General features: G+C 37.4%; 3 protein-coding genes across 4 annotated transcripts; 2 read left to right on the top strand and 1 right to left on the bottom strand.

Moving 5' to 3' along the window:
• The first annotated feature begins 15022 nt into the window (after positions 1-15022).
• LOC136218118 (vacuolar protein sorting-associated protein 25) lies at positions 15023-23155 on the top strand. 2 transcript variants are annotated; one of them, XM_066004874.1, is made up of 8 exons: positions 15027-15181; positions 17170-17250; positions 17458-17549; positions 18843-18982; positions 19375-19428; positions 21605-21693; positions 21781-21856; positions 22899-23155. In XM_066004874.1, the coding sequence occupies exons 3-8, from the start codon at positions 17491-17493 to the stop codon at positions 23018-23020; spliced, it is 540 nt and encodes a 179-aa protein (XP_065860946.1). In that variant the 5' UTR covers positions 15027-15181; positions 17170-17250; positions 17458-17490; the 3' UTR covers positions 23021-23155. The 2 variants fall into 2 exon arrangements, with proteins under 2 accessions (XP_065860945.1, XP_065860946.1); XM_066004873.1 differs by lacking the exon at positions 17170-17250 and having other exon boundaries at positions 15023-15181.
• A 4907-nt stretch (positions 23156-28062) lies between these two features.
• LOC136218117 (pyruvate dehydrogenase E1 component subunit alpha-1, mitochondrial) lies at positions 28063-32870 on the bottom strand. Its single transcript, XM_066004872.1, has 8 exons — positions 31978-32870; positions 31798-31877; positions 30422-30499; positions 29500-29595; positions 29339-29410; positions 29102-29155; positions 28877-28942; positions 28063-28406 (listed from the first exon to the last, which is right to left on the bottom strand). The coding sequence occupies exons 1-8, from the start codon at positions 32666-32668 to the stop codon at positions 28362-28364; spliced, it is 1182 nt and encodes a 393-aa protein (XP_065860944.1). The 5' UTR covers positions 32669-32870; the 3' UTR covers positions 28063-28361.
• A 3992-nt stretch (positions 32871-36862) lies between these two features.
• Positions 36863-44654, top strand: LOC136218116 (DExH-box ATP-dependent RNA helicase DExH15 chloroplastic). The gene is made up of 8 exons (XM_066004871.1): positions 36863-37368; positions 37453-37628; positions 37719-37832; positions 38157-38265; positions 38347-38433; positions 40019-40137; positions 41956-42130; positions 42225-44654. Exons 1-8 carry the CDS (start codon positions 36895-36897, stop codon positions 44478-44480), a joined length of 3510 nt encoding a protein of 1169 aa, XP_065860943.1. The 5' UTR covers positions 36863-36894; the 3' UTR covers positions 44481-44654.
• Positions 44655-72089: the final 27435 nt, after the last annotated feature.

Below are 72089 nucleotides of genomic sequence, written 5' to 3'. Positions count from 1 at the left end.
CAACTCCTTCCAATCCTTCTTTGTCACCATTGGCAGCGCATGGAACCATGTGAGGGCAGCCCCCTCCAGGTAAGTGTTAAACAGCCCCAAGACTTGATCCTCGGTCAGGATCGTGTGCTTCATTACCGCAACGTACTGATTCATGTGAGCGGTGGGATCTCCAGTTCCATCGAACTTTTTCATGTCAGGGAGCCGGAATTTCAGAGACAGAGCTGTTGCTGTCAAGTAATTCTTCAAGTTATAGAAATCTTGACTCCCGGAGCTTCCTCCGCGCAAGTCCTGCACTTCCTGTGTGATGTGTTGCCTCCACTCCTCTTCCTTAGCTTTCTCCTTCTCTAACTGTTTTCGGACATAATCCTGATAATCCTCCTCATTCCCAAAGCGAGGGCCATCATTCACCTCATTCTCAGCATGCTTACTACCACTCTTGTTGTCCTTTAGTGCTAACTCAGCTAGCTGGGCCAAGATCGCGGCCAGCTGGTCGTTGATATTATTCACGGAATTCTCCAATTCAGCCACCTTCTCGTCGGTTGCAGACATACTGACGGAAGACTGAGTATACTCGGATGAAGACGATTCAGGAGCCACAACTACTGATTCGGAACTGTCTACTCGCAACTGATCAAACTTTCTGACAAGCCGATTACTCTCGCGAAACCACAATCGCTTAATGATGACGTCTGCGCGAATGGTATCCATTAGTATGTATGCATGATTTCATATGCATGATTCGTGGTGTGTGCGTTTATTTATTTACGATTATAAGATAAGAAGAACAAACGTTAGTTCTATCTACATGTATCACAACATCTCTCTTCCACCCTTATTCCTCCACACACTCGTTGGTCCAGGTCTCTTTCCTAGGATTTTGGTTTTTTGGCTCACATTGCGGTCCAAGGGACGCGTGATGCCGTCGATTATTGCGGAAAAATAAATCATTCATCAGACAATACAGTTCGTTTTGACGTATCAACGTTCAGTGACTAAGAAATCGACCAAGTTGGATTGTCCTTTCGGAATAACTCGTCTTTCGTCCTTTCGTGAGACGCATTAGTTTGGGTTTTGACTCCCTTTGAGCGCATCTCAGTTTTTAGACGTGGTTCGAGTTATTCTTCTAGTCCAATCGTTCGTTATTGTCAATGACTCGTTCCCTTTTATTCGCGTGGGTTCATGTCTCGATTTTTGGATTACAACGGGATCTTTTGGATCTATCGAGAGACGTAACCACGTGTTTATTTAGTGATGGAATCACTTTTGGATTTTATTTTAGGGAACGGACTCATCGCGTAACGTGTTTGTTCTTAGCATCGAGAATTCGTTTGCTCATTTTGCTACGTGGAAAGACGGCGAGTCTTATTTTGAGCGCACGATAATCTTTCGGCTAATTACAACTCTTTGTTCCTCCCAATCCACGGGATATATCATCTCAGTGTGGTTATAGAAAATCAACGTTTCGTTGAATCGCGTGTTTATTCGAAGCGAGGATATCACCGTTTTCCTTCCTTTAGGTACGATTTAAGCAAACACGTATATCGGGCCATATTTCTTGCAGTTTTGGTAACGGTCGAAATGATCGAGTCGTTAGTCAAAACCCGCAGTCTCGTCCATATGGCGCAATTATATGGTTTGGCTTAATTCGGCTTCGAGATTTAAAATGGGGTATACACTCGTCTGAGGCACGTATTCAACGATATTGGTTTATTTTCTTTAACTACTCGCGGGATTAACATATATCGTAGATTCAGAATGATTTTGGTCGATTAGTTCCTTTTTGTCTTTTTATTTTCTTAGTCACCTTTTGCGGACACGTCCATTTCTCTTAAGAATGACACAAGGCATAACGTAAAAGCTCGTCTTTTATTCGGAAGGGACGGGCTACTTGTGCGAAACTTTTCACGTTACAACAAGGTCGTTCGAAACAGAAATGTTCTTCGTTTTCGTTTCGTCGTGATCTCGTTTTATCCCAATTTATTTAAAGAATGTGAATAACGGCTACCGTTAATATAGTCTCTTGTATCGAAATGTAACTATCCTTAACACCGAACCGATTAATACTAATACGTGCTTACGTCATAACGTATTTCCTGAACACGTGCCTTCATCGGGACACCGAAAGGGACAAGGCGGGTCGCACATGTTCATTCATATGAGATGACTAAGTCGTCTTTAGTTCAAATCGTTTCGATGTTTTAGGGTAATTAGTATGTCGATTCATGGGTACATATTAACGCATCGTCTCATTTTCTTTACATAGTTTAGGATTAGACACGTATCATGGCGGTTTGAAAACACGAACTGATTCATTTATCACATCAAAAATAGCAACGGGTAATCCTATGGAAACTTCTAAGGCTACTATATGCTGACACGGCTGACCGCGGGACCTCACAGGACCGCACAGATTCGCCCCTAACGAATGGATGGGGATCCTCTGGCGCCTTACTGTAAGGGGGAACTTACGCTATCCTCTTTCGAGCGACGAATGGACTCTCGCTAGAGGTTTCGCGGAAATTACCCAAAGGGTTTGCAATAATGCTCGTGAATGCATACGAAAAGAAGTAAAACGATCCGTCCCCGTTAAGGGCTTAGTGCATGCCTTCCGGAATCAAATTTCTCGCTTCCCCAGCAGAGTCGCCACTTGTTAGATGAGGTACCGCGGCCTAATCTCCCGGGCGGACCGGGGGGTGGACAACCTCATGGCGACATAAGCGGTGATTGGCGCCGAAAGCAACCAATCGCGGAATCAAGCTGCTCGGCAGGACCGGAGCTCGGAGATATGGAAGAGTCGCCACCCACGAATGGGAAAATGAACACCGATCCCTTGCGGGAGACCGGTGTGGGTTCGGGAAACTTAGGTACGAGCCGAGAAGGCTAGCTCCTTTCCGGAGAAAGGCTACTAGGCACCCCGACATCGCCCGGTTATGAACCACCGGCCTCCTACTCAGCATGTTAGGTGATAACGGACTAATCGTATACTTCTTTAAGTTTAAAATTCATTTGAAACCCTTTTCTTTCTCTTTTCGGAAACCATTTTGAGCATATGATATTGAAAAGCCACATCAGTAAAGAATCACCCATTTACGTTTATACATACACAGAGAGGGGGAAGAAAGAAGTGATTTATTTACAACCGTATTTAAATGTTATGTTGTGTGTCTATTCTACATTAACTTATTTCCCCAAAACGATGTTTATTACATGGTTCGCACCTTAATCGCCGTTGGAACGATTTGGGTGCGTTTTAAAACCCCGTTCGATGAAGCTTACCCAAATCGCCGTTGGAACGACTCGAGTGATTTGAAAACGTTAAAGTAAAAGCCTTTTAATAAGGAAACGTGGTTAAACATACAAGTCAATTGTATTTTGTACAAAACGTTTAAGAAAACGATTCAAAACTCTATTATTTACAATGAAAGCGATTTTGATTACAATGTTCGCTTAATCCGTCGTTGGAACGGACTAAGGTTTTAAAACGTGGTGTTTTGAAGACGATTTGAAATATCAACCAAAATGGCTCTATTTATCTACATTAGAGATCTAAGAAAGCTCATTAGCTTAAATAATTTAATTGAAAACTCTCTTTTTGTGACTTATTTTCCCCACTTATTTAATGGACTCTCTAACTATTATAATTACATCAATAAACACATTTAGGCCCAAAAATTAATTTTTCCAAGTGAAGCCCATTTGAAACATGGACTTATAAATGACCAAAAGAAATAAAGAAAATAATATAGATATATATTTACACATTTTAGCCCAAAAGACATAAAGTAAGAGTAAAAGAAAATATACTATCTAATACATATATAAGAAAGAATAATGAAAATAATATATTTATACTTTAAACATAAGAAAATAGTGAATGAAATTCATAAATAAGAAAATAGCATTTATCACTCAAAATAATTTTATTTAACAATAATTAAGATAACCCAAATATACCCCAAAACTATATATATACATAACTAATATAATCCTAATGTCAAAAAGACTATATGTTCATCCCCCAATATCTACTAATTACCTCCCAAAATGCCCAAGTAAATAACATTTAAAATAGAATTTAATGTAATTTAAATGAATAATAATAAAAAAGAAAGTAATATGTACATATGCAAAAAATTAGAATAAAAATGGAATACCAATTTCCTAAAATAATTATATATGTTAAAGTTTTAAAACAATTTGAAAAGAATATATTACATAATTATATATATATATATATATACTAAGGATTAAAAGTCTAAAAGTTAAAAAAAGGGACTGAAATGGCATTTTTTACATTTTGGCAGATTTACCGACGGAAAATCCGTCGGTAAACAGCATTTAGTGACAGAATTGGCAAATTACAGCAGCACTCCAATATTTTTCAGATTTATTCAAAAGCTTTAAATTAAATCTAATTCAATCGTTTTGGACTTCCGAACTACCAAAGATGGATCATAGTCGAAAACGGAAGTTCCTAAAACGATGTTTTATTTTAAAACGTTATTTGGAAACCTATTTTAAATTAAAAAACTTATAACTACAACATTTTCGACACCCGAACTACCTTTTTATCGGATCACGGTTCGTATTGGGATATCCAAAACGAGGTTTTTATTTTAAAACAAAACCGAATTTTATTTAATACGAAACGAAAATTAAATAAATATGCTAACTAAATAAAACGTGACAAAATAAATAAATGACTAAAGGAATAAAAACTATAGCATAAAAATAAATAGAAGGAGAGAAATAAATTAAATAAAATAAAGAGTCTAGTCCTCGGATAATACCTTTGATTCGGTATCTGACAGTCGAAGCCGATTGATTCCACGAACCGCGAGCTCCCGATTTTAATAAAAATTGAACTTAGGAAATTTGGAATTTTTGAGAAAAAAAAATATTTTTCTCAAAAAAATCCACTCTCTCTCTCTAAAAATGTTTAGAGTGAGAAAGTTTTTCCCCCAAAAAGGCCTCTCTCCTTTCACCTTGGGATCCGTGCCCTTATATAGGGAAACGGATCCCGGAACAATGGGCGACGCCCAAAAAAAAAATGGGTGTCGCCCATTGTGGTTGGGCGGCCGCCCAACCTTGTTGGGCGGCCGCCCAACAATGTTGGGCGATCGCCCAACGGCGTTGGGCGAGCGCCCAACGTGAGGTTGGGCGCTCACGCCCAACCCTCGTCGGGCGTCCGCCCGACGCGTTGGGCGTTCGCCCGACGTAGTTGGGTGCCCGCCCGGCGACCCTCGGGGCGTGCCCCGCGCCGTCGGACGCATGCACTCCGTGGCCACCGAGCGTGCGTTCCGCGCAGCTAGACGCTCGCACGTCGCGGCCGCCGAACGCGCGTCCCGCGCTGCCAGGCACGTGTGCTCAACCGCCTACGAGGGTGCGCACCGCCAGCGATCCCAGGCATTGCTCGGGCGTCGAGAGCGTGCCACTCGCGGTGCGTCCGACGGACGCCGCTCGCACGTCTCGAGCCGTCAAGCGGGCGTTCGACCATCATCGTCCGCGTGCGGGATGCCGTTGTGTGCACGCGCCGTGCCGTTAATTTTCCTCAGCTTATTATTCTTTATATATTTTTCAAAACTTCCGGAATCAATCGCTTCGACGGTCTTGTTTCAGGTTTTCGTCACAGGTCCTCCGACTCGGTGTCTACAGCGGACCCTTAGCAAGAGCAACAACCCTATTGTTAATCTCATTAACAATGTCAGGTACCACGCCTAGTTCATTAATGAACTTGCATTCCAAACTTCCTTTTAGCTGCTTCTGAAGCTGCTACTTATATATATATATATATATATATATATATATATATATATATATATATATATATATATATATACTCTGATTTAATTTACTGGCTCGGTCATGATTTTTTGCTCGGAACTATTCCAGCTAATCGTACCTCTTTCAGAATAAACTTGTATTCCGTAAGATCATCTTTATCTGTTTGATGACTTATATCTGAAAGTCTCCAACTTTCAAATTTCATCTCCATATACCCGGAACATATCTTCAGTCATTTTAAGTACTTAAGAATGTTCTTGACAATAATCCAGTGACCATCACTCGGATTGACCTATAATCGACTTTGTCATGCTCAAAGCAAAAGTGATGTTAGGTCTAGTGCAAAACGCTTTGAGCACTTTGTCAATGTGTTTAGACTAGGAGGGGTCAAGTGGTCTTCTCAATCTATCTCCATAGATTTTAATCCTTAAGATGTAAGCTGCTTCTCCTAAGTCTATTATGGAGAATTTTATCTGATAACTAAAATTTTCACCGATTGCAGTATAGCTACGTCTTTCCCATTAGTAAAATATCATCGATATATAATACTAAGTAAACAACCAAGCTCCCACTAGTTTACATATAAAGGCTCATACGAGCTCCCACTAGTTTACATGTATAGGTTTACAAGAGCCTTCTCATAAGTCGTAGGTTCATCGTCTAACACGTGAGCCTCTTCGTCGTCTCCCACTAGAAATCCAAATCTCTTTGGGATTTCATCGGCTCCCACTAGAAATCCAAATCTCTTTGGGATTTGATGAACTCGACCAGACCTATGAGTTAGTAATATCACCAGTGTCTCATCTTGTGAGACAAACTCGGGTTCCACCACCGCTTCCGCTATGTCAGCTAATCCTTCTTCTTGAACTTCTTCAAGTTCAATCACGCTTTCTACTTGTGTTTCTAGAAGAAACTCTTTCTCTAGAAATACAGTGTTTGGATACTATTACTTTCGATCATTCGAATGATAGAAGTAATATCCTACTGTTTCTTTTCGGAATTCCAATGAAGAATTATTTATCAGATTTAGGATCTAACTTAATCTGATGCTATGTATTTAACATGTGCTGAACACCCCTAAATTCTCATAAAAGAGAAACTGGGTTTCCTTTCCAATGAACAATTCAAATGGAATAGAACTTGACGGTTTTGTGGATACTCGGTTCAAGGTAAATAAGGCAGTTTCTAGGGCGTAGCCTTAGAACATCTTTGGAAGGGAGGTTGTGCTCATCATGGATCGTACTATATCTAATAGAGTACAATTTCTCCTTTCAGATACATCGCGGGTGTGTACGGAGGAGTCCATTATAAGCGAATCCTATATTCAATTTAGATAATTCAGAAAAAAATCATTAGAAAGATATTCTCCACGACGATCTAATCGAAGAACTATAATATTCTTTCTTGTTTGTTTTTTCTTACTTCATTCTTGAAGCATTTGAAGTTTCTCAAAAGCTTCTAACTCATGCTTCATCAAGTAGATGAATCAATATCTGGTATGATCATCTTATGAAGCTAATGAAGTGATTGAACCTTTCTCTTGCTTGTGTTTGACGTATGACTACGTACATCTGAATGTACTAGTCTTAGAGTGTCTGATACACATTCTCCTTTATTGCTAAAGGGTCTTTGTCATCTTTCCTTTAAACAAGACTTACATGTGCCCATTGATTCAAAATCAACCGAGTCTATAAGCCCATCTTGATGAAGCTTAGACATGTGTTTCTTGCTTACATGGCCTAGGTGACTATCACAAGTAAGTTGAATTATCTATCCTTTAGTTCTAAAAGTAAAAGCACCATCATGACCCTTGTTCTAGAGAGAGTCTAAGTACTTCTTACAGTTCCTCTTCCAATTCCCTTCTTTACCATATTGGTGGCATTCCCTTTTTGCTTTTATTGACTTGGGTTTAATGCATTTATTTTTCTTGGAATCTTTAGAATTGGGAAACTTCCTTTTCTCTCGTGAGATCCCTCAATAACAAGTGCTGACATCACTTTCTTAAGATTTGGGCTCAACTACCTTGAGCATATTCGAGAGCTCTTCTAGAGAGGTCTCTGAGTTTATTCATCTGACAGTTCGAGATGAACTTATGAATAAATCTCTGGGAGGGATTGTAGAACTAAGTCGACACTTAATTCATTATCCATCACAAATCCAATACTAGAAAGCTTTGGTGATGTAGTCAATCATCTTGACACAAAGTGCCACAACAGAAGAACCTTCTTGCATCTTGTAGCGAAACAATCATCGCTATCTTATAGCTTTCGCATTTGAGTCTGTTTCTCAAAACACCTCCTCTAAGTGCATAACTATGGAATACGTATCCATGTTCTTATGTTGCTTTTGTAGCTCTAGTGCCATAGCTGCAAGTATGATACATCCTGTACGTTCGTCATCTGATTGGTGCTTCCGGTAAACATCAATCTTCTTGACAGGAGCATCATCAACAAGGACATTGGGTATCAACGTATCATAATACATACCCAATCTTTACGAACTTCAAAACAATTTTGATGATGGGTATCAGTGTATCTTAATACATACCCAATCATTTCGAATCCTCAAAACAATTTTGAGTTTGCCAAAATAGCTGGTGAATTTTGAACTATTCAATTTGTTATCGGTTAAAATATTACGTAGATCCATTTTAGATATGATGATTCAGAGTATTTACTTGAGAGTGAGATAGAGTGACGGGATGTTATTCATTTGTTTAATTCATTTACAATTTAAATACGTTGGTCTTTTATGTTTTTAAATTGCTCCCACTATTTTACCAAATTAATAACCCTCTATATTAATTCGAAGAATTTTACAAACTCTTTAGTGAGCTAGGATCCTATCTCGTGAAGCTTACCTTGAATGACTCAAACAAGTTCACTCCCTTTAATAGGTAGATTCATGCAATCAATCACATCAACCATGTGATTCCTAGGTTGTTGGGTTACTAACCACATTAGTAACTAATATGTTTTAATATTAATCCCAACCATATTGCCCAATAGCTTTAAATAATCGAGACGACTCGTCCAATTACTCTCAGCCACTTTAAGTCATTAACCTTATATATTTGTGAAAACATTTTTCGACAATTCATGTGTTATCCATAAGACCCCAAGCCCTGAGACTCTCAGTCGCCCAAAGGCCCCCAGATACTGCCGGCTGAATTATAATATTAGGGGGACAACCGATTTTATAACTTGCTTATTGACTTAACTTTTGTTTAGTGAGGGATTTTTATTTTAAAGTCTCATAATCTAACATAGTCTTGATTTGCTTTAGCATACATCAGACACATACAATTTACATTGGTGGTTATGGACATATCATCTAAATTATTCCGTCGAGCCAGAAACGGAATAAAAGGTCACCCTAGGGTAAATACTAACTATTACATATTTATCCTTCAGGTCCTCCGTCTTTTCTTGGTGCCTTGATTTACAATAATATTTAATTTCTATACTACTTTAGAATACTTCAACTAATTTGAAGGGATTTAGGTGAGAAGAGAAATACAATTGAGAGTAGATAAGGCAGGACTCGTATGTCCTATTTTCAAAATACCAAAAGACTAAATAACAATTATAGAGGGTCCAAATATGTCCATAACTCCAAACATGCAAAGACTCAATTAAATAAACTTAATTGGTTGATTACATAAACTGTTTATGTAATATTTTAGTTAATCAAATTAACCCTTAAATTAATTTTATTATCAATTTAGTCATTTACTTAACTTTTCTATCAAATTAACTTTTAATTAAATTTTGTATCATTTATATTTTATTCTAATTGAAATATATCAAACATAGACTTAATTAGACTATTCAAAATATAACTATACAAAATATCAATTATTTGTGTTCAATTATTTTACCAAAATTATTTACCGTGTTTAATTCAACCGTATCCCATACAAATAATTAAACATCAAATAACTTTGCAAAATCATTTCCAAAACACAAAACTTTTAAGACGAGAGATTATTAAATTATTGTGTTTAACTATTTTACCGAAACTGTTTAATGTGTTTAACTAGTATATCAAGTATAATTATTAAGCACAAAACAGTTTGCAAAATCAAATTAAAACACATATAATTACCATATACTTTTATTAATTATAACAATTATATATCAATAAACTTATATGGGCTGATTCGTTGTTTCTAAATTTTAATTTTGTATCATTGAAATAGTTCGTCTAATTAATCGTATCATAATATCTTTAATTAGACAACTCAATTTAATCTATACAATTTAAAATAACAGTAATTTTCACCTGGTCACTGACTGACCAAGTGAATTTGGTCAGTCACCATTAGATTTAAGCTTATTAAAATTATGTGGTGAAGATTACAAGTATCGTAAGACTTAGATTTACACCTTGTAGATCTCATGGTGACTGACCAAATTCACTTGGCCAGTCACTGACCAGGTGAAAACCACCGTTAAAATAAACAACGATTAAATTAAGTGGATTAATTAATTATATAAAATATATTTTCTGAAAAATCAGAATATCCAAATTAAATGTGATGGGGACTGATAGAGAACAAATTCATAATGGGGCTATTTTGGACAATAGTCAGGGGCCTAAACCTTTACAGGTGTATGTTAGGAGGAAGAAAGGACAAGAAAAGGGCACATGAGAGTTAGTTACTATAGGGGTATTTGGGGAATGAGTTAGTTAGGCCAAATGTTGTGCTCGCAGATTAGTACACTCTTCTATTATATACTGTAAGGGAAAAAGGTATGAGTCATGCATTTTTGAGATTGTTCCTTCTGCTTTAGCAGGGCTCTCCCATTTGTGGGAAGAGAGGATCAACATTACTTGTATTCCTTTTTCTCTCGGATTAATAATATTCATTCCCTCTTTCAGCTTCATACTCTTAGTTCTCTGTTTTATTTACTGTTGATACTGATAGGAAATATATTTACCTGAATATTCCTATCAGGGACGAAATCTGGGTTCGTCCCCATCGCGGATCACATCCGCAGTATTGCGCAGAATTGCTGCCAAAAGGCAGCAATCCCGCCAACATTAATAGGAATCAGTGTGTCCAACTCTTCCAATTGGAAGAGTTGGAACACAACTCTTTTATAAGAAATTGGACACAGCAAAGTTGTGTCCGATTTCTTTATATAATAAAATTTTTTAAATTAAATTAAAACTTTTGAACTAAAACACTTTTAATCAGAAACAAACTTTTTGATTTATATATATATATATATTAGAAAACTATTTTATATTTATATATATAACCTATTCAAAATATAATTAATCGATTTTAACCGTTTTGTTAAATCGTTTATCGAAATCAAATTTTCAAAGATGAATCTAATTAGCTCTTTCAACGATTCAAACGGTTAAACCCTTAATCCACAAAACACATATATCTCATATACAATCATCGTTTTAATCAACCGTTTAATTCTACAAACCCTTTGTTAATTAACCGAATCATAAAACATATTAATCTCGTCTTAACCGTTTAAATATTTTCAATCAAATTAAAACTCTATTTATCTTTAGATTAATTAAGTAAATCAAATTTATTAATTAACCTAACAATAAATCTATTCAATCTGATTGAAAAACCCTTTTATTTACATATATGAAATAACAGATTAACATAGGCTCTGATACCAATGAAGGAAAATAGACAAGCCTAGACGCAGCGGAATAATAAAATTTTATCTATTTTATCTATTTCCCTTTTTCCAAGATCTGTTAATTGTTATTTCATATAAAGAGGGATAGAGAGTAATACCTTTGGTGAAGAACTATCTACAGTTGCAAACGAAGTGCCCACAACTCTTAATCTGTGTATCACGAACAACAAAAGAAACAACACAGAAAAGAATAACTAATCAGTAATCAACCTTTAAAGTATAGCAATCGCAATGATTGCCTCTAACAGAAATCGATACGAGATCAAAGAGGGAGTAAGAAATAAAGTAAATTAGCCGAGACGAAAGACGGAACGATTCCTCTCCTCCTTCTTGTGTTGGGCGAAATATGTAGGCTAGGGAGTCTATTTATAGACTTCTCAAAACCCTAATCCTAGTTGTGTTAGGTAATTAATTAATTAGAATCTTATTCGGAATAGGATTACTAATTAGATAATTAAATAAACACTTTATTATTATCTAAATAATAACTAATTATTAATCAAATTAATAATTTAATTATTGTTAGGGATAATTAATTAGAGTTTCAATCACATAAAAACTTCTAATTAATATTATCAGATAATACTTTAATTTAATTCATAATCATAATCTAATTATAATTATTAAATCAAATTAATATCCCTATTTAATTAATGAATTTCGGCCCATATATTGTGTCTCACTAATTTACACTTTCGTCCTCCGATTCTAAGTCCCATATGAGACCCATTAGGTTCTTTATTGCCACTAGCCGTATATATCCTTTGAGATTATTCATCACGATTAATTCCAACATATATATAACGGAATACCGTCGCGAGTTGTTACTAGCAGAACCTATGATATTCCCCCAGAGCAATTAAGAAGTCAGGTTGATAACTGACGTTAACCTTTCTGCATTAGGTACAGTATAATACGATCCTTCATCAACTATATCCTGTCGGTCAATTCCTTATAACCATGGAACGTGTCAAGGTTACATATAACGAAGAGTCCGGTTTTACTTGTATAGGTTGAATTCACTCTGAAAGATAAGTTAAGTGAAATGTTCATTTCTACTCTTAACTCTATCACCTTGCAAGGATTTCAGTCAATTCACCACAATCGGCCATTTGGATATATCTCCCACTTATCGGGAGTGATGAATGCTCAATCTGACATTAACTATTCTGCAATTACTTTGTGTGATACCCAACCCTGTTGTCACACACCCCAGACTCTCACCTGTTGGATCGTGCTCGCACAGAATCAAAGTATCAGACTCCATAATCCAGAATCACTAATTAACGAATGTTTGAGTCTGATGATTAGTTATACCTACTAATACCAATGAGATGAACAATTGACACTTTTAGATAAATTAATACATGTTGTTATCTCAAGTCGGGTCCCAATCCTAATGAACTCCATCACCGGATCCATGTAACTGTCTAGATATCTGAATATCTAAAGCTTGTGAGATCAGCTTTCTGTCTCGACAGAAAACACTGTTACATGCAAGTCTCAACAGTAATATGCCAACCCCTATAACATATTACTTGACTTGGGTTGATTTTAAGTCTATTGGTCTATTATAAAGTATAGTCTCACTTCATGCTTGTATGAACACTTTATAACTACTTAAATAAACTTAGGATTACTTTCTTTATGAAAGATTTGTGCCTTTATATATAGTTACATTTTAATGCTATATATCTGATTAAACAAATGACTAAATAAACAATTTATTCATTAATATTTATATCCTAAAACAATTGTCTTTAGGACACTAAACTCCAACATGTTTGTCCTAAACAACAATTGTTAAGACACTTTAGATGAATACGATCACTTTAGACTTTTACACAAGATTGGAATTGGTGTAAGATTTGGTTTGCTTTTCTCATAAAACTTCGAATATCAATTTGGTCAGCGTTTCGACTTGATTGAAGATCTATATCGAATGAAGCGTTTGAATGGCCTTTTTATAGTGACTTTTGATGCACCGTTTATTTCGAATTTCGAAATAACCGTTGGAGGGAAACGGCTTCTTATCGCTTTCACTCAATACGTGCGCAGCGTCGTTGGCCAATGATATTCTTGCATCTTCTGTCTTCGACAGTACTCAGCAGATTTTCTTCAGGCGGTCAGAATGTTTCCACATTTTTGGCAAAGTCTTCCAGACAGCTTTCTGCGTCTTCTGAACTTTACCCAAAGTAGAAATACTTTGTCTTCAAATTTGTTCAGGTCAGCCGCTGACCTGACTTCCTTGTCGCACAACTCAGCAGCTTCGTTTTGAAGCTCTTGATTGAAGGCTTCTCGATCCTTCTTGTTGTTGGGCTTGCGTTTTATTCAGCCTGGGCTGCGTTTTGATCTGCTTGGGCCGTGTGGCTTTCATCCGTAGACTTGGGCTTGACTTTCTTTGTGGGCCTTTGGGCCTTACAACTTAATGTCTTATAAATTACTCAACATTGAACAAACACATTAGTACAAATAAATCAAAGCATTTTAAACTTAATGTGTTATAATATTTTTATCATGGAGATTTAATTTTTGTTAAATAATTTTGTCAAATCAAAATCATGTAGAAAGGTGTTTTAACAATGATAACATTAATGGAATAATTTATAGAGCAGTTAATTATGAAGGAAGTATAATTTATGGGTTAATTACTAGGGAAAGGACCAAAACGGTTGAACAAACTCTCATATTTAGTGGCATTAATCGTGGAACTAATGACGATAGTAATAGAATAATTAATATGACAGTTGCTGATGAAAGAGACATAAATCATGGGTTAGAACATGAGTCTGGAGAAGATAGTGTGGTTATGAAGTACAACATACAAGGGAAGAAGATGTGTTAAATGAGGGGGAAGAGACAATTTTAAATAATAGTCTAATTGTGGATCCAAAAAACAGGTTTCAGGTGGACTCTACTGGACATGTCCACCTATCAGCATGAGTCTATTAGTCTGGAACTGTCGTGGACTCGACAACCTACGGGCAGTTGACATTTTAATGGATCTTGTCCAAAATTACAAACCATTTATTATTTTTCATTCTCGTATTGCTGGAAACTTTTCGGTTAGGGAAGATGAAGCTATTGGTATTGGAGAGACTCTTAGGTGGATCAAACTCAAGAGTTTGGGTGGTGTGGATGTGGGTCAGATGCGCTGTCAGTGGTGGGGCATATTCATCAAACATACTTCCGTTCTTCTTATGATTCAATTATAGACGATTATAAAAATCTTATTTCTAATATCAATGATATTTCTGTTAGATTTATAGGTCGTCATGCGAATGAGTTGGCTCATGTTTTAGCTGTGTCTTCTCATTCCTGGACAGATATTGTGGAATTAGGTACCGTACTTTCAGATTTTATTTTACATTCTTTTTATGTTTGATTCCGTTTAATGAAACTTATTTTCCTTCCAAAAAAAAATATATACTTGAAACTTTTCATCCACTTAAATTATATAAGTATTTGTATAAAAAAAATACATGTAGATGATTTTTTTTTTTTGAAAACTTAGAGAACTAATGTTCAGAAAAATAACTTAGAGAATTAAATAGCATTTTTTCTATAAGCAGTCCCATCAACACACCTCCACGCCACTTCCATGTATATTATTTCTTCTCTCTTATTTCTGCATCTCCTCCTTTTCTATTTCCGTTTTTAATTTCAACTTTCAAATGCTCAAATTCAAGCTCCCATCTTTCAATTTCAAGATACAAAGGATCATCCAAGTAAGCTCATGTTCTTCTTATCCTTACTCAAATTTTATGTTTTTGAATTTCCCCCTCCACGCATGCCATAGTCGACGGGTTGGGGGTGAGTTAGTGCATGAAAATTTTGACTTTTTGATGAAATGGACTTGTGAATTTGCTTAAATTGATAATTTGGACGTGTTTTGGGTGTAAATCTCATGCCAATGTTTCAATCTTAGGGCAGAAACATTGATTAAAATGTGAAATTGAGCTTCAAAATACATGCATACAATGTGTTTGATTAAATATTCAAAAGAACATAACTTTTTGTGAACACATCCAAATGCCACCAAATTTGAAAGCTAGCCCTATTTTGATGTTTAGGACATGATGGAATGCTCAGAGTAATAAGAATTTTTTTTGGAGTTAAAACCCTTATAGAAGCCAAGACACACAGAGCAAAACGGACCAATTTAGGTAATTTTTTGGCTATGAATTTTCGACTCTAAAACTATGCACCAACTCTTATTTTAACATCAAAATGACACTTAGAAATAGAATTTCAGAATAAGAGATTAAAACTCTAATGAAAATGAAGGATTCTTGACAATTTGTAAAAGAAAGAAAACACTTACCGTTGAAATTGAACAACTTGATATTATTCAACTCACATTATACATGCTTCTAGCTAATGAAGAGCGGAATAAAGTAGAATTTAGTCTCCAATTTAGTTGAACAAATAGTAACAAAGGATAGAGAATTGGCAACTTGACCATTTTGGGTGAAAATGTTTAGCTTTGATTTTTGGTAAATGACCGAACTTGATAGCTAATTCGAGTTTAAAAAGAATATGAGAAAATGGAACGAGGGATAATTTGTCACCAATTGGAGTTTTTGAATGGTTAGTTCATTAGGAGAATGGAAAAAAAATGAGGAAAAGAAACATGAACTGACCAATTTTGGTGACCAATCCATTACCCAAGCTTTTAGGAACAAGACTTTGCCCTCTTTTGACCAATAATTTTTTTGTTTTAATCCCCTTACCATAAACAATCCCAAACTCTGAAGATGATAATTGAAGGATCAGTAAAACCAAAGTTAAAAGGGTTCCTGGATACCCAATTTGAAATTTCTGAGTTAGTTTTGGCTATTTCGTAGATTTTACAAGCCTAAAACCAAAAACGGAACCAAAATCGTTTCAATCTCTAACAAAACTCAAGTGATGCATTATTATCAAACTAATAGCCCGAAAAACATAAACTTTTTTAGCAAAAAATGCAAAGTCATCAATCATGTAACTATAGTATTTACACTTCCATTATAAGAACAAGGATGTGAAAAGAGTTAACTTCAACAAGCAAAATCACCGGAAAGATTGACGTTAAAACCTTAGTAATTTGGATGAAAAAAAGGCTTTTTATAGTGAAAACCAAGGTTTTACACTTCCATTACATAATATTACTTTATTTTTTCTTATCGTCAAACCAAAAACATAATACTATTGTTATAGACAAACGAACATAGTACTACCATTGAACCACCATTTTACCTTTCTTTGATGATATTTACAGTGAAGTACTAATATATCACCAGGCTTCACATAATTTATTCACTTTTTGAAGGATTAACATGGGCAAAAATAAATAGGTAATAATAGTTCATAATTTGACATTCTTTTTCTTAAATTAGTAAAAAAAAATAGGCTTTAATTTTGATAAATGGGAAATTATGGATCCAAATTCCTACCGAAATGTGAATTTCTATCTGCATCTATCAACAGTCGGAAATTTATAGTTCGCACTGTTGTAGCAGCACCCACCTTGTGCTGTGCCCACTGCCCGCTGTTCCCAATCTCCCTCCTTCAGGCCACATCGCTCTCAATTTCCCACTGACAAAGATCGATTTTACTCGTTCTACACCCTTCAAAGTTTCCCACTATTTATTTGACCAGACTATTCTATGATCTGGATTCTTACCTGATTAGGCTAGTTTGGTTTCTGTAACGAAGTTACTTCCATTATTTTCAGATTGGTGGTAAATTAAGGATTAGCGATACAGAAACCATTGAAAAGCGGGGAAAGAAATTGAGAACTTGATTTCTGATTGCTGTAAGCAATTCTGTATATGATTTTTTTTAACAAGAACTGTGGTACTCAATAGATTAGGTGTTACTTTGATGTTTGTGTTATATATGCCAGAAAGGTAAACCAAGAGCTACTTGATTTTTTTTGTTACAACTGTGATTTTCATTTCGTTATGATCTTTTAGTTGACAATGCTGCTGCTTAAGGCAATTACTGATTTATGGTCATACAGTTGTAGGTTTCTGTTTTAGAAGGTGCTCACGAGATGCAGAAAATGGGTGATTTCAAGCTGCCCCAGTTCTTCAACTACCCACCATATTTTACGTATTCACTTGTCATTTTTGCTTCTGTATATATTCCGCCAATTGTCAATCTCTGTTGACTGTTCATTTCATTTTTAATTTTTTCATCTGTTTTGACATCATGAGGGGGAGGGGAGAATGAAACACCTGTGAAATGGTTACTATAGGTAAACATGAAAAGTCGCTTCAGACTAAGATAATATGGGGCAACCAAACCTTCAAGAAAGGGAAAACAGAGAAGAAGAGGTTAAATACTCTGGGTATTAGGATTTGTAGCAAGCTGTATGATTAACTTTAGATCTGCTAGCCTCTTCGATATTACAAGTATTTAGCACAAGTTCTATTTTTCTTGTTATAATATAAATTTTCGATAGAGCATATTAGACTTGCCTAAACCACCCTTAGGAATGGACATTCTCTAATCATGTCTTTGGAAGAAGCCATTAATTAAAATGTTGAGACAATTAAGTGTAATGGAAAATTTGTTACCAAAGCATTTCTCAAGCCCTCTGGAAGTTTAAGACTAGGTGAGAATTTTCCAATTGATAACTTTTATATGATGTATTACGCAATTAAAATTAAAGGCTTCTCCCCTTATGCATGACATGGGCAATAAATTTTTGTGTAATGGTAGAAGCCCAAAAGTAGGGGTTACATCTATTGAGAATAAAATGAGAGAAAACCGACTAAGGTGGTTTGGCCATGTAAGACGAAGAGCGCTTGATGCGCCGGTTAGAAGGATTGAAGAGTGGCAAAGTGATGCAATGGTGAGGGGTAGAGGAAGGCCTAAGCAAACTTGGAAGAGGGTGATTGAGAGAGTGATATGGGTTTATTGGGGATTGAGGAAAATATGGTAGTGGATAGGACAGAGTGGAGGGAGAGCATTCATGTCACTGACATGACTTGATTTCACGGTTTCGTATGACGGTTCATGTTCGCCGATCCCGAATCATTTCGGGGCTAAGGCTTTGTTGTTGTTATTGTTTGGTAGAAGCCCAAGCCTATCTTGGTTAGTATAATACTTAATGTAGTTTTATATTGTGTACCATCTGTTTTCGTTCTGTTAAGACAACATATGAGGGAGGCTGCTGAGTAATTTCATATTGGTCGAGTGCAAGGTTGTGTATTGTGCATGCTATACAAATCTTAACTCTTAGGAAGGATAGGTATTGTTATAGTAGAGTAGATGTTTTCTCTCTTTCCTTATATATGGAATGAACATGTATTCTTTTCTTTTGCAGTTTTACTATGACCCTCAGTTGCGTTCCCCTTTGTTAATTATTATTTTAAACTGCAATTCTATTGTCATTCTTAGTTTGCAGCCAGTTAGGGACACTCGAGAAAAGCAAGTAAAGCTCTGGAAGGAACTTATTGTTGATTATTGTAGAAATCAGAACATATTTGTGATTGATACGGAAGAAAATTTTCCCTTGTTCTCTAATCCTGTGATTGAAAGTAAGTCCTATAGTTTCATTTGGCTCTCTGGCTTGAGTTTCTGATATGCTTCTCCTTTAGGCATATTGAGAGGAACTAAGAGTTTTCTGGATATAAGACTTCTAATTTCTTGTTCCTTGTGATATGTTGATTGCAATTGCTTGAACATTTGCCTTGGCAGCATGAAAAGGTTTATATATCATTGTGAATTGCAACATTTGTTGTGTATAATGAATGGATTATTTTTTGGGTGGTGAATAAAGGCAATTATGTTTGGTTACTGTTCATAGAAGTTTCTCTTTGTTATCTCACATCCAGCTTTACTTAAATAACCATCTTTAAGCTAAATGGTGTTAATTTTTATTTACATCAACATCATGTTTTACCTGCCTTTTCCTCTGTGTACAATGCAGGATCTCTCAATCATGAAGCTAGAGAAGCTTTTCTCTCAGTGTTAGTTTCAGAAGGTTGGTATTAATCTTCCCTTTGAGCTCTTCTTCTTTTTTTTTTAAAAAATGAACATCTTAAAATTTTGTTTGGTTATTAAGTGTTGCTAATAGTTCATATTATGTAGTATAATAAGAATGTACTTAAAAATTTATCCATGCGATGCAGCACTATTATTTTATTTTTCTGTTATTATTATCATCATTATTACTACTACTGCTACTACTATCTCTTTTATTGTCTTATCGTAAATTGTTTCTTCTCTTGGATGCTTTTTGGTTACAAATGGTGAAAATGACTGGAATAGAAATGGGAACTTGTTCCTGTATGAACTCTCATATCTAAGTGAAAATCAAGAAATGAAAAAGTAGTAATTAGTAACTTTATTGTTCCCTTTTATCCTGAATAACCAAACATGCAACAAATGGCGATAGAAAGTTACAGTTGATTCAAGTTGCAATTTTTTATTCTTAGGATCTAAACTGTCTTAAACTAGTACTCGGAGATTCCATTCTCATGGAATATTGATCTTTTTCCAGTAACAATGCCACTTGTTCTTTCTAACACAATGAGCCTACCTTTCCTTTCTGCTTTTTACGTACCTAGGTCTGAGACAATCTCGAAGTAGTTGGTGAAAACTAACCTTAAGGATAATAAGGACAGGCATCAATGAAGAAAGATTCTAGTGAATACTGTTAACTTAGGAATCCATTAATGTGCTGAACCTTTTGATATGCTTGATACGGTTATAATAGTGGCTGACAATTGTGATTATCCCTCCTGTGACTTAAAATTATGATTTGCCAATTTCTTGTGGTGATTAGTATGCCTCATTGTAATTTTGATGCAGTTAATGTGTTGGAAAGAGATCCCGCGAAACAATTTTCTGGCAGCCATCATTGAACTTGAATTTTGGATTTTAAATATAATAGTACGAAATAACAAAGTAAAAGTTCAATAAATCAATAGTGTGGAACCTTATGAACGCCATATGTGTTGCTTGCATTTTATTTACTGCCAGCTATTTATTTTCCGCTAGCTTTTCATCTGAGTCACTGAGGAATCAACCCTTGGCAATGTTAGCTGAATTCGCAGATAAGTGCTAACTTAGAGATTTATAGGATACTCAGGATGATAAGAGAAAATTATTGAATCAGTAGTATGCATAATAATCAGATCTGTTTTTGAATTTTTCCCTCTGTTCTGTATGGTAATCTTCTTCGAAGCAAATGGTCTTTTAATACTATGATTTTTATTAGTTCTTCAATGGTGATCAATTTGTTTCCTTTCCTGTACTTTATAACAAGTTGTTCATTACTCTTAGTTAAAGGATGTAGGAAATTCCTCGTTCTTTGGCATCACATTTAAGAATGGACCAATGTCGCTTTGCATTTATTTCGTTGGTAACTAATGTTTAATGGATGTGTGTTTTCAGTATTTCTTCGTAATACCTATAATTTCATTAGGCAAAAGACAAGAACTATAATGCTAGTTAAATTTGCAGTTAAACCATACGGAGCCTCCTAAAGTTGTCCATTTTGGTCACTTTGCGTCCCTAACTTAAGGACAACCCATTAGCTACTCAAAATCCCTGAAAGTGACATAACGCACCCCTTATTTTTCCTCAATCAGAAAAGATGTTGACCACTCGCCTTTCGGTTGACTTTCCATATATAGTGTTGCTTTTCCCTTCAAAAAAATTTACACCTTCTTTAGAGCATATTTTGCAATAGCCTCTCTAAACTCATACACACTTTAAAATACCATCATGAAAGGCCATGTTGCAAATTTTTATAAAAGAAATGGCCACACTGCATATGAAAAGTCAACCGAAAGGCGAGTGGTCCTCACGGGTCAACATTTTCTCCGATTGAGGAAAAGTAAGGGGTGTGTTATGTCACTTTCAGGGAGTTGGAGTGGCTAATGGGTTGTCCCTTAGTTCGGGGAGCAAAGTGACCAAAATGAACAACTTTAGGGGGTTACGTATGGTTTAGGCCTAATTAAAGCTATTGGAGAGGTTTATAGGATAGCCAAAACAATGAGGGACAACTGGTCCTTCCTATGGTAATATGTAGCGCATAGAATGTAGTTGAATTGTTTCATCTATTTTATTTGCTAGACTTTTTGAAGGAAATGAGCCTGTATGTACCATTATGATGTTTTTTTCATCTGTTGTTTTCAATGCTGTTCTAACAGGACGTGCAGAATGGTTAGATAAAGGGCACAGGAAATGCCTTATTTTATGGCATCGTATTCAAGAATGGGCCGACATTATTTTGCAATTTGTGAGTGACTTTCTGTTTTGCTAATGAATGTTTTTATAAGGATGTTTGCTTTAGAATTTCCATTTGATATCCTTGCAAATCTTATAGGCAAAAGACAACGGCTTAGAGGATGGTGTGATGACGATTGATGAGATACGCACAGGAACTGAATCTCAGGGAACAGGTAATATTTGTGGATCCCTTACTGAAAGGAGTTCTGATAGTGAGACTTTTGATAATCCTACTGCGTAATGGTGTCAAATTCTCACTTCCCCTCCCCTGCAAGGCCCAGAAAATAGATAAAGAAATTGAAACAAAAATAGTTCATACATGGTAAAACCCATGATTAGCCCCCAAATGATTTTTGTTAGAAAACTCAAGAACAGATGAAATAATAACCAGAGAACAAAAATTATCAATAAGTCAGCCAAAGGAGAGTGCTAATATTATTGATAGTAACATCCACAAAGTAACATTAGAGGAATAGTAATGATAGAAACTGCTCCAAGGAGAAAACTCCTTATCCCTTGGCTACAGCCAAGAGCCAAGAGCCAAGAGCCAAAGAAATAAAAGAATATCCAAATTACTCTGTCAAGGACATTCTGCCCACTATAACTAACATTCTGTACTACAATCATAAGTTCACTGTTGTCCAGCTTACCAAACACTCCTGTCCTCCACGTTTAAACTTCTTTTTCCTATTAAACTCAAACAAATCAAGGCCATAATAATGGTTTTTGGCTTCAAATACTTTTGAGGGATATACTTGTCGTAAATTAGATGAACGACCTATGCCTTGGGAGGTCATGGGTTCGAATCACATCCGGGTCTGGTGGGGATTTTTCTTTCTTCTTTAATGTAAGCGCATTGCGCAAATTTTAAAAAAAAAAAAAAAAAAATTAGATGAACGACCTTGCAGGTCGCATTTCCTTTTACAAGGGAGTTTGATTTCTTTGATATCTGATCTAAAGGGATCACTTTGAATTCGAATCAGAAAATGTAGAAAACATTAGGTGATAGAGGGAGAATGAGTGTACATTTAGTTTTGAATCTGTCAAGTGAAAAAGAGTTCATGGTATAACCATTTTCATTTTAAAACGGACGAAAAAATAGATAAACAGTAGAAAGCTTTTTTAATAACATAATCTAGGATGTCAGATTGGATAAAAAAAGACTTGGTTTTGAAATCTCACATGACATTGGTATTTATGATTGCTAACCCGCAGAGCTTCAAGGGATAGATCGAACAATTTTGATGCGGGCCTTGAAAGTGCTTGAACAAAAAGGGAAGGTTGCAGTCTTTAAGGGAACTGCAACTGATGATGAAGGTGTTAAATTTTCTGTGTAATATTACAATTGAGGAGGATATTTATGTTTTTGAATAGTAGTATATACTTGGTCAGTTGTATGGTGGTAAGTTTTTCATTTTGATCAGTTTTAAACACCAATTATTATATGCAGTTTGCTGATTTTGAATTCATAATCGTATTGTGTTGTATGATAAATCATGGTGTATTTATGTCTGCCAAAATAAACTCTAGTTTTCTATTTCTAGAATTGTGTCTTCTTGCACAACTTTGTTACAAGAATCAAAAGGGCAATTGCTCCTCTGCTCCTATTATTCTATTGCTGAATTAAATACAGAAATATCCTAACATATCGCCAGTCAATAACTTAACATATAATATCATAATTAAGAATTTCTATAAAAAAAAAATCATAATTAAGAATTAAAAGAGATCTAATATCATAAATGGTAGGGACAATTATAAAACTAGCACCTTTTAAGGGGCTAGTTTTCTTTTCTAACTCCTTTTGAGAAACTCACCAAAACTAACACATTTCATTAACTAAATTCCAACTTTGCCCTCCTTTCTAACATTCCGCTCCCGCTCTTCAACATTCGAACTTCCATCTCTCTAACCTAACACCCCTCTATTCATCTCTCTAACTTTTCGGCGATTCATTGCCCGATTCTGTACATTTCATCCGGCGAATCTCTGTTACTTCGAGTGGACATGGAGAGAACACGAAGCTCAGACAACGAATCGAATTCAGAAGGAAGGACGAAAAAGAGGGTAAATAACTTGACTTTACATTTGCATTTCTATCTTGTATTGTATGTACATTTGTTGTGTTTGACAAGGAATATTTCGTTTCGTTTCGTTTCGTTTCGTTTACTTCTTCTGGTGTTAGGGTTTATCTGGGTTCGTCTGGTGTTAGGAAGTCATTCGGTTTGGTTGAAATTCGTCGATATGTATGTTCATCGGCAACCTAATTGTAGATAATACATAGTCATAAACGGTCTAATGGCCGATAGAACATTCAGATCGACGATCTATTGCCGATATAGCATTCAGATCGACGATCTATTGCCAATAGAACATTCATATCGACGATCTATTGCCGATAGAACATTCATAACGACGATCTATTGCCGATAACTCTCTTATTTTAGCATACGCTAGCTCACTCTAGCTCAACGTTATAATTAGCTTAATTGTATGTTCCCTGATGATATGTCTACAACATTTTTCAGCATGATCGTGTAGACAAAAGAAAGAGAGATGAGCATGGCTCTCCTTCGAAGAAGAAAGCCAAGAAGAAATCTGGATATAAATACAAAAAAACATTTGGAACGGAAAACGTCATCACAGTTAGGTGTAACCTAGAAGCAGCAAAAGTTATAAAGGATTGTTTAACAGTAGACCAAGTAAATCTATTTAGGAAGAGTTGCTTCGGCCGGTATTTGGATATGATCAATACAGTATTTGCAGGAGTCCTCTGTCATACCCTTTTAACAAGGGAGATCATACGTGAAGACCTCAAACCCAGGGAGCTTTGCTTCAAAGTTAGAGGTGTTGAGTTAAGATTTGGGGATTGGGAGTTTGGACTCCTAAGTGGGTTACAGTTTGGAGACATGGAAGCATTTCTCGAAAGGTTCAGTGCGATAAATAAGCCATATAGATTTAGGAATAAGTTTTTTCCAGGCATCCCTACACCAACCTTTAAAAGCATGGACACAATTATGCTGCAAACTGTTTGGAAGAATGAATCTGATCAGGATGCAGTTTCATTTGCCATGTTGTATTTTGCCATTGGCTGTGTGTTGGATAACACTGCTGCAAAAAAAGTTCTTCCTTGGGTGTTGGAACTTGCTGAATTTCCAAGTTTGTTTAACGAGTTCCCATGGGGTGTTTGTGGCTGGGATGTGACCTACAGGTCTCTTGTTAATGGGATAGATGGTGGAAAAGACCGAATTGATCAATTGGTCGCTTATAGGGAGAATTTTAGGACTAACCGTGTCTCATACAACCTATATGGTTTTGCACACGTATTTCAGGTATGATGTGTGTATATTCTGTATACTAGAAATGTTGGTAATAGGCATAAACAATGAATTGGAACTTTGTTGCAGGCTTGGTTGTTGGAAGTATGGGATGTCACCCACACATGGTATGAGAAGAAAGGCACTCGCATCCCACGATGGCTACGATGGAAAAAGACCGGTATCGCTAAATTGCCCAAAGTTCTAGCCAATTTTCAAGTAAGTTGACCAAGCATTGTGCCTATATGTGTCACTATTGTGCTATACATCTGACTGACTTGTTTATTCGTACATTTGTATTTTTAGTCGGGTATAAAACCAAATGCCACGCAACTTACAGCTGAAGACATGGAGAAAGAAAGCTCATGGTATGAACATCTAGTAAACCATTATCACATCCATTACCATATCCTTGATCATCCCCGTGCACTACATTATCATACCCACAATTGTGATCCAATGTAATATCGTCTAGCCCAAGAGGAGATTGGGTATATGGATTCATGACATGTTTTGCCGGACCACGAGTCTCAATTGCTATGTTAGGTACACAAGAACTTATTCTGGTTGCCTCTACTTCAGCAACATTTTGTGGCCATAATTCAGCAACAATTGGTCGTCTTACTTCAGCAACAATTGGTCGTCTTACTTCGGCAACAATTGGTCGTTTTACTTCAGCAACACTTGGTCGCCGTACTTCAGCAACCATTGGTCGCCTTACTTCCGCAACACTTGTTCGAGAAGTCATAGTCACATATAATGGCATCACATCAGGTTTATTCCATCTACAAAACTCAACGAAACCAGCAATATCACTGTCATCCACTATGTGTGCTAATCTTCCAAAAAGTTTATTTGGACCGTATGTTGTGTGCATTGCCATTTGTATGTCAAAACAGGTTGCATCAACATTCAAGGAAGCGTGAATTCTATCTCTCAAAGTTTGATAATCAGTTGGCGTTGAAAAATGGAGCACCTTCGATTGACCACCAACGTATATCATAGTGTCCATGGGCCCCTCTTTTTTCCATTCTCCATCCCACGAAAGCATACACAAACAAATATTCGGGGTGGACATATTTCTGCATTATCATAAACACAGAAGTAAATTATATATTATTTGTAACTAAACGAAGAAAGCTACTCTCAAATTATATATTATTTGTAACTAAACGAAGAAAGCTAACGAAAATTATATATTATTGATATGTCGATATATGTCGATCTATGTCGATACAACTAAAATATAGACACCTATCGGCACATATCTACACATAAGACTGGTTACTCCGCCGATATTTGACATATATCTACGATGCATTCTCATGGTAGCTGTCGATACGGATCATATATCGACTGCTTTCGACGGAAGATCAAACGACGTTTTTCTAGAATGATCTGTTAATGAGCGTTAAATGCATGTAATGATCACTTTGACTTTCACTCTTCTTCGAATATCACTCTAAGCATTAAATACAAGGCTTGTCTGTTGAGGTTCCCCATGAACAATACGGTTCTTTCTCCTATAAATAGACGCTTTGTCTGTTCATAGTATACTCATTCTAGTAAACTCTCAAAAAACTATCAAACACTCTAGTTTATCCAGAAATGGAAGCGCCACCACCACCACCTCCTCTTCCTGAGTTCGAAGCTTTAATAGCTACGTTCGGCGAATCCTTCCGTGATGGTGACACGGATGAGATAGTCTGATTCATGAGGGGCATGGCGCGCACCATGTCTTTCGCTGCTGAGGCCATGGCTGACCATCTGGAGTCAGTTAGGGAAACAAACAGGCGGCTCAGGAGGACAATTAGGCGCCTCAAAAGGCAGTTGGAAAAGTCCAAGATGGACTACGCTGACGCCCTTTTGGATCCTGAGTACCTGAATGTTTAGTTTATGTATTTTTTGTCTTTAATGTTTATGAACTTTTGTGTTTTCTTGTGTTTTTTTTTCCGTTTTTTCCCGTTTTGTGTATTTTTTCTTTGTTTTAATATAAAAATATTGTTATTGTCTATGTTTTATGTGTTTTGTGTTTGAATATTATGATTTAGAATGGAAAAAATACGTCGATATACGTCGATATTCATCATCTAACGACGCCGATATGTCTGTCGTTATGAATGACTATCGACGGCTATCGACCTTTTCGGTAAAAAATCGCTGATGAGTGAAGTTCAAAACGCATATGCATCTTCCTACAACAATATCTCTGTTTTTAGGGATTCGCACAAACAGGAATAACATGAAAATGCAACAGCAACAATATACATTGGGTTTTAGAGAAACAAAATACTACATCTTAACCATGAATATGACGAAGCTTTAAATATTGTAAATAAATGAAAGACTTACATGATTGTGTATAAAATCTTGAAGCAAAAACTGTGGGTTGGATTGATTGTTGTTCGTTGTCTGTAAATCGATTTGTTCTTTAGAGAGAGAGAGAGCGAGGGCGCGAGAGAAAAGAGGAAAATGGGGGGATAGACACGTTATAAAAAGGATAGAAATGAGGGCAAGGTTGGAATTTAGATAATGAAATGTGTTAGTTTTGGTGAGTTTTTCAAAAGGAGTTAGAAAAAAAAACTAACACCTTAAAAGGTGCTAGTTTTGTAATTGTCCTTAAATGGTACAATTAAAAATTAAGAGTTTGACGCTGACAAACTGAGACATCAGTTATTTTTTTAAAAAAAAGTAATTTCATTTTTTTACGGTTTTAAATAAATTTAAATAAAATATTTTTAACTTTAATTTGTTTTAAAGAAGTGTCTAATATACACAAAACACAAGATAATTATATATATATATATATATATATATTATACACATTTTATGTACATTTGAAATAATAGGATTCATTACTAAAAAGAATTTCACTAACGATGTCAAAAAAATTCAAACTTTTAAGGTTAGATCTTTTACAACGTAGAGATAAAGTTATATACTTAGAATTGAAGAAATTAATGGCAACATATCAAAATAAATGAAGAAACAGGAACTGATCATTACAAGTTTCCTCTGGTTAATAAATGAAGAAACTGGGACTGATCATCACAATTTTCCTCTGGTTAAAAAAATTGAAATCCATTTATTATCATCATAAACTTATAAAAATGATTTGAAAATTATAGGTCTTGGCATACCGAAAAACAAAACTTGTGTCCCCAAGCACATAGGAATTGCCCTGCACATGCAAATGCAACAATTTTGCCCCCAAAATATGAGAAGAATCGGTGTTCTATACAAAAATTATGCTCAAAACAAAATCATTGATAGGCTCGAATGGGACGCCCGTCTTCGCTACCATTTTATTTTTGACTGTATTTTTTGAAACCCTCTGTTAGGTAGACATGTTTGAGTCCCTTCATGGAAGAGCAACTTTTACTTCTTTCCTGTCTGCTCCAAATGACTGCAGAAACCAACAAAATTATGAAAAAGAATAATAAGTACTCCACACCACATTCCTAACCCATCAAACTCTAAAAAATAACATCTCTAATTATCAAAAAAAAAAAAAAAAATCTCTTAACTCCTGCCAACTAAATGTTGCAAAAGCCGTTGATAATTAAGGTAATATAATCATTTCACATATTTGTCTAATTCTGTACCCATGATTCAAAAATACAATAATCACACAACATTTTGACCTAATAATCCATGAACAAACAAGGATGGGAGCTTTGGAAGATTGAGTGATACTCCCGACCAATGAATTCACGACACATATCATGTCCATGTACTGGTATTCAAAACGATTTTCATTGGTTAGGAGTATTACTCCGGGAGTGCTGTAAAATTTCTAGCTTTGTTGACATTCAGCGTCCTAAATGGAAAAACCAATGCAAGTAAAAGAAGTATAGAATACAAGTGAATATATACCTCAGTCCCAAGACCTTTCACATATATATTTGTAAAAAGTTCTGATGGTTCTGGCATTGGACTTTCCTGCAAGCACAATTAAGGAAAAAAAATGGAAAGACGCATCAGAAAAGCAATGATTACAGGATGAAATAAAGCACACTTCAAGAGAGAGATTGAGAGAGAGAGAGAATAAGAAATATCATTCAACAGACGTGCATACGAAAATCTGAGAACTATGCTTACTTTTGCTTGTGCAATTGCATCATCAACTGACTTTCTTATTTCTTTCTCCATGTCCTGGAAAAAAAGGAGAAATATACACTTAGTTTTCTCAATAATCCTCCATGACAACCGCATTTTGAAAATCTTCATATTTAGAACCTTCTACAAGCACCAAAAAGATAAAGGGACATACAGCAGGGAAAAAGAAAAATCATGATGGTGCAGAATTTATATACATAACCAACTTGATCAAATTACCTTTAGCTCTTTCTCAGTAGCTAGGTCATGAGCTAGTACTAATTTTCTGATTCGTTCAACTGGATCACGTTCCTGAAGATCATAGGATAAAGTAATGTATTTGTAGAATATACATATTGAATAATTATTTGCTTTGGAGAACAGAAATAACATGCAATAACCTGTCTCACGCCACTAATCTCATCCCGAGTACGGTAGGTGCTTCCAGGATCAGACATGGAGTGACCATGATACCTGTAGGTATCCATTTCAAGAATCTAACACAAGCATGAAAAGAAAATTACTCAACATATATCAACCTTTGCAACTCATTGAAGATAAGAAGTTTCCAAGCACAGAGTAGTTTGATTCATATTTCAGTACAAGACATCCACATAAAAGATGAAAATTTGATGAAATCAAATAAATTTTAGACAACCAATTCAATGAAATTCTGCAAATTATTTTCTTTCAATATTTAAAATTTTTTAAGTCGTATTTGAATCAAACGAGGGGATATGGATGTGATGTTATTTTAAGTTCTTTCAGTTTTTAGTTTACCAAGTAAAAATTGTGAACGATAAATTATCTGGCCCAGATTAATACATCCAAATTTATATATGTAAGCATTTCCAACCCCCTTATAAGTTACTTTTATTGCCCACATTCATCAATCTAATAAATGAACTTCTAAAATTAATTACATAGTATCTTATACAAATAATTTGCAACATGATATTCATTTTGTCATTTAGCTCCAGTCATTACCTAATTCTAGTTGAAAAATCAACAGGCTAACAAAATCATATATATTGCCTCCAAAAGTTAAGATCAAATAGACATACTATGTTTGCTACTATCACATATTTAACTTTCTTTGTAATCAGATATTTTTCCACATCCATCAAATTTGTCCACTAGTATTTTGAATCTTTCCTCCATAGGTTGTGAAACAAAAGCTATAAAGCCTAAATTTTCAGCAGTGACTCCAATATTTGACGGACAATTGACACGTGCTATATATTAAAATATATGCCAACTACAAATTACACGATGTCCTATAAACAGGCATAAAATGCAGTTGCTTGATGAAATAAAACTCACAATTGGACCGTTCTTCAAGGCGTACTCCTTTGCAAATTTGCATGCTTGTTTCACGGCAAAAGCATCCATGCCATCTACCTGTTTCAAAAGTAAACAAACAGATTAAAAAGTTAGAAAATTTGACAAAATCACAAGCCAACCATATTAGGCTGATATCTGTACCAAATTTATACAGCAGAAAGGAGTGAAACCAAACAAGAACATATATAAAAATATAAACTATCTCCAGGCAATTAAGCCCAACTGCTTCTTACTGGTCAACTATTTGTTTCTAGTTTCCATCCTCAAAATTGAATGGGACAAGCATGTCATAAATGAGGTGCAAGAAGCACCAATAAATCTCACTAGATAATAATCCTTGAAATGCAATTTAATTTATTAAGAATGTACAATGTAATTCTCTGATCAAGGTTACTAAATTTGGACAAATACACAGAGCCCATGAACATAGACTGCCAAATGTCAACTATGGAAACAATAATGTAATCATGTAAGTAACCTATGTAATTCATCACCACAAGCTGCCTGTTTATGCAAACGAAGTCATCAAGCAAAGGCCATAACATTTCAACAGTTAACCACAATATTACTTTAAAAGTTTTATCATTTCATAATTCATTCATTATAGAGGACTCCTAGAATGCAAATGAATTTGTCATTTTTGGCTCATATCAAGCCTCATTATTGATTTATCTGCGAGTGTTGCATGGGAGTAACCAGTAGTAAGGGCAACCTTCCTACAATTCCAACAACGGGGAACTTCAAGAAAGATGGCTGGTCCTTTACTAAGGACGGCAATAACCTTGAGAATAACTTCAAGAAAGATGGTTGGTGCTTTACTAAGGAGAACAATAACCTTTACAATTAGTTCTACTCCAACATAACTAAATGCAGAATTTCATTTCTTTTAAGCCTCTGGCTAAAACCTTTTCTTCATTAACATGCAAGATTCACATGAAATGTATTGAAACAATCCACAAATATTACCTTGTTCAATCCCTAAACATTCATATCCAGAATCTAACCAAGAGAAAAAATAAGTTAAAGGCAAGATATCAACAAAACAAGAGCAACTTGAAGGTAAGGGAAGACAGTAAGAATTTGAATTCAATCATAAAATGCAAGAGGTATTATTTTTATAATCGCCATTGCTTTCAGATACACAAATTCCAGTTTTCCACAATGCTTTCCATGCGCAGAGGACAATTTAATATTTAAACCACAAGGAGCATATATTTTCCGCTGAAGAACAAGACAATCACAGCCACCAACTTGATTAATTTATACAGAAACAACACAATCATAATATCTCGTTTCCATACAAATGACTACAAACAGATATTGTAAAAAGCAGCAATAAGAAGATTAATTCAAACCTTCAACCCAGGAACATAATCCCCACGCTTGTAGTAAGACGGACTCTTAGCTGCCCTCCATTCTGCTGTCCCCATACCATCTATACACAGAGCATTGAAATTGAAAAGGATTAAGAAAAAGAAACCAAATTAAACGATAGGGAGAAAAAAATCAAAGGAAAAAGATATTCCAATCCTTACAGTGATTATTCTCACAGACCAGAATTACGGGTAGATCCCAAAGAGCAGAAATATTAAGAGCCTCAAATAATTGCCCCTGATTGGCGGCACCATCTCCATAGAGCGCAAATGTCACTGTATCCTCCTTTTTGTACTTCTGGGCAAAAGCCAATCCACATCCTAGCGGCACCTGAGCCCCCACGATTCCATGTCCTCCGTAAAACCCTGAATCCTTCTTGTAGAAATGCATAGACCCACCCTTTCCTCTCGAACAACCCTTCTGGCGTCCCATAAGCTCCGAAAAGACCTCCAGAAGCGTCCCACCGCGCCCTAAAAACGTACAGTGATCTCGGTATGCCGTTATGATGCAGTCTTTCTTTGTAATAGCAGCTTCCATTCCGACAGCCACCGCTTCCTGACCATCATAGAGATGGCAGAAACCGCGAATGAGCTTGGCCTTGTAGAGAGAGTCGGCAGCGATTTCCATTCTCCGCATGGTAGCCATGTCGCGGAAGAAGGAAAGAAGCTCTTGGGAATTGGTGTCGACCTTGCGAGACGGAGCCTCGCAATTGTGAGAAGTGAAGGGAACGGAGGTCTCAATAGTGAGGGGGTCGGTGGAGGTGGAGATCGGACGGCGGAGGGTTGCGGTGAGGGTGGAAAGAGGTTTAAGAAGGTGAGATCTAGAAGAGGAAGTAAGATGAGAGAGAGCCATAGCTAGTACGGACGGCGGAGGAATTCCGATCAGAGGATCTGGATTACAGAGAGGATACCAGAGGGTTTAGTCAGAGACGGTGGGTATGGCCTGAGAAAAGTATAAAATGGCTGAATTGAGCTATGAATCGTCGCTTGGAAATTATTATTTTTATTATTAACTTTCCAGATATGATATTCCCGTACAGTTAAAAGCCTTCCTTCTGGCTGCTCGACCAATTTTACTCCTAATTACTTGGATTGCATTTTGCAGTGATGTAGGGTCTGCTTGAGGTTAGTGAAGATTAATTAAAGGAAGATTATTTTTATAACTTTATTTGGAAAAGAAATTTAAATGGAGGTTATTTTCCTAATCTTGCTTAATCTTGCTTGAGAAGAGGTTTAAGTTTAAATGAAGATTGACAAGGGTTAAATGAAGGTTCAAAAACCTTCAATTTTAGTCCCATCAAATTGGTGGGATCTGGAGGTTCTCTAACCTCCCTTCCCTTCCCCCCCTTTAATTAACATCCCCTCCCTTCCCTTCCCATCTCTTCCCATCCCTTTAATGAACCTTACGAAACTTTCATCCAAGCAGATCCATAGGGGCGAGGGAATATTTATTTATTTATTTTTAAGCAGTGGTAATGTATAAATCTTCCAATTTCCCAATTTTAGGTATGATAAATTTATATTCGGGACGCGTCTCTTTACCTACTATTTGTTGTTGTTGTTGTTTGCTGTTACGACTTGTTGTTTCTTGTATGCTGTTGAAAAAAAAACTGTTTTTCCAAAAAAACATAGATTATTTGAGACTGTTTTTTATATATAAAAGGCAAACAGAAGATCACTAACCTCATACCTAAAACTCCAATTTTTGAAGTGAAAAAATAATCAAGAGCATGAAAATGATCAACCAAATACTCCCTTAGAGAAAAAAAAAGGCATAGTTGCTTTCGTGACTTCCTCCTCCTCCAAATTTACTGTTGCATCCACCGGATCCTTATGACCATACTAGCTTTGGCTCCCCCAACACACCTTCTTCTCCGCGATCCTATAGAGATACAGTGAGTGACAATGGACGTATTGTGACTGATCATGTCCACAAGATCTTGTGGCACTAAGGATAATGGAAGTACAATTCATTGATAACAATCACCTTAAATCGAGAATTTATTTTACCCTTAAGTTTGGTGAGAAATTATCTCAACCATGGAAGGAGTCATTGATTGTCAAATTATTTGAACGTAATATGGACTTCATCACTTTGAATAAACGAGCTTTGGAACTTTAGAAACCATTAACATGAGATAGATGAGATGGACTTTGGCCACAGATTCCACTTTGTTCAACTTAACAACATGGATGATCGAGAAAGAGTGATGAGTGATGGTCATTGGATTGTCCAGGGTCACTATTTAACGGTTAGTATGTGGTTATCAAATTTTGTTGCCCATATACCCCCGTGGACTCTACTATGGGTTGAGTATGTTTTCCATCTTTGCTAATGCAATGTTATGATGAGGATGCTCTCTTAGTTATTGTCAATACCATCAGGAAAGTTGTTTGTGTATATAAAAATATTGCATCAACTTCTATAGGTTCTTTTTCTCAAGTTTGTGTTGAAGTTGACTTAGTGGTTCCTTTGGTTGCTCAATTTTAGATTGGGGATGAGATGTTCTGTGTTGAATATGAGAGACTTCATATTTCATGTACTAGGTGTGGTTGTTACGATCATACCAAAGGTTATTGTATTATCATATTTGTTGCTTTTACTCTAGAACGAAATACGACTAATAAAGTTACTATGGTGGATCAATTTGCGAAGGTTCTCTTTTTGTTAACCACATTGAGAAGACTGTGGACAATATTACGGTGGATCATGTGGACTATGACCCTTGGATGATGGTGCCACGATGTAAGTACATGCCAATGAATAAATAGGTGAGAAATTTTGGCCCTGATCCAAGTAAAGAGGGTGAACTTCCTCGGGTAGTCACTAATTCGGAGATACATTAAGCAAATGTTGTTGTTGAAATGACTATTTGGGAAAGCAACCACAATAAGAAGAATCTACGATGTTATTTTGAATTTGTGTCAACGAGAGGACATTGGGGTATGGCAGGTCAAGGTTGTGTTCCCATTCAAGGTTGATATTACTAATCATAATATTTTTATTTCGGATCTTCAAGCAAGCTGATGTCCCTAGCAGATTATAGAGAAAGATGGTATGATCCCATCGAAGTCTAACTCTTTAGATACTAGGGAAGGTGGGGCTAGGAGTAAATATATTCACGTTGATTTTGAAATCGCTTGGATATAAATATGGTGTCCATCCAATGTGTGGATTCGGTGGCTCTATAGATTGTCTTCCACTATTGATATGAATATGGATATGGATGATAATTTGAAGGAGTAAGAAGTTGCTCCTATTAATTAGCTCCATCGGCTTAGTGTGTTTATGGTTAACTTTTTATTTTTCTCTTATGACGAATTTTATCATGTGGAATGTTTTTGGTGCAGGGGATTGTTCCTTTTCCGGACAATGAATCATCTTATTTGTAGTTTTGATCTGTCTTTGACTGCTTTCCTTAAGCTCCGACTTCCTCCTTATTAGTCCCCCCAACTCTCGCAAATTAATCGACATGAGTCTTGCATAACATCCTTATTAGTCCCCCTAACTATTGCAAGTTCTCAAAATGTCAAGTCCCCTCATACCGAATCCCGAGTACTCCAATCTAACTGGAATTGATAAGCACAACATACTATCTTTCTCATCCTATTGAATGATAAACATGACCCCTGGGGACATGTAATATCAAACAAATACAAACATGCCCACGTGACACTTATGAAGCCCGAGTCTCTACCCGGAAAAAAGGAACATGTGCAACCATCATAGAGAATCCACTCTTAATTCGATCTAGTCCTAGGGTCTAGACCCGGGAGGTCTCCAAATAACCAGTCAAGGATCGGTTCGTTATAGCAATCGTGTCCGATCTTGTGAATCATGGGCCAAGTAGGTTTGAGAGATATCACACTCTGTTACACGTTCACTTATAAATAGAGGACACATAACACGACCTTCTCCATAGCCTATAACCACCTCTCACAACTAGGTCACAATATAAAAAGAGTAAAACACTATCTAAGGTACACTACTTTATTTATTCATTGAGCTTACATTACAATTTTAATTTAGTGTTACGACCATCATCAAGTTTTCCACAAAACTGACTTAGTTATCAGAACGGATTAATTGGACTTTGGCTCCCTCTTTAACATTGTTTTTTCTTATTAGAAGTTTACGAGAAGATTGTTATAAAAAAAAAAGGAAGTTTACGGAAAGATTTACTAGATTCAACCACATCACCGAAATTTATTAGGTTTATTTACTAAAGGTAGTAAATTTGATAAATTTTTTTAGGGTAATTAATTTATTAGTCCCTATATTTTGACAAAACACACTGTTTAGTCCCTGTATTTTCAAAAACACACACTAAAGTCCCTAACGTTTTTCTCGGTGAACTGTTTAGTCCCTAATGTTTTTCTTGGTGAACTGTTTAGTCCCTGCCGTTAGACTCTCATGAAGATTCTGTTAGTCAATTTGGATTTGTGTTCTTCTTTTCCTTTATTTTGCTTTCCTTTAAACTCTAATGCATCTGAAATCAACTTTGAGTGTTCTTGTTCTTCTTAATCGTTCAAATTCGTAAGCGTTGAGTCTGTTCTTTTTATTGTTCTCCATGCAAATAACTTCTTCTTCTAAATTGGATTACTCTTCTGAAGTTTGAAGGTAAATAGTAAAGGGTAATTTAGTCATTTCCGAAGTCATAAACGGTAAAAAATGTAACAAACAGACGGAAGGACTAAACAGTTCACTGAGAAAAAGGTTAGGGACCTTACCATGTGTTTTTGAAAATACAGGGACTAAACAGTGTGTTTTGTCAAAATATAGGGACTAATAAATTAATACCCATTTTTTTAATATAAATGTTACAATCTGCTTTTAGAATTAAAACATTTTACTAGTCAAATCTATAAAAGTAATCAAACTTCAAATTTAGAATTTTACACCAAAATCTCTTCAGCAATATGTATTTGAATTAAAGAAGATGTAAATAACAAAATAAAACTAAAAATAAAGAAGACGCTGCAAAACGATGTCGAATAAATGGATCTTTATGTTATCACCCAAATTATAGAAACCCAATAAATACACAAAAAGCAAAACAATATATTATCTCTCCCGCCATGAACACTCTCCCCATCCTCTCCCCTTCCATCTCCTCCTTCAGGCGCTCTTTGTTTCCCCTCTTCAGCATACCATCTTCAAACCTAGGCTTTTTCTGCCTCAAGCCCCTACTTCTCCCTCCTTTCTCTTCCCCTCGATTTCCAATCTCCTTCAACTCTCCAAGATCTCCCATCCCTTTCGAGTCCCAGCTCTCTGATGTCGAAGATGAAGTAGAAGAAGAAGAAGAAGACGACGACGACGAAGAAGAAGCTGCTGAAGAATATGATTACTTCCCCGAAGTCATTTCGGACGGAACCGACGAGGAATCTGAAATATTGGCGGACGGTAGACTAGATGAAGTACTAACATTTAGCAAGGAATCCAAGTGGCAGAGAGTTGATAAAATACGCAAAGAAGTTAAATTGTTCGGAAGTGATATAATAGATGTTGACGAACTCGCTTCCGTCTACGATTTTCGAATCGATAAGTTTCAGGTTTGGCTTATCCTAATGGCTTAAAAGATGATTTGCTTTTCTTTATAGATTTGTTATTTGCATTCTTTTGGGGTCTTTCGACAGCGATTGGCCATAGAAGCCTTTTTGAATGGCTCTTCGGTTGTGGTTTCGGCGCCTACAAGTAGTGGAAAAACGTTGATAGCTGAAGCTGCAGCAGTTGCCACGGTAGCCAGAGGAAAGAGGATATTTTATACCACTCCGCTTAAGGCTTTATCGAATCAAAAGTTTCGTGATTTTCGGTTAGTAATTATCATTTCGCTAAGAGCTGTGGATATATGAAGGGGATTTCACAAGATAATATATTGTTCTTTTTTTAACCCACCTTATAGAGAGACATTCGGGGATGAAAATGTCGGCCTTCTCACAGGAGATTCTGCTGTCAATAAAGATGCGCAAGTTTTGATAATGACAACGGAAATTTTGCGAAATATGTTATATCAGAGGTATTTAGAATGTAGTTAACTAAACAACCATTTGGTAGTATAAATGTACACAGTTAAAACAAGGAGCATTTCCTTGCCATGTATAAATGAAAGTTGATTTTTTGGTTGCAATAATTCATCTAGGTGCTGTAAAGTTTGCTGTCTCTATTAGGTTTTTGATAGTCTTACTTGAAATATAAATAAAAGTTGCTTTTTTGTGCATCAGAAAACATGTTATCCTTCTTTGATGAAGTGAAAATGTCCTTACTTCTATTATGATTCTTGTACTTTTATGTTTAATGCGTTGATGTAAGTTTGGACATGGTGATTAATCTTCTCATCCAGCATTGGAATGGTTTCTTCCGGGAGTGGGCTTTTCCACGTTGATGTGATTGTTCTGGATGAAGTTCATTTTCTTAGTGACATTTCTCGGGGTACCGTGTGGGAGGAGATAGTAAGTAGTATAATTTATTACATAGGATCTGTTTGAAGCCCAAATTTTCACCAAAATGACTATGTTATTGAACATTTTTAGGTCATTTATTGCCCTAAAGAGGTTCAGTTAATATGTTTATCTGCTACTGTGAAGAATCCAGACGAGCTTGCTGGATGGATTAGTGAGGTGTGTTATTCTCTATTCTCGTTTTACTTTTCATTTTTTCTCTGAATGATCGATCATTCTACTTTGCTTGAAATTGTGCCAAATGTGGCTGATGCACATTTAGCCTATCAGATTTTTGACCTTTATCTATATTCTCCATTTTGTCAATTTCCTGTTTACAAATATGGGGGAATAAGTGTAAGCCTTTACATTTGATTAAATTATAACATTGTCAGATTCTTCTTTTGTATTTTACCTCCTGTAGAGTTTTTCAAGATCAGTCTTTCAATGGACTGTCCTTCCACTTATTTAGTAAGCATGAAATGCTAAGGTTCTTCACCACAATAGGTTTAACTACTTCTCTGGATTGATTAGACTAGACCCTGGATATTTGAATTTAATTTTTCTTATGACATTAATGACCATGTAATCATGATTTTTGTGCATAATCATTGAAGAACTGGAGTTACTGGACTATCACAATACTAGCTGGAGTTCCTAACACCTGACTTTACTTTTGTTCTGTCCAACTAATATTTAGATAGTTGTTGAATATGTTAGATTATATTACTTCTTCCGTTTTATTTTATTTTTTCTCTATATGGTGCTTTATAAGGAGAGGGCGAGCCTTGGCGCAACGGTAAACGTTGTTGTCGTGTGACCTGGGTTCGAGTCTTAGGAGCAGCCTCTTGCCAAATAAATTGGCAGGGGAAGGCTTGCTCCAGTACACCCTTGTGGTGGGACCCTCCCCGGATCCTCGCTCAGCGGGGACGCGTAATGCACCGGGCCGCCCTTTATGGTGCTTTATAAGGATTATCCCCGGAGGAGTGTGAGCACTGCTGCCTTTTGTCCCAGGATAGATCCTGTTAATTTTATTTTTTTTTCCCGAATAAATGGGGATATGAAGTGGAGTTTTTTTTTTTTTATACTTGTAAGTTATAAAAGAAGATCCCTGATGTTATGAGTTTACAAAGGGAGTTATCAGTAATTTCTATTGCCTTAACATGTTATTGCTAACCTGCAAAGGGGGTTATCTGTTCTTTTAAAGCCATTTGGACAAGTTATAAAACAGAGATACTAAGTTTAAACAAATTCTTGTGTTTGTTTGGAAGCTTGTAGGCTATAGTTGTTAATTCATAGGAGAGAAAGGAAAGTGTATTTGTTTATTGTATCCATTCAAAGTGGACATACACGCTCAAATTGCCCTCCCTTTTTCTCATACGGTGAACTACTCAAAATCAGTCAATAAGTATTTCGTTCTTTTTAGATAAAAAAGATGTGATTCATCCACCCAGCAACTAATGTTAAAAAAATATAAAAAAAGAAGTCCAACAATTGGCATGGCAATTGGATATCTTTTTGAGTGTGTTGCTTCTAAAGAGTGGTATTACTTACCTTCTTTAATTATGAAAATAATCGACAGAACTTGCTTTATTCTGCTATTATTAAAATTGAGGTTTTACCATTCTTATGATATCTGTTAAATCCAGCTCGTCAGTATTGTCAGCCTTGGGTTCTGAAATTATTAGTATTGGTCATCCTTAATCGATGTTGATTCACTTTTCATGGGTGGAAAGATTGATTTTTAGTTTGAGTTTCCTTTTAGGTTCACGGTAAAACACAATTGGTGACATCATCAAAGCGTCCAGTTCCATTGACTTGGCACTTCTCCACGAAGAGATCTTTGTCCTCACTTCTTGATGAGAAAGGAAAGCAAATGAACAGGTTTTTCCATCACCCTTGTTATTTTCCACGAGAACATTTTATATCATCCATAAAACATTTTATTAAGTTACCACATGATTTTAGTACTGAGGGAGTAAGTACTTTATGTACTCTGGGCGATTACAGCTTATACTAGTGGAGGTCTCATATTTCTACAATAAATAAATAGGGTAATTACACCCATAGCCCCTCAACTTTGGCATTACTTCCTTTATGGCCCCTGAACTTCAAACCAGACATAAGCTTTGCCTTTTACTAACATAGTTAGTAAATGCGCTTGGCGCACTATGGCGCAAGGGGGTTCTGGAGCCTTGAGGCATGGCACACGACGATGCTGCTTTCCTGAGCGACACAAGGCGCATTAGCAAAATAACATTTATAGAACTATAAATGACAATATTTAAATTATGAGAAATGATAAATCCTAAAATCAAAATTCAATATATACTAAACCATGACAATATGCTTGATCATAAATAAATTCTAAATGCAATAAACCTCATATTCTAAATCTAAAATTCAATTGCTCAACCAAGTAGTAAATTCCAAATCGACTAATAGTTAATTCTCATCAAAACCTGTTCAAGCTGGCTGTTCTTGAAAGTTGAAATCTTTTGTAGTTTGTTCTTCAAATTTAAACGTATGCTTTGTTTCTCTGATTCTGAATTCTCCCCTTGACTGCTTTATGTTTCACGTTTTCTTTCTCTTAGATACTTCTCTGCTACTTTTTCTCTTTACATAGTTGTTTTGTCTTGTGTGAATGTCTCTTGCTCTTCCAATTCTAACTTGTATTTTCTGTTCTTTTTTTTTGGACCCTTATAAGTGTCTAATCCAAGGGTGGATATTGGACCTACATTAAAAATTTAAAACCCCTCCTAGAAATATACTTGTCACAGAGGCGCACCATGGCACGCCTCTGATCTCTGTTCCTTGGCGCAGAATGGCACGGATTGCGCGTGTCAGGGTAACAGCGCCCACCATTTTGATGGTATAGTGCTAGGCCTGTTGCCATGTGGCCATGCGCCTTTGCCGCACCTCAGGCGCACCATAAACAACTATGTTTACTAACATAAAAGTCCCTTATGAAAGGAAACAACCTCAAAATGACCGTCGTCAACCACAAAATGAAAAAAATTCAAGAATTAAAGTTGTTTAGAACCACATTACCCATGGAACCACATTTTAAATTTTCCAAATCACTATTTTCGGAGCTTTCTCTCTCTCAACAACCACTTTCTTTCTCCTAACCAAACATCTAAATCACCTCATAACCAAAAAGTTCAAGAATTAAGTTGCTTAGAGTATCATTTCCATCAGCTCAACGATAGAGGCTATCTGCTATTGGAGTGGTCAAAGGTTAAGAGACTTTTATGTTAAGGGCTATCTGTGATTAAGGACCTTTTTCCTCCTATGTGTGATCACTTATGTTGTAATTGATTAGAAACTTATTGAATTATTACAGGGGTCTTGATTATCTGATTCATATTGCGGGTATGCTGTAATGGGAGGAACAGTTGGTTAGAGATTTTAGCAGACATATAAACTAAGCTCAGGTTTTAGCACTGTGATGGATCACACTTTAAACTAGTCCGAGGCTCATTCTCTTGTGTTGCATCCTTTAACTTAGCTAATTATACGATCGGTGGACATATCAATCAATTCGAGAGAATCTGCTGCATGAAGTATCTGTGCCTGGATTGGAATTTACATTTCTTCTAATTCTCTCCTGCCTTCTATGTAGATAGGGGTTTATATTGTTTTCCCCCCTATCTCTAACTAACATCAATTCTCATTTCGTTATTTTTCAAATTTGAACAGGAAGCTCTCCCTCAATTATTTACAACTTTCTTCTGGAGTTAAACCTTATAAAGATAATGGTCCTAGAAGAAGAAGTTCGCAACAACGTTGGACTGACATGAGAAGTAATAATATTGCTCGCATGTCTGGAGAACCTCTCTCAAAGAATGACATAGGCAGAATCCGCCGTTCACTGGTAAGGACCTCTGCCATTGGTTCTTTTGTTATGCTTGACATGCCAGTTCCACTAGTTTGTAATGTGCTTATCCACAATAAACTCCACTTTTCAGATACCACAAGTGATTGATACATTAACGCAGCTTAAGCTAAGGGATATGTTGCCAGCAATTTGGTTTATTTTTAATAGGAGAGGATGTGATGCAGCCGTGAAGTACCTTGAAGGTTACAAGCTATTAGATGAGTGTGAGATGAGTGAGGTTGAACTGGCTTTGAAGAGGTTCAGTATTCAGAATCCTGATGCTGTCAGGGAGATTGCTGTTAAAGGACTCTTGAATGGGGTAGCTGCACATCATGCTGGCTGCCTCCCCCTATGGAAATCATTTACTGAGGAACTGTTTCAAAGAGGACTGATTAAGGTTGTGTTTGCTACAGAAACACTTGCTGCTGGAATGAACATGCCTGCTAGAACAGCGGTCATATCATCTCTTAGTAAGAGGACTAGTAGTGGACGTATCCAATTAACCCCAAATGAACTGCTTCAAATGGCTGGACGAGCTGGACGTAGAGGCATTGATGAAAGGGGCCACGTGGTACTGATTCAGAGTCCAAATGAAGGTGCTGAAGCGTGCTGCAAGCTCCTGTTTGCTGGACTAGAACCTCTTGTTTCTCAGTTTACAGCTTCATATGGTATGGTGTTAAATCTTCTTGCTGGTGCAAAAGTCACTCGCATATCAAATGAATCTGATAACATGAAAGTTCTTAGGGGAGGTAGAACTTTGGAAGAGGCAAAGAAATTAGTTGAGCGAAGTTTTGGGACATATATTGGGAGCAATGTGATGCTTGCTTCGAAAGAGGAGCTTGCTAAAATACAGAAAGAGATTGAAAAACTTACATCAGAAATCAGTGATGATGCTATAGATAGAAAAAGCACAGAAATACTGTCTGACGCTGCATACAAGGAGATTGCAGAATTGCAGGAACAATTGAGGGAAGAAAAACGCTTGCGAACAGAACTACGAAGAGTAATGGATGTTAAGAGGTTGGCTGCACTTAAACTTCTACTTAAGGAGTTGGGAAATGAGCTCTTGCCCTTTTTGTGCTTACAGTACAAAGATTCTGAGGGAGTTGATCATTTAGTTACTGCTGTTTATTTAGGGAAGGCAGATTTGGAGGAAGTTGAACATTTAATTCCTGCTGTTTCTGCCAGTGATTCGTTAGCAACAAATGCCGTAATATCTGAGTCAATTGCTAGTGAAGTTGAAACGATTGAAGATATTGAACCATCATACTATGTTGCTCTTGGTTCAGATAACTCATGGTATATTTTTACAGAAAAATGGGTTAAAACTATTTACAAGACGGGATTTCCCAATGTGGCTTTGACGCAAGGGGATGCTTTGCCTCATGAAGTTATGCGGAAGCTACTTGGTAGGGAGGAGAAGCAATGGGAAAAGCTCGCTGATTCTGAACTTGGTGGCTTATCATGCATGGAAGGTTCTCTAGAAACATGGTCTTGGAGTTTAAATGTACCAGTTTTAAATAGTCTCTCTGAGAATGATGAAGTATTTCATACGTCACAAGCCTACCATGACGCTGTAGAACATTACAAGGGACAAAGAACCAAAGTTGCACGTTTGAAGAAAAAGATTTCACGTACGGAAGGCTTTAGAGAATATAAAAAGATCTTAGATTGGAAGAATTTTACTGTGGATAAGATTAAACGCCTGAAGATTAGATCGAACCGTTTAGCCAGTCGAATTGAGGAAATCGAACCATCTGGTTGGAAGGAATTCTTGAAAATCAGTAATGTGGTACATGAAATTAGGGCACTGGATATCAATACACAGGTAATATTTCCGCTTGGTGAAACCGCAGCTGCCATTCGTGGAGAAAACGAACTATGGCTGGCCATGGTTCTACGAAATAGAATCATACGGGATTTAAAACCTGCACAACTAGCTGCTGTCTGCGCAAGTGTAGTTTCTGAAGGGATCAAAGTTCGAGCCTGGGAAAATAATAACTTCATATATGAAGCTTCTACTGAAGTGATCAATACTATTGGCAAATTAGAGGAGCAGAGAAACTCTCTTCTGCAACTACAGGAAAAACATGGCGTGGAGGTATCATGCTTTTTGGATAGCCATTTTTCAGGTATGGTTGAAGCCTGGGCTTCTGGACTTACATGGAAGGAAATAATGATGGATTGTGCTATGGATGATGGAGATCTAGCTCGACTAATAAGACGAACAATAGATCTACTAGCTCAGATTCCTAAATTGCCTGATATTGACCCATTGCTACAAAGTAATGCCAGAACTGCCTTTGACATCATGGACCGTCCACCTATAAGTGAACTCACTGGATAAATTGTTTATTGCTGTAAATAGGTGATTGATTGTAAGGATTTTGTATTGATAAAGCATCCATTGAATGCAGTTTCACTAGTGATTATCTTGTAACTGTATATAATTCAAAAGTCTTTTGGTATAGAACCAGACCCCTACTTATTCAAATTAAAACTGATGGAATGTTTTTTTTTTGATCAAACTTCCTAGTCTGCTTCAAAATCAAAGGTTTGATATAGTAATGGACATGTTAATGCATAATGCACAAAATACTACAAGCCTTGGCAGTTGACGTTTACAGAAAGAGGCAAGTAAATTCTACTGTTTTTAAATCAATTGCGTGCTCATGATCCATATCCATGACGATCTTGGTTTTTATTTTGATTTACCATACCACCCTATTGGCTGCTGTTTCTTTTTTCATGACAAGTGCCTGTTTCATATGATAATAAATTAATGCCTTAATACATCATTTGCCCCCTGAACTTTCAAAGTGTCCCGATAGCCCCCTCAACTTGTATAAAATGTTCAGTTAGTCCCTTAAACTTGCGTAAAATGTAATCAATTGATCACTCGGTTGCAAACAAGTAAATTAAATGCGGAAGATGTATTCCACGCATCTTAGAATGTTACTACATAATTCAAATATAGATTAAAAAGGAAGTTATTACTTGCTCAACTATAAAACTTGTTTTCTCTAATATTAGAACATCATACCTCGATCTTGGTCGTTTTCCTTTTTTAAGAGTCGTGCAATACATCTTCCGCATTTAACTTACTTTTTTTGCAACCAAGTTACCAATTATTACATTTTGCGTAAGTTCAGAAGACTAATTGAACATTTTATGCAAGTTGAGGAGGCTATCGAGACATTTTGAAAGTTCAGGGGGCCAATTAAACTTTTTGGACAAGTTCAGGGACAAATGATATATTAAGCCTAAACTAATCATGTACTCAATATATCAATCATAATAAGATACATAAATAATCTCGAATATTTCATCTCTACTATAAAAAAATTCCTTAGTGGAAGATGGAAAACATTACCCTGTTTGTCATGACAAGTGCTTATTGGTTCTCTTTGAAACTTTAGTGTACTGATTGATCAATCAAGATTGATATATCTGTTATTAATCCGCTGTATTAAAGGCCAAGTCTAAATGGATCTCTTTACGGATTCAGAAGCTTCTCATTCTCTACACCGACTTACAATCATAGCAGCGCAAGTGAACCTCTAAAGATCAAGTTAAGAATCGAGCTCTTAGGCCAGATGCAATATTTGGTACGGTGAGCTTGGACTGCTACTTAGACGGCTTTCAAGCCTATTCTCTCGACTTGACCGATTAAGCAACTTTCACAAAAGGTCCTCCTCGCCCCAAATGATGGGAACGCTTGCCCAAAGTTTTCGACGGAGCCCTGGCAAGCATCCTAAAAGTAGTCCTAGCATCGACGACTTTTCCCCAGCCATAGAAAGAGGGTCCATGCGTTCTGATTACAATGAAACCAACAACTATGAAGATGTTCTTCAACCTCAACAAATTGAGCCTACTGCGACTTTTGCATCCATCCTGCAAAAGCTGCAAGAGTCCTACAATGAATGGAGGGAGGCTCAATTAGAGTTGCATCAAAACAACCACCACTAGATATAAGAATACCTCACTAGAGATCAATCCCACACGCCGATCCGGCAAAACAATATATTCCCTTTCATAGGCCTAACCGTAATGTCGACGATGAACAAGTCAAGGTCAAGAACGAACGAACTTGTTGGAACCACTGACACCCTCAGATCCCCTATCAAGGCTACCCACGCTCCTAAACTATGGAATGTCCAAATTTGAAGCTAATCTAGACATCTCAAAGGGACTAAAATCTAGAAAATTCCACATGCACACCTTAGAGGTACAAGAAAAGGAAATATGAACATAATTAATAGAGAAATCAGAGGAAAAATAGAAACCTTACTGCAAAGAAAATTGCACGAAGTGAAAGAGTTGGCCTCTGGAAAGCAATTCACCCAAGATGTATAAGGAAATAAAAGGGTTTCGTTTTAAACAGTTGGCCTGTAAGACCCTTCACCATTACATAACCGCCAACAAGTTAAAAGGCAGTGACTATTAATTCCTCCTTACAAAAGAGGATATCAAGCACGCCTGCCATCACACAATAGATATTAAAACATTGTCTCACATGCAATGTTTCAAAATACACCATGGGGGGACATCTGTTACGGATCCGCTATATTAAAGGCTCAAGCCAAATGGGCATGAGACTCTCAAAGAGGGCATGTTCCTCTACGGATCTAGAAGCCTCTCGCTCTCCACACCGACTTACAACCACCGCCCCACTTAGGGGAAACAAAGTAATACCACCTTTTGGAGCCTTTTATATAAAAAAAATGCACTTCCTTCTCATTTTAGGATATATTTTATATTCTTTTACAATATTTTCTAGACATTCATACTGACTTTGGCATCAGAGTGTACCTAGAAGGCCCACCTTAGCGTATGTCAACCTTTGAAGACCAGATCCGTGATCAAGCTCTTGGGCCAGACCTAACATACTCCAATTAGGGGTCTTAATGAGTCATGGTAGCTCACAATCATTCAAGCTTGGGATAGTTTCAAGACATTAACGAGCCGAGTTTGAGCTTCCTGAAGTCCAGCTCGGATGCTCGATTATTTATTTTTTTTATTATTTTTGGGTGGGGAGTAGACTGAGCCTTAGGTTCCTTAAATTCGATTCGAAAGCTCGCAAACATGCTCGGTTATTTATTTAGAGGTGAGGGCATACCAATGGATTTATTTTAAATTCTAATGTTTGTTATATTCTGTTTATTTCCTTTTAGAGAGCCTTGCTTTTACACTTGCATATAAGGATGACAATAGATAGTGGCGAATACATGACTGCTATGACGAGGGACGTCAATTTTACACATGCATATATAAATTCCATATTATGTTAACACCCCAACCCCAATCTTCTGTAGATAGGGGCTGAAATGATTCTTGGTAGGGGTGATTCTAGTGTCTAAGGAAGGGGGCAGACCCTCTGGCTCCGTCCCTAGCAACGTGTACATGTTTCGCGGGTATCCCGTACTATCCGACGCTAAAAGGGCTACTTGAATCTTGTATAAAAAGGTTTGAGATGAGAATGAATTTTAAAAAGTACTCATGACATCAAGGATGAAAATACCCATAGATTACGTCAATCGTTGGTCGTTACTTCCTATGTATTTGCTAATTTCTATTTTTTGCATTTTTTAAAGGTTAATAAATATATACTAAAAAATGAAGAACTTCAGTAGTTCAAAATATCTATATAAAAATAGATTGTTGGTCCCTTATGAGGTTAGATTTGTTCCAAGGGGGTGAATGGAACAATTGGTTAATTTTAACCTTTTAATAATTTTTCTCACAATTAGTTCAATAGAAAACACAGAGGCAAACTTCAGAATCAGAGGCAAGTTCTCTTTACTGAGTTAGTCAGTTAACAAAGCTTGATTCAGCTTCTGACTTGAGAACTCAAATGACAGTTCGCTCAGAGAAGCTTCTATGTACACTTAAGGTTGATGATAATTTTTGGAGCACACAGTTTAGAGCTTATATATGGAACTTAGTATTTTAGAGAAATCAATATCAAAAGTAAATAAGGGCAGAGTTTAGAGAAAAAGTTACACAAGCGATTTATACTAGTTCGACCTCCTGCGTACGTCCAGTTCTCAGAATACCTTCTTTCAAGTGTTAATCCACTAATTAACTCTTTAACGGTAATGCACAAGCCCTTACAATAGACAGAGCTTCTGTAAAGTACATTCTTTTACAAACAACACTCAACTATATTGTTGGTCCCTTATAATGTGACAAGTTAGTTCCAAGGGGGGGGGATAGGAACTATTTAAAATTTTGTCCGTTAAGGCTGACTTCTTTTCTTATGAAAAGGTTTACACAACGTCACTAAGTAGATTCAAGACACAAGCTTAGTCAACTTGTGACTAAGTCTGTTTCTTTACTTGAGTCAGGAAATAGCACTTAGAGTCTATTCCTGAACTCAGCTTCTTAGTAGACTTAACTCAGCGTGAGTTCTTTACTTAGTCAGTTTTATAGCAAGCAATATATATTAAAGGAGTTTAAGGGTTAGAAAGATATTACTCAGCAGACTTATTCTGGTTCGGCCTCTCCGCCTACGTCCAGTCCCCGGAACTCGTTCCGAGCTTTTTGAATTCTCTACTGAGCTCTTTAAAGGTAGAGCACGAAACCTTTTACAGATAGAAGCTGAGTATAACAAGAGTACCTTCCTCTATACCTCTACTCACTCCTATATCTACGCTGAGTACTATAACCGAGTACTCAGCCTCTCCTTTCTATTCTTCTAGAAATGATAAAGTGTTTGTCCTAAACAACGATTGCTAAGACACTTAAGATGATTGGAAATCACTCTAGACTTTTACACAAAGATTAAGAATTGGTGTAAGGTATTTGCTTTGCTTTTCTCACAGAAACTTCAGGTATGAATTTGGTCAGCGTTTCGACTAGTTGAAGATCTACATCGATTGAAGCAAATGGATGGCCTTTATATAGTGACACTTGAGGCACTTGGTCATTTCGATTTTCAAAATAACCGTTGGAGGGAAACGGCTTCCTGTCGTTATCACTCTGGGCGTGCTCAGCGTCGTTGGCCAATAGGATTCTTGCATCTTCTGTCTTCGTCAGTCTTCGGCAGAATGTTTCGACATTTAAGGAAAAGTCCACGAGACAGCTTCCTGCACCTTCTGAACTTTTCCCAAAGTAGAAATACTTTGTCTAGAAGTTGAACATTGTCTGCCGCTGTCCAGACTGCATTGTCGTCCAACTCAGCAGCTTCCACTTGGAGCTTTTGCTTCGAAGGCTTCTCGATCCTTCTTTTGCTGAGTCGTCGTTTTGCTTGATACGGCTTCGTTTCGAACTCTTGGGCCGAATGGTCTTGATGTGTTGACTTGGGCTTGACTTCCACTTTAAAGGCCTTTGGGCTTTAATCTTAATGTCTTATAAACAATTAAACTCAACATTGAACAAACACATTAGTGTAATAAATCAAAGCATTTAAATTTAATGTGTTAGAATATTTTTATCATTACTTAAATAATTTTGTCAAATCAAAATCATGTGGAAAGGTGTTTCAACAAACTCCCTCATTTTGATGTTGGCAAAAATATTCAGTTGAAGAACTCAGTGTTGAGCTCCCCCATGATAGTTGACCTAATTTTATCAAATAACTCCCCCGTAATGGTTGAGCTGCTGACTTAGTTTTACTCTAAACATTTTAAGGTTTAATCGAGTAAGTCTAAGGTCAGTTTTCAGAAATAGGTCAGCTTATGGAACATATTCTATTTAACTCAGTTTTACGCGGAAGGTTTAAATATCAGAGAGCGCTGAGTAAGTTTTGTTCAATGAGTTTTTCTTAAGTGGACATATAAGAAGTGGTCAACATATTTGATCAACACATCAGACATATCATATCCAATATAGACAGTGTAGCACAGTTGATTTAATGAAGATGCGTTTTAACAAGTTATAACAATCACTTAAGTAGGCATCGCGTAAGAGTAGACAGTATGAAAGAGATGCATATGCTTTGTTCAAATTTTAAAGTCAGCACAACAAAGTTCACAAACAGAATACATATATGATGGTTAAAAAAACTAGCTATTCTAGTTAGTGCAAGTGAAGCTATTTCTTCTTGTAATTAATTTGAACAGCATGTTCTGTAGTAGCTTTGCCTTTACTCTTGACTGTCTGCTGACTAACTGAAGCTTCTTCAGTTCGCTGAGTTCTTGGGGCTTGTTCTTTCTCCCCCGTTTTGCCAGCATCGGTTTTGGCAATGAAGGTTTCTTCAATGGCAGCTTGAGTTAGGCGTTTAGAAAATGCCTTTAGCCTTCTTGTGCTTTCATTCATTCCGTCAAAGATTGGGACACCGTCATCCACAATAGCTCGAGGAATACTGATAGATGCAGCACTCAGCATACTCAAAACAACGGCTTGAGACTTGCCAACCCAGTGTATGGTTTCGGTGAGCATTGCAAAAGCTTGATGAAACATCTTAAGCAAAGATGAATCAAAAAACTCACGCTGACCGTTGATTTGGCGCACATGGTTGAAAGTCACTCGAGAATACTTCAGGATCTCGTTGGTTTTAAGCTCGTCAGTGGCCATCTCTTGCCTGTTTAAGTTCAATAGACGCATAGCCTCGCTAATTTGCTCAATGGAGCATTGGGAGGAGGTGGAAAGTTGGTGATTTGTTTTCTCCTACTCAGAATGAAGCTGGCTGAAGAGATGATGGACTTCGGCAAAAGTTGTTGGGGTTTAGTGTCCTATAGACAATTGATCTAGGATACAAACTTAATGTAAATGAAGTGTTCTTTATATCATTTGTTTTAATGAGATATATGTTTTATAACTATATGAAGGCAATCCCTTTTAAGCACTAAATAAAGTCTAATAAAAGGAAATCCGTAAGTTTATTTTAAAGTGATTATAAAGTGTTCATACAAGCATGAAGTGAGACAAAACTTTATAATAAACTAATAAACTTAAAACCACCCCAAGTCAAGTAATATGTTTAGGATTGACATATCACTGCTGAGACTTGCATGTAACAATGTCTTCTGTCCGACAGAAAGCTGATCTCACAAGCTTCATATATATAGATATCTGGACAGTTACATGGATCCGATGAAAAGTAGTTCATTAGGATTGGGGACCCGACTTGAGATAACAGGATGGGTAGATTCATCCTTGTCACCTGTTCATCTCATTGGTATTAATAGGTATAAATAATCCTCAGACTCAAAGGAATGTTAATTGGTATTCTGGATTACGGAATGTGACGCTTTGATCCTGTTGTAACACGATCCTTAACAGAGATGACTCTGGGGTGTGAACAGCAGAGGTTGGGTATCACAGGAAGTGATTGTGGGATCGTTATATATTGGATTGAGCATTTATCACTCCCGATAAATGGGAGATATGTCCATGGATCGCTTGTGGAAGTCTTGACTCTAAATCCTTGCAAGGTGATAGCTTAAGATTGAAATACAGATTTCTCTTAACCTATCTAATTGGAGTTGACTCGGCCAAGAACAAGTAAAATGAACGTCTCGCTATATGTGACTTGACATTACCCATAGTCATAAGATTCAGTTCAAGGACGTAGTTGATAAAGGATCGAATTATACCGTAACTAATACTGAAAGGTCAACGACAGAATCAACCTGTCTTCTTATAGCTCTAGGGGAATGATTACGGACTTGCTAATCACATACTCTGTACATCATTCCGTTATACAAAGATTAAAATATAATTCTTTGAAAATTAATTTTAATAAGTTGCATACGGCTAGAAGCAATAAGAACCTAATGGGTCACACATAAGACTGTTGAATTCCAAGAGAGAGAATTCGACCCCCCCTTAACCGAGGACGAGATTTCACCGCTTCCTTCCGTTCAATTGATTTTCATCTTTCTCTCTTTATCCTTGATCTTGTGTTGATTAATTAGAGGCAATCTATTTTGGTTGCTATTCAACGGTTGATTCTAACTTGATCTTATATTTGTTTTGTTCTGTGCTCGGGAACTCGAAGTAAGAGTTGTGGGCACTTCGTTTGTAACGGTAGATAGAACTTCAGAAAGGTATTTCTTTTATCCCTCTTTATATGAAATAACGATTAACGGATCTTGTGGTTTATGGAAATAGGTTAGAATTTTTATATTTCCGCTGCTATACGTTAGCCTATTTTTCCAACATTGGTATCAGAGCCATCGTTAAATCCGTTATTTCATATATGAAAATTTAGAAGTTTTTCAATCAGATTGAATAAATATTTATAGTTAGGTTAATTAACAAAACTGTTTTGATTAATTAGTTCTAAAAGATAAATAAGTTTTAATTAATTGTTAATTAAAATAAATTGTGCACATGTTCCTAATAATTTTGGTTGATAATCATTATAACAAAAATCTATTAGTTTTATGGCTAGATGAATAAAATCAGTTTTATTTATTCTAAAAGATAAAACGGAAATTCTATGATAGTTTTTCCTATTTTCTGAAAATCGTTTTAAAACCGTTTTAAAACTGATATATATATATATATAAAATAAACAGCAGTTCGGGTCGCGCCATACGGCGCGACCCGACTACTGTTTCGCGGTTGCTGCCGCGCGGCGTCTGGCTGCCGCTACCGCAAGGCAGCGGCATGTCTGACGCCTAGGGCTGCTGCCAAACGGTAGCAGCCCGACCTCGGGACCGGCCCGATTCCTACCTAGTTTTAAATTGTTTAAAACTATTTTTTTAAAATATATATATATATATATATATGTTTCAGAAATTAATAGTTTTCTGTTTTGATTATCGAATGAAAATTTATTTAAAAGTTTGTTTTACCTATTTGTAAATCAAAGTTTTAAATGAATTAAAATCAAAATAATTGGGACGTGCATAATTAAAGTTTTGTGTAGTTAAGATAACATAAAAGACACGAAACTGTTAGAAGTAAAATTGGATGAAAGTTAAATGATGCGTTAATGTGATTAACCCAAATATTACATAAAATAGTTATGTAATCAACCAATTAAATTTATTTAATTGAGTCTATGCATGTTTGGAGTTATGGACATATTTGGACCCTCTTTAGTCTTTTGGTATTTTTTGAAATAGGGCCTGCGAGTCCTGCCTTTCTACTATCTATTGTAATTTCCCCTCTCATCTAATTCCCTTCAATTTAATTGAAGTTTTCTTTAGTAGTATAGAAATTAATTTGTAATTTCAAGGCGCCATGGAGAAGACGGAGGACCTAAAGAGAAATATGTAATAGTTAGTATTTCCCTAGGTTTGGCCTTTTATTCCGTCTCTGGCTCGACGGAATAATTTAGATGATATGTCCATAACGCCAATGTATGTGTCTGATGTATGCTAAAACAAATCAAGACTAAGTTAGATTATGAGACCTAAAATAAAATCCCTCATTAAAAGTTAAGTAAATAAGCAAGTTATTAAAATCGGTTGTCCCTCCCTAATATTATAATTCAGCCGGCAGTACTGAGGGCCTTTGGGTTGTTGGGTAAACTCAAGCTCGGGGTCTTACGGTAACACCTGGATTATCGAAAATCACTTTTCATGAATATGGGGTAATACTTAAATTAGATTATGATAATTGGATGGGTAAACTCATGTTTTCATAAACTAATGGGCAATACGGTTGGGATTAATATGAATAGCATATTAGTTACTAATGTGGTTAGTAACCCAATAACCTAGGAATCACATTTAAGATGTGATTGATTACATGAATCTACCTAACGAATGAGACTAGCTTGTTGGGTAAACTCAAGGCGAAATCTCAGGAGTTAGGATCCTAGCTCACTAAAGGATTTGTGAAATTCTTCGAATTAATATGGAGGGCTATTAATTTGGCAAAATAGTGGGAGCAATCTAAAATAAACAAAAGGCCTATAATTTTAGATTGATATACTTTAAAGCAAATGAATAACATACGTTTACTCTTTCTCACTCTCAGGTTTATATAATCACTCTTAAAATCATGACTAACACCGATCTACAAAACATAATTACCGATAACAAATTGAACGGTTCAAACTTCACCGAATGGTTCCGTAACCTCAAAATTGTTTTGAAGTTCGAGAAGAAAGGGTATGTATTTGATACACCGATACCCCCTTACCCAGTGGATGATGCTCCCTACCAAGAATTTTATGCTTACTTGAAGCATAAGGCTGATGATGATCAAGCGGGAGACATCATACTTGCATCTATGACACCGAAATTACAAAGGCAACTACATGCAGATATGGATGCCTATTCCATGGTCAAGCACCTAAAAGAGTTATTTGTAAATCAAACTCGGTGCGAACGCTTCGAAATAACAAAACAGTTATACAGATGCAAGATGCAGGTGGGCACATCTGTTGTGGCGCATTGCGTCAAGATGATTAGCCTTATCACCAAGTTTTCTAGTATTGGAGATGCGATGGACCGTGAACTAAGTGAGAACTTACTTCTTCAGTCCCTCCCCGAGAGTTACTCGCAGTTCATCATGAATTACCAAGCGAGTGGCTTGCAAACCTCTCTTGAAGAGCTTGCAAATATGCTCGAGACAGTCGAGCCCAATACAAAAGAAAACAAGGAGATATCAGGCCTTGCTATTGAAGGATCAAAGAAGAGGAAAGGGATCTCTCCCGATCCAAACCATCCTAAGAAAGGCAAGGAGGCCATGCTCACCGAAACGATGGGAAAGGAAGTTAAGAAGCCCAAAGGCAAGTGCCACTATTGTGGTGAAGTAGGGCATTGGAGGAGAAATTGTTTGCTGTACCTAGCTACCCTCAAGAAGGGAGAAGCCGGGACTTCAACATCTGGTATGTTTTATATTGAAATAAATACAATTTCACAGTCTGAATCTTGGGTACTTGATACCGGATGCGGATCTCATATTTGTACAAATATGCAGGAACTAAATCAGACTAAGGAATTGAAGAAAGGAAGCATAAACTTGCGAGTAGAAAATGGAGCAAGAGTTGCCGCCCTCGCAATTGGAGATTATGTTTTAAATTTGCCCTCTGGGCTTGTAATAGAATTAAGGAACTGTTTATACGTTCCGCAAATGTCTCGTAACATTATTTCTATTAGCCATCTTGTTGACGACGGTTTTCATATTTCAATAAAAGACAAACGTTGCGATTTTTATAGAGATTCGATTTTCTATTTTTCAGGAATATCACAAAATAGGATTTATGTGTTAGATGACAAAATTTCTGTTTTCGCAATTGATACCAAAAGACATAAGCTAGATAATTCAACTTACTTGTGGCATTGTTGTTTAGGCCATATAAACAAAAGACGCATGCTTAAGCTACATCAAGATGGGCTTATAAATTCAATTGATCCTGAATCATTGGAAACGTGCGAAGCATGTTTAAAAGACAAAATGACAAAGACACCCTTTAGCAATAAAGGTGAACGTATATCAGACACTCTAGGACTCATTCATTCAGATGTATACGGTCCTATGTCAGTCCAAGCAAGAGGAGGATTCAGATACTTCATTAGCTTCATAGACGACCATACCCGATATGGTTATATCTACTTGATGAAGCACAAATCCGAAGCTTTTGAGAAATTCAAATGCTTCAAGAATGAAGTGGAAAATCAACTAGAAAAGAAAATAAAGACACTTCGATCCGATCGAGGTGGCGAATATCTTTCAGATGATTTTCTGAATTATCTAACTGAATGTGGGATTTGCTCACAATGGACACCTCCCTATACACCACAACACAATGGTGTATCCGAGAGGAGGAACCGTACCCTACTAGATATGGTACGATCCATGATGAGCATAGCATTACTTCCAAAGACATTCTGGGGCTATGCCTTGGAAACCGCCCTCTTCACCCTAAATCGAGTACCAATTAAATCCGCTAGTTCCACACCATATGAATTGTTCGTTGGTAGGAAACCTGTATTCTCATTCATGAGAGTATGGGGTTGTTCAGCATTTTTCAAACGCATTGCGTCTGACAAACTAGATTCTAAATCTGATAAATGTTTCTTCATTGGATACCCTAAGGAAACTATGGGATATTACTTCTATCATCCAGATGATCAGAAAGTGATAGTATCGAAGTACGCAACCTTCTTAGAGAAAGAGTTTCTCGAAGACACAAAAAAGGGAAGCATGATTGAACTTGATGAAGTTCATGAACAAGAAACACCAACTGAAACAACAGAAGCGATTGAGGAACCCGATGCAGTCCCATTAGATGAGACTCAAGTGCCACCCCTTCGTAGATCATAAAGAGTTCGTGAACTCCCTATTAGATATGGTTTTCTAGTGGGAGATGATGATGAGGTTCCGGTGTTAGACGACGAACCCGAAAACTATGAAGAGGCTTTTACTAGTCCAGATTCTAAAGCGTGGCTCGAGGCCATGGATTCTGAAATGGATTCCATGTACACCAACCAAGTGTGGACTTTGGTTGATCCACCCGAAGGGATAAAACCTATTGGGTGCAGATGGATCTTCAAAAAGAAGACAGACATGGATGGAAAGGTTAGCACCTACAAAGCTAGGTTAGTAGCGAAAGGATATCGTCAGAAGCAAGGAATTGATTATGACGAAACTTTCTCTCCTGTGGCTATGTCCAAATCAATCAGAATAATGCTTGCTATTGCCACTCACTACGATTACGAGATTTGGAAAATGGATGTGAAAACAGCTTTCCTAAACGGAAACCTGCTTGAGGATGTATATATGATGCAACCTGAAGGTTTCATATCAAAGGATGAAAACAAGGTTTGCAAACTTCAGAGATCCATTTATGGACTCAAGCAAGCATCTAGAAGCTGGAACAAGCGTTTTGACGAAACCATAAAACAATTTGGTTTCGAACAAAATTGCGAAGAAGCTTGCATTTACAAGAAAGCAAGTGGGAGCTCTGTAGCATTTCTAATATTATATGTGGACGATATATTACTAATGGGAAATGACATAGCTCTGCTATAGTCGGTAAAAGTATGGTTATCTGGTAACTTCTCAATGAAAGACCTTGGTGAAGCAGCTTATATACTTGGTATAAAGATCTACAGAGATAGATCAAGAACACTGCTCGGTCTTTCACAGGCTACATACATCGAAAAGGTGCTAAAGCGGTTTAGCATGCTTGAATCGAAACGAGGTAACTTACCCATGCTACATGGAGTAAAGTTAAACAATCATCAATGTCCTAAAACCGATGATGATAAGAAGCGCATGGCTGTAGTCCCGTACGCCAGCGCAATCGGTTCGATTATGTATGCTATGCTATGCACTAGACCTGATGTAGCGTTCACGTTATCTATAATGAGTCGTTACCAAGGAAATCCGGGAGACGAGCAATGGATTGCCGTAAAAAACATTCTTAAGTACTTGAGAAGAACTAAAGACATGTTTCTAGTGTACGGAGAAGGAGATCTGAAAATAGAAGGATTTTCAGACGCAAGTCATCTCACAGATGAGAACGATTTTAAATCCCAATCAGGATACCTGTTTATCTTGAATGGGGGCGCGGTCAGCTGGAAGAGTTCCAAGCAAGGAAGCGTAGCTTTCTCTACGACCGAGTCAGAGTATATCGCTGCTGCGGAAGCAGCAAAGGAAGCAGTTTGGATTAGGAAGTTCATTACTGAACTTGGTGTGGTGCCAGACATTGTAAATCCCATTACACTGTATTGTGATAACAATGGAGCCATTGCGCAAGCAAAGGAACCACGGTCTCATAATGCGTCGAAGCATTACCTTAAGCGATACCACATTATAAGAGAAATTGTGGCAAGAGGAGATGTGAGAATAGAAAGAGTACCTACAGAGGATAACATTGCAGATCCGTTGACAAAGCCCTTAACCCAGAAAGTACATGATCGTCATCTAACTTCTACTGGGATAAGTTATAGAAACAATTGGCTTTAGTCCAAGTGGGAGTATGTTGGGGTTTAGTGTCCTATAGACAATTGATTTAGGATACAAACTTAATGTAAATGAAGTGTTCTTTATATCATTTGTTTTAATGAGATATATGTTTTATAACTATATGAAGGCAATCCCTTTTAAGCACTAAATAAAGTCTAATAAAAGGAAATCCGTAAGTTTGTTTTAAAGTGATTATAAAGTGTTCATACAAGCATGAAGTGAGACAAAACTTTATAATAAACTAATAAACTTAAAACCACCCCAAGTCAAGTAATATGTTTAGGATTGACATATCACTGCTGAGACTTGCATGTAACAATGTCTTCTGTCCGACAGAAAGCTGATCTCACAAGCTTCATATATATAGATATCTGGACAGTTACATGGATCCGATGAAAAGTAGTTCATTAGGATTGGGGACCCGACTTGAGATAACAGGATGGGTAGATTCATCCTTGTCACCTGTTCATCTCATTGGTATTAATAGGTATAAATAATCCTCAGACTCAAAGGAATGTTAATTGGTATTCTGGATTACGGAATGTGATGCTTTGATCCTGTTGTAACACGATCCTTAACAGAGATGACTCTGGGGTGTGAACATCAGAGGTTGGGTATCACATGAAGTGATTGCGGGATCGTTATATATTGGATTGAGCATTTATCACTCCCGATAAATGGGAGATATGTCCATGGATCACTTGTGGAAGTATTGACTCTAAATCCTTGCAAGGTGATAGCTTAAGATTGAAATACAGATTTCTCTTAACCTATCTAATTGGAGTTGACTCGGCCAAGAATAAGTAAAACGAACGTCTCGCTATATGTGACTTGACATTACCCATAGTCATAAGATTCAGTTCAAGGACGTAGTTGATAAAGGATCGAATTATACCGTAACTAATACTGAAAGGTCAACGACAGAATCAACCCGTCTTCTTATAGCTCTAGGGGAATGATTACGGACTTGCTAATCACATACTCTGTACATCATTCCGTTATGCAAAGATTAAAATATAATTCTTTGAAAATTAATTTTAATAAGTTGCATACGGCTAGAAGCAATAAAAACCTAATGGGTCACACATAAGACTGTTGAATTCCAAGAGAGAGAATTCGACCCCCCCTTAACCGAGGACGAGATTTCACCGCTTCCTTCCGTTCAATTGATTTTCATCTTTCTCTCTTTATCCTTGATCTTGTGTTGATTAATTAGAGGCAATCTATTTTGGTTGCTATTCAACGGTTGATTCTAACTTGATCTTATATTTGTTTTGTTCTGTACTCGGGAACTCAAAGTAAGAGTTGTGGGCACTTCGTTTGTAACGGTAGATAGAACTTCAGAAAGGTATTTCTTTTATCCCTCTTTATATGAAATAACGATTAACAGATCTTGTGGTTTATGGAAATAGGTTAAAAATTTTATATTTCCGCTGCTATACGTTAGCCTATTTTTCCAACAGAAGTGGCATATACTGAGTTCGCAGCTGACAATTGATGAATCTGCCCTTGTAGTGAGTTCATATGGTTGACCATGGTCAGCTGGAGTTCGACCAGCTTTGTTAAAGGGTCCTGCCTGGGCTGTTGAGATTGCAATGTAGTCATGACACTCAGAAGATCCTTCATACCCTTGATCTCAGTAAGAAGCTGAGTGACAGATGAAAGTGGAGTTGTCTCAACATTAGTAGACCCAGCGGCATTAGTGTTTGATTGATGAAGATCCTGGATAAGAGCTTGAGCCGAGTCAACGATTCTTCGACCAGACTCAGAGGCATTGAGATAGCTTAAGGATTCATCATTTGTTGGCCCAGATGCCGGAGGAGGAGTAGAACCGAATGAAGGCAGTGTTTGGTTCTGCTCGTCATTAGAAGGCCCAGCATTATCAGCGGCTGGCCTGGAATTTGGATTGTTAGTAGAAACTGACTGGATTTGATTCTGCACATTGAGTTGTGGAAGTGGAGGATCGGCAGAAAGTGTTACTTGCTCAGTGTCAGGCTGAAGCTGACCGGATTGTGGAAGCTGAGGAAGTTCAGTGTGCACCTGAGCAGGTAATTCCTTGGCTTGCTCAACGTGTTGAGGAGCTGAATCTTCGAGCACTTGCTCGACATTACTTTGGTTGGCGGAAGCATTTAAGTCGGCATGTTCCTTCGGCTGAGAAACAGAGGCTTGATTTTCTTGTTGCTCTGGTTGAGACTTAGGAGGGATTGAGAAGTACCGAAGATGTACATCTGTAAGGTCAGAGATCTCATCCCTTAGCGGTGAGTCACCCATGAGGTCAATGACGGGTGCTCGAAAAGCCTTCTTCTTCCTCAGTCTCTTTAGCTTTGGAGGAGTAGGGTCACAAGGAATGGACTCAATGGAGTCAGTGGGTGAAGCTTCCCTTTGAACAGTGGGAGCATTTGCTGTGTGCTCAGTTTCTTCTTCGTCAACCAACTCAGTGTTGATTGGTTCAAAATGCTCATCATCAGCTGTTTCTTCAGTGTCATCCTGACCACTTTCTTCTTCTTCTTGAGACTCATCATCCAGTTCTTCTTCCTCAAACTGATCCTCCAATTCTTCCTCGACAAACTGACCACCCAGTTGGTCTTGTTCTTCCTGATCATCTATCTGTTGCTCAGCGTCAACGTCGTGACTTTGTACATAGTGTGAGTTAGGAGGAACGACGACATCAGTTGGTAGTGCTTCGATAGGTCTTAACTCAAAATTGAGCTGCTTATTCCTCTTCCTTAATGGTTGGTCATCAACCTCTCTTTCTTCTGTCTCAGGCTCAGCTTGCCTAGGTCTTTTCTCAGCTGACCTAGATCCACCCTGTCCTTGTTGTATCTGAGGCTTAGTTCCTCCGCATATAAATTTAAGCTTCTTTGGGGCAGAAGCAACAACTTTAGAGGTGCTCTGGACAACCTTTCTCTTTCTTTGAGTTCTTCCCTTTCGAGTCACCGCCCCCTCAGCGTTCTGGACAGCTTCCCCTTTTCCTTTCTTCGGCACAATAGGTAGATCATGTGCCAATACGAATAGGGCACCAGCTGTAATCTCTGTTCCTCGAGTGCTGATTTCCGCAACCATGTCCACATTGTGATCTTTGAGGATTCGGGTGATAAAAGAGCCTAACCTAAGGGTTCCTGTACTTCGGAGAAACCCACCGATTATGAATACGGGCATGTTTATCGGTGTGTAGGTCAGCATGTGCCATATAAAACACTACTCAAAGTTGGTTGCTGAATTGGTGCAGTTGATTTTAGGGAAAAGAAAATTGGTCAGTATGTAATGGGCCATCTTTTGATGCTGACCCATGGAAGTGCTCGAGATTTCACCTACATGACCCTCAGGTTTACAGAAGGTTTGAACGTAGTCGGTTTTCTCATGGTCACCAGATTTACGAAGTATAGCTCCTTCATTTTTCAGCTTGAACAGTGAGGCAAGATATGCAGGGTTGATGAAGATGTCCTTTCCTCGAACATGAGAAGCTAGGTAGTTCCGGTCATCATCGGCGACCTTTAGGTTGGCATAGAATTCTCTTACCAGCTCAGGGTAAGTAGCATCACGAACTGAGAACAGCTCGGTCCAACCATTGTTCTTGATCCACTCACAAAAAGGTTGCTCGGCATCTAAGAATCCCTGTGAGAACCATCGTGAGTAATCAATCTTAAACCCCCTCACACTCTCGAAGACCTGAGTGTAGGTGCGTTCTGCTACTTTCTTGCCCTTGTCCTTTTGCTATTGTTTTCCCTTTAAAGAGGTGGCTTGGACAGCTTGAGCTTTTTTGCTCGGCGTAGTAGTTCCAGCGTGGTCACGCTGAGTAGGAGAAGTGGGATTGTCATCGGAGCGGTTATGGGAGAGACCGGCACCGGAGATATTTAGAGAAACTCTTGTCATATTCTCAGAGAAGTTTTGGGAAGTTTGGGAATTTTTTAGAGAGAGAGTATGAATGCCAAAGATTTCTAAGCATAAAGAAATAAAAGTGGGAATTCATCCACTATTTATAGAGATGTTGAGTTAATCCAAGACGTTGGGTTGTCCGTTTTACCTCGAGATTCTCAATCGATAAAGATTCTGGCATTTATGACACATACGGCGCGTGTATTTTCTAATTATAGCCTATACATCATCCTAGGTGGCTATTTAATTCGCGTGCTTTGCATTAAAGTTTGCAACGGCTCTTCACTCAGTGTTAAGAATTTCAAGCGTTTAAAATTCTGAGTAGTCAGTGTTATGCAAAGGAATAATTCTTATGCTTAGTTGCTCTGCTTAAGATAAACACACAGCATGTAATAGCATAAATCATTCAGCATGGTAATTCTCTCAGCATGCATACTATACTTGAAATTTATTGAAGAGGATTAAACATACCAATGGCTTCTCTAAGTATGTTGAATTGCTCACGAGCCAGTGGCTTTGTGAAGATATCAGCAAGCTGCTCATCCGTTGGGACATAGGTCAGCTTGATCTCTCCTTTGAGTACGTGATCTCTAATGAAGTGATGTCTTATGCTGACATGCTTCAGCCTGCTGTGTTGGATTGGGTTCTTTGATAAGTCAATGACACTTTTGTTGTCCCATTTGACTTTAATTGTTTTAGTCCGAACTCCATAATCTTCAAGCTGTTGCTTAATCCATAGGACTTGAGCAACACAGCTTCCAGTAGCAACGTACTCAGCTTCAGTGGTTGACAGGGCTACTGACGCCTGCTTCTTACTGAACCAGGACACAAGACAGCTCCCAAGGAAGTGGCATCCTCCTGAGGTGCTTTTTCGTTCAAGTTTGTCTCGTCCGTAGTCAGCGTCAGTGTATCCAATGAGTGTGAAGTCATGAGTATTGGGATACCACAAACCTGCATTCACTAAGCCTTGCAAATATCTAAGGATTCTTTTTACAGCTATGTAATGAGATTCCTTAGGGTTAGATTGATATCTAGCACAATAACATACCGAGAACTGAATGTCCGGCCTACTAGCAGTTAAGTAAAGTAGAGAACCAATCATACCTCGGTACAATCTACTGTCTACTGACTTACCATTCTCATCAGCGCAGAGGACAGTGTCAGTGCCCATTGGGATAGATATTGACTTACAATTCTCAAGTTCATACTTCTTCAGTATCTCCTTAGCATACTTAGTTTGACTGATGAAGATGCCATTTTTCCCTTGTTTGATTTGAAGTCCAAGGAAGACATTGAGTTCTCCCATCATTGACATTTCAAACTCAGTCTGCATCTGCTTACTAAATTCCTTGCACATTGACTCGTTAGTGGCACCAAAAATAATGTCATCAAGATATATTTGAGCCAGCAGGGTATCTTTACCCTTCCTCTTAATGAATAAGGTTGTATCAGCTTTACCTCTGACATAATTTCTAGTCAGCAGGAAACTGGTCAGCCTCTCATACCAAGCACGTGGTGCTTGCTTGAGGCCATACAGAGCCTTTTTGAGCTTATAAACGTGGTTTGGGAATTTAGGATCCTCAAACCCTGGAGGCTGATTAACATAAACTTCCTCATTTATAACTCCATTAAGGAATGCACTCTTAACATCCATTTGAAACAGTTTAAAGTTCATATAGCTTGCATATGCACATAAAATTCTAATAGCCTCTAGCCTTGCCACTGGGGCAAAGGTCTCACCGTAGTCAATACCTTCTTGCTGACTGTAGCCCTGAGCTACAAGTCTTGCTTTGTTTCTGACCACGTTCCCTTGTTCATCCAGCTTGTTGCGTAAGACCCATCTTGTTCCTATGGTCTTCTGGCTTCTTGGTTTTGGCACTAGATCCCATACTTCATTTTGTCTAAACTGATCAAGTTCTTCTTGCATTGCATTCATCCAGAATTCATCATACTCAGCTTCAGCGAAATTCTTTGGCTCCTGGATAGAGACGAATTCTACGTTGCTGAGGTATTTCCTGAGTTGATTCCTGATGCGCCCTCACCTAAGTTGGGATGAAGACTCGCTAAGGGATAAGTGTACCCCGTCGTTATCAAGTAATAAATTTCTGGTTAAGTCCAGGTTATCGTCCACAGGATTTATTTCTGCAAGTATCGAGCTACTTGGTTTCAGGAGTTATCTAGGCTTAGGGGGTTTTGAGTTTGTTTGATTAAGTTAATCTACTCCTAGGTTGAATTATACTAATCCTAACTAAGTTATCTGATTCTAACTAAGTTATTCTATGCCTAATTAAGCTACTCTACCCCTAATTAAGTTAAACTACTCCTAATTGATCTTTCACTAGATGCAATTACCCGAAGGAACATGGTATGAACGATAATAATGAAGATAGATTGTTAGGTCTATTGAGTAAAAACCTAATCTGAGTCACTTGTATTCAAGGCGATTAACCCTACTTACCCTCCTGAGGTTCCTAGCGCGTGATTCCCTAAGGCCGAAACTAGGTCTAAGGCTCAGTAAATTGGCGCTTAATCAACTAAGAGGTTGTCAATCTCCTAGGCTCTGACTAGGTCAGATTCAGCTCGCAATATGTGCCTACTAGATTTTGGGGCTTTTGAATGAGTTAAACCAATTGAATAAAGCGTAAGACAGAGATTAGACAAATAATCATAGAACAAAATAAGAGCTAAATTATTATTAAAGGCGAAGAACAATGTCACAAGATACAATAAGCTAGGTTCGGCAACTGTATCAAAGAGTACAAACTAGGAAAGATAAAAGGAGATACAAAAATCCCTTTCAGGGAACCTGTTTACTCTGCAGCCGGCGACCTAATCTTAAGGACGAACCTTGATAATTCCTCGAGAAAAGCTTTGAAGGAGCTTCAATGGAGGTTTGAAGGATATGGAGGAGATGGAGAGGAATTACAAGGGGAAAGCTAAAGTAATTTACAAATAAATGAAAGATGCTAATTTACATTGGAAAAACTCTATTTATAGGCGTGGCTCGGCCCTCTTTTTGACCTATTTTCGTGTCCTTATGCAGGTAGGAAGTCGTGGGGTCCGTCGTGGCATCGTGGGGGCGGAATTGGTCTTTTTGACCAATTCCCGCAGGTCTGCTCGACGAGCAGGGCGAGCTGCTCGGCGAGCAGGCCTCTGAGGGCCTGCTATGCAAGCAGGCACAGCCTGCTCGGCGAGCAGGCACAGTGCCTGGGCAGTGCCTGGGCGGTGCCTGGGCAGTGCCTGGGCGGTGCCTAGGCAGTGCCCGGACTGCGCGCCGAGCAGCGCCTGGGCTGCTCACCGATGCTCAATTCGCCGAGCGACTGCCGGGGGTCCCCGAGACACGATTTTTGCCTGAAATTGATCATGTTTTAACCTGCACACGCACATAAACTCCAAACAACATTAGTCCAAAGGCTAAATTGACCCGCCAATCGCTTATTTTGAGCAAACGCTTTGTTTGGTGCGACTTTTGACGGATCAATTAGCTTCAAAAGATAACGGAATTATAATATGCATGCCATTTTGGCCGTATTTGCCTAAATTGATCATAAAACGAGCCTGAACAACGAAAAGTAAATAAAACATTTCCAATCTCTAACTAACTCACACAAAAGCATTTAAATGCGAGAATTGCTCGCTTATTAACTAAATAACGCTAAAAACCGTTCTAAAACTGTACCCAAAGATAGGGGTTTTTGACCCCTATCAAACCTCCTCGCACTTAAAACTTTACTTGTCCCCAAGTAAACTAAAAAACTAAACCCGCAATCGCAAGCAAGCTAGAAAACCTCTCGGTTTGACTAGGTGCTTGACACAATTTCGAGCATCTGTAATTACATGCATTCGGAAATACAAAGTAGAGACACGATATCCAAAAGCCGCATTTCAATTATCATAGGTCATATGTTTTAAGAAAAAGGACACATGTTCAATTAAACGAGCTTGAGGGGGTCGCTAAGTAAAACACCTCACCATAGGTAGTTCACTCATTTCACACAATTTTCGGTGGCTAAAGTGTTTACTCTCGGCTTATGTTCTTGCTTAGGATTACGTTGATTTTGCACGTTCATCCGAGTTCCTCTACTATGCTATATGACTCCGATGATATCAAAAACAGCCTCGAATTGGGGTTGTAATGTGGTTAGAGGGTTAAAGGTACAACAAGGGTTAATAGTTCTAGCGCTAGAAAAACAAAGTTCAAATGGCTTTAGCAAATATGAAGTGACTGAGCTTTTTATTCATTCATTACTCTCTTGTTAGGATGTTTTCTTGAGACGTTTTGATTTTAAGAACTGGGGAATGAAGTTCTTCCCTTTTTGTTCGTCTCTCTTCTTTTCTTTTCTTTTTCTGTTTTTCTCTTTTCCCTTTTTTTTTCTTTTTTTTTTGGGATAGTGATGCTCATTCACTTCTTAGCCTTTTGGCTTGCTACTATGATGCCATAAACAAAGACAAAGCGCTAGAATTGACAAAGGCTCGATGTGAGCTTTGCAAAAACTTTGGGTTAAGTAGCAAACAAAGTGATGGTTTGCAAAAATTGGGTTAGAATGAAAGAAAAATCTATAAACTACAAAAATATAGGCTCAAAGGGGCTTCCTAGAGTGGATGAAAAAGAGAAAATAAGGTAAAGAAAATGGTTAATTCTAATGAGGCTGATTCATCGTTTATCATCTCAAATCATTGCATGTAGGTTCAACACAGTATTAGGTGCACAATCTGTAATCTTTCCACAAGTCAAAGCATTCACACAAAAATGTCAAGAAAAAGAGCTTTTTGATGTTTGCTCTTGGGCTCAAATTCAACTCACAATTCTTTGGGTTTCAATTTTGTGTTTACTAGTTCTCCCCAAACTCAACTTTAACATCACATGCCTTCAATTCTTAAGTTATCTACCTAAGTAATGATTTTAGCATTTCTTCAAAAGTAGGGTCTAAATGCAAACTTTAGCTCATGCTTTTACAGATACAAGGATTGTGTCCTACACCTAAACTAGTTGTCATGCAATCTTAGACTCGGTTCTCAGCCCTCAAGGACAAATAACGAAGTTTAGATTCGAAGGAGGTTCACGGTTTTAGGTCCTAAACATGCAAAACATAAATAAAACCCGAAAAACGCAAAACTAAACTAGACACGACGCAACAAAAATTTAAAAATTATACAATTTTTGTAAGTTTGTCTACCCCTCCTCCTCACACTAAAAATATGCAATAAGTTCCAACATTGCATCACAAACCATAAAGTACAAGTGCAAAAAGTTAGGGTGGAGAAGACAACTTACTGATTTTATCGCAATCGCCAAAAATTTGATGATTTCCGGTGCCATTTATTATTATTATTATTATTTATTTATTTATTTCAGCTCCGTTCGGGAAAAAAAATCCCGAACCGTTGCTTATCGGCGGGCTGGGCGCAGTGCCCAGCGGCGTGCTGGGCGTAGTGCCCAGCGGCGCGCTGGGCGCAGTGCCCAACTCACGGCGAGCTGGGCGGCAGTGCCCAGCTCGGCGAGCTGGGCCTCCTGGGGCCAAATTTTTTTTTTTTTTTAAACCTGAACACTTAAAAAAAATAAAAATAAAATAAAATAAAATAAACGAAAACTAAACCACTAAACTAAAATATCAATGTATAATCTAAAAATAAACCTGAAAAGTTTTATTAAAACTTGGGTTGCCTCCCAAAAAGCGCTACGTTATAGTCGGTGAGCTCGACATAGAATTCCCGCCTAGGTGTATGCTGACATTCGCGTTAGGAATTCAAATTCCTGAATAAATAATCCGTACCTACAAAACAGATTAAGAGCCTCTAATAAGTTTAATGAAAGCAGGAGGCCGAATTTAAACATATTATGAAAAAGTTTGGTTTGCTCCCTTTTGGATTCTCTTGGTAGGTCGAAGAGAATGAAAACTTCTGAGCATGAAACAAACCTAAACTTTTCTAATTTTTGAGGAAAAGGTAATTGAGATACACAAGTTTTGATTTGATCTTTTATCTCTACCACATGATTTAGAATTTCATATTTTGAACCGGGGTTGCTTACCGCTTCCGGTTCTTCACTTACCTCGAGTGATGCATGTGATAGTGGACTTGGTTCTACCTTTTTGTCATTCCTCAAGGAGATGGCTTGAGCTGATTCCCTTTGTGGGAATTCTATGTTTTCCTTTATGCCTAGGAGAGCATCTCGGGATTGCTCTTGCATCTCATGGTTTATTTGAGCCAATTGGTTGCTCAAGTCCGTGCAAACCTCCTCGTTGATTGTAAGTCGGGTTGATATTCCTTTCAAAAGGGATAGCACCTCATCTCGTGAGCTAGAGGGTTGTGGAGGAACTTGGCTTGCTTGTTCGTAAGGGAACATTCCCAATTCGTTTTCCCTGTGCTCATCAACAAACCTATTTGGAGGCCTCAACATGTTAGGGTTCCCGTAGGACAGATTTGAGTGTTGAGGTCTCCTCCAATCACTACCATAAAAGCTGTAAGAATTGGGGTTAGAATTATACCTTTGGTGATTACCCACAAAACTTACACTTTCATTGGTGTTGAGGCTCAGTTTCGCCATCAAGATATCCATTTTCTCATTTAAGTCGGCCATGGAGGGATTGGGAGCCTCATTCTCCAGGGCATGAATGTATTGTCTTGATGGGATAGTAAACTTTTGAGCTTGCCACTCGACTTTTTCTTGCCAATTCATTGATCAGAGAATGCTGAGAAAAAGTGAAGTTCTAGCACAAAAGTTGATAAGTAACAGTATACAGATATGAACAAGTATAGAAAAGTATAAAGAAATTATATATCAACAAGTATAGAGAATAAGTATAAAGAATTATGTATAAACAAGTATAAACGATATAAACAAGGATATTCACAAAAAGAATCGTATATAAACAAGTGTATGTATAAACAGGTATATGTATAAACAAGTATAAACGATATAAACAAGGATATTTACAAAAAGAATCGTATATAAACAAGTATAAATATGAACAAGTATATGTATAAACAAGTATTAACGGTTATAAACAAGTATAGATAAACAAGTATAGATGATATTCATAGAGATATTCACAAAGGAATGCCTAAACTAACAAATCGACATTTGGTTCGATATTGCAGAAGAAATAAATCCCCGACAACGGCGCCAAAAACTTGATGCGGCCTCACCTAAGTTGGGATGAAGACTCACTAAGGGATAAGTGTACCCCGTCGTTATCAAGTAATAAATTTCTGGTTAAGTCCAGGTTATCGTCCACAGGATTTATTTCTGCAAGTATCGAGCTACTTGGTTTCAGGAGTTATCTAGGCTTAGGGGGTTTTGAGTTTGTTTGATTAAGTTAATCTACTCCTAGGTTGAATTATACTAATCCTAACTAAGTTATCTGATTCTAACTAATTTATTCTATGCCTAATTAAGCTACTCTACCCCTAATTAAGTTAAACTACTCCTAATTGATCTTTCACTAGATGCAATTACCCGAAGGAACATTGTATGAACGATAATAATGAAGATAGATTGTTAGGTCTATTGAGTAAAAACCTAATCTGAGTCACTTGTATTCAAGGCGATTAACCCTACTTACCCTCCTGAGGTTCCTAGCACGTGATTCCCTAAGGCCGAAACTAGGTCTAAGGCTCAGTAAATTGGCGCTTAATCAACTAAGAGGTTGTCAATCTCCTAGTCTCTGACTAGGTCAGATTCAGCTCGCAATATGTGCCCACTAGATTTTGGGGCTTTTGAATGAGTTAAACCAATTGATAAATCGTAAGACAGAGATTAGACAAATAATCATAGAACAAAATAAGAGCTAAATTATTATTAAAGGCGAAGAACAATGTCACAAGATACAATAAGCTAGGTTCGGCAACTGTATCAAAGAGTACAAACAAGGAAAGATAAAAGGAGATACAAAAATCCCTTTCAGGGAACCTGTTTACTCTGCAGCCGGCGACCTAATCTTAAGGACGAACCTTGATAATTCCTCGAGAAAAGCTTTGAAGGAGCTTCAATGGAGGTTTGAAGGATATGGAGGAGATGGAGAGGAATTACAAGGGGAAAGCTAAAGTAATTTACAAATAAATGAAAGATGCTAATTTACATTGGAAAAACTCTATTTATAGGCGTGGCTCGGCCCTCTTTTTGACCTATTTTCGTGTCCTTATGCAGGTAGGAAGTCGTGGGGTCCGTCGTGGCATCGTGGGGGCGGAATTGGTCTTTTTGACCAATTCCCGCAGGTCTGCTCGCCGAGCAGGGCGAGCTGCTCGGCGAGCAGGCACTGCTCGTCGCGAGCAGGCATTGCCTGCTCGGCGAGCAGGCACAGTGCCTAGGCAGTGCCCGAGCAGCGCCCGGGCTGCGCGCCGAGCAGCGCCTGGGCTGCTCACCGATGCTCAATTCGCCGAGCGACTACCGGGGGTCCCCGAGACACGATTTTTGCCTGAAATTGATCATGTTTTAACCTGCGCACGCACATAAACTCCAAACAACATTAGTCCAAAGGCTAAATTGACCCGCCAATCGCTTATTTTGAGCAAACGCTTCATTTGGTGCGACTTTTGACGGATCAATTAGCTTCAAAAGATAACGGAATTATAATATGCATGCCATTTTGGCCGTATTTGCCTAAATTGATCATGAAACGAGCCTGAACAACGAAAAGTAAATAAAACATTTCCAATTTCTAACTAACTCACACAAAAGCATTTAAATGCGAGAATTGCTCGCTTATTAACTAAATAACGCTAAAAACCGTTCTAAAACTGTACCCAAAGATAGGGGTTTTTGACCCCTATCAATTCCTCGTCATCAGGGTATTCTCAGCGGCATCAAGAATGGCACTCTCTGAGTGACCTCTTGGTATCCTAATCTCCTTTGGTAGATTGATGTCTTGCGCTGGTCGTGTTTCAACAATCTCTGCAGGTGTAGATTGGTCAGTGAAAGTAATTTGAGTTTCACTTTTACCTTTGGTCAGCCCTTGAGGAAATGACTCAACGGCATTTTCTTGGTCAGCAGGTGCTGAGTGTGGATCATCCTCGGTCATCGGCTGGTATCTTCCTGCAGGGTTAGTTTCATCGAACTCAACATGTACTGACTCTTCTAAGACTTGAGTTCGTTTATTGAAAACTCTGTATGCTTTGCTGTTTGTTGAGTAGCCTAAAAAGATAGCCTCATCAGCTTTTGAGTCAAACTTAGCTAGGCTGTCTTTAGTATTCAAGATAAAGCATTTACAACCAAAGGCACGAAAGTATCGAATGTTGGGCTTTTGTCCTTTCCAAAGTTCGTAGGGGGTCTTCTTTAGTATAGGTCTAACTAGAGCCCTATTAAGAATGTAGCACGCTGTGTTAACAGCTTCTCCCCAAAAGTACTTTGGAAGCCTATGCTCACTCAGCATTGTCCTAGCTATTTCAACCAAGGTTCTGTTTTTCCTTTCAACAACCCCATTTTGTTGAGGCGTTCTAGGAGCAGAAAAATTATGGTTAATGCCGTTGGTTTCACAGAATTCAACAAACTGTTGGTTCTTGAATTCTCCACCATTATCACTTCGGATGTGAGCTAACTTAAGGTCTTTATCATTTTCAAGTTTTCTTACTAAATTTGAAAACGTCTCAAAGGTTTCATCCTTGCTACTCAGCAAGATGATCCAAGTGTACCGAGAAAAGTCATCTACAATGACCAAGGAAAATCTTCTTCCACCCAAGCTCAGCGGCTGGACTGGACCGAAGAGATCCAAGTGTAGCAACTCTAATGGACGCTTAGTTGAGACAATGTTTTTACTATGAAAAGATTGTTTGGTTTGTTTTCCAGCTTGGCAAGCGTGGCATAATTGATCTTTTTCAAACTTAAGTTCTGGCAGTCCCTCAACCAATTGCTTTCTTGCTAATTTGGCCAGGAGGTCCATGCTTACATGACCAAGTCTCCTGTGCCATAGCCAGGAATTTTCTTCCTTTGACACTAAGCATACAGTTTTTGAAAACTTCTTTTCTAAGTTCAGCATAAAGACATTATCAATACGAGGGGCAGTTAAAATTAACTCATTTGTTTTACCCTCGAATATTTTACATCCAGTGTCATCAAATATAACTTTTCTCCCATTGTCACATAGCTGAGCTACGCTGAGTAAGTTATATTTGAGTCCGCTGACTAGGGAGACTGACTCAATAGTAGGATTACCACCGATGGTTCCTGACCCTACTATCTTACCCTTCTTGTTGTCTCCAAAACTTACACTTCCTCCTCGTTTACGCACAAACGTGATGAACTGAGTTTCATCACCAGTCATAT

Source organism: Euphorbia lathyris, chromosome 2 (assembly GCF_963576675.1).
Source record: "Euphorbia lathyris chromosome 2, ddEupLath1.1, whole genome shotgun sequence".
Taxonomy (NCBI): domain Eukaryota; kingdom Viridiplantae; phylum Streptophyta; class Magnoliopsida; order Malpighiales; family Euphorbiaceae; genus Euphorbia; species Euphorbia lathyris.
The sequence above is the reverse complement of the archived record's forward strand: the minus strand, read 5'-3'. Positions and strand labels throughout refer to the sequence as shown.

What these genes read in the sequence shown, in the direction of transcription:
- LOC136218117 (XM_066004872.1), bottom strand. Translation starts at nt 32,668, where the DNA reads ATGGCTCTCTCTCATCTTACTTCCTCTTCTAGATCTCACCTTCTTAAA. An exon ending in ATGCAATTGCACAAGCAAAA is followed by an intron (nt 28,943 to 29,101) that starts GTAAGCATAGTT and finishes TTGTGCTTGCAG; the next exon opens with GAAAGTCCAATGCCAGAACC. An exon ending in TGAAAGGTCTTGGGACTGAG is followed by an intron (nt 28,407 to 28,876) that starts GTATATATTCAC and finishes TGGTTTCTGCAG; the next exon opens with TCATTTGGAGCAGACAGGAA.
- LOC136218118 (XM_066004873.1), top strand. Translation starts at nt 17,491, where the DNA reads ATGCAGAAAATGGGTGATTTCAAGCTGCCCCAGTTCTTCAACTACCCA. An exon ending in CTCTAATCCTGTGATTGAAA is followed by an intron (nt 18,983 to 19,374) that starts GTAAGTCCTATA and finishes TGTACAATGCAG; the next exon opens with GATCTCTCAATCATGAAGCT. An exon ending in CTCAGTGTTAGTTTCAGAAG is followed by an intron (nt 19,429 to 21,604) that starts GTTGGTATTAAT and finishes CTGTTCTAACAG; the next exon opens with GACGTGCAGAATGGTTAGAT.
- LOC136218116 (XM_066004871.1), top strand. Translation starts at nt 36,895, where the DNA reads ATGAACACTCTCCCCATCCTCTCCCCTTCCATCTCCTCCTTCAGGCGC. An exon ending in CAAAAGTTTCGTGATTTTCG is followed by an intron (nt 37,629 to 37,718) that starts GTTAGTAATTAT and finishes CCCACCTTATAG; the next exon opens with AGAGACATTCGGGGATGAAA. An exon ending in GTACCGTGTGGGAGGAGATA is followed by an intron (nt 38,266 to 38,346) that starts GTAAGTAGTATA and finishes GAACATTTTTAG; the next exon opens with GTCATTTATTGCCCTAAAGA.